This window comes from Pongo abelii, chromosome X (assembly GCF_028885655.2).
Source record: "Pongo abelii isolate AG06213 chromosome X, NHGRI_mPonAbe1-v2.0_pri, whole genome shotgun sequence".
NCBI lineage: Eukaryota > Metazoa > Chordata > Mammalia > Primates > Hominidae > Pongo > Pongo abelii.
Genome location: NC_072008.2, coordinates 56,082,994 through 56,155,082, shown reverse-complemented (window position 1 = coordinate 56,155,082; position 72,089 = coordinate 56,082,994). Strand labels below are relative to the sequence as shown.

At 39.6% G+C, this 72,089-nt stretch overlaps 1 protein-coding gene across 3 annotated transcripts; it reads right to left on the bottom strand.

Moving 5' to 3' along the window:
* Nucleotides 1–19,623: 19,623 nt before the first annotated feature.
* Nucleotides 19,624–58,384, bottom strand: RRAGB (Ras related GTP binding B). Of its 3 annotated transcripts, none has more exons than XM_054544644.2 (11): nucleotides 58,207–58,270; nucleotides 56,654–56,687; nucleotides 53,707–53,806; nucleotides 48,597–48,680; nucleotides 46,629–46,695; nucleotides 44,406–44,628; nucleotides 27,179–27,274; nucleotides 24,875–24,997; nucleotides 22,475–22,566; nucleotides 21,081–21,196; nucleotides 19,624–20,152 (listed from the first exon to the last, which is right to left on the bottom strand). In XM_054544644.2, the coding sequence occupies exons 2-11, from the start codon at nucleotides 56,663–56,665 to the stop codon at nucleotides 20,055–20,057; spliced, it is 1,011 nt and encodes a 336-aa protein (XP_054400619.1). In that variant the 5' UTR covers nucleotides 56,666–56,687; nucleotides 58,207–58,270; the 3' UTR covers nucleotides 19,624–20,054. The 3 variants fall into 3 exon arrangements, with proteins under 3 accessions (XP_054400619.1, XP_054400618.1, XP_002831760.1); XM_054544643.2 differs by having other exon boundaries at nucleotides 57,583–58,263; XM_002831714.6 differs by lacking the exon at nucleotides 48,597–48,680 and having other exon boundaries at nucleotides 57,583–58,384.
* Between the last annotated feature and the right edge of the window lie 13,705 nt (nucleotides 58,385–72,089).

Genomic DNA, 72,089 nt, shown 5'->3' with positions numbered 1-72,089 from the left:
AGAAGCTGAACTGAGTAATACTAAAAGCCAATTAGAGTTAGTTCACTGCAGGCTACCAGGAAAATGCCTTATTTCTTTTAGCAGTAGACAATCCCTGCTAAAGAGGCCCCAGGCTATAGATGTGAGGGCAAGAGCCAGGAATGTGAGAGCCCTGTGCTACCAGTATACTCTGAGGGCTGGAGCTCCAAAGCACTGTGGGATGAAAATAAATAGCTTGCATATTTTACTCTAGGCACTGGAGGTACTTTTCTTGTGTTATCTCTTTTAATCTTCAAATTACCCTAGGAAGTAGGTACTGTTACTGTCCCCATTTTAAGATAATGAGGCTAAAACCAAGAGATGGGAAGTGACTTGCCAACATCACACATCTATTCAGCCTTAGGCAATCCATCCCCAGAGTCCTTGTTCTTAACCATTTCCCTGCCTGCATTTTTATGCCAAATAGCATAAGAGAAATAACACAGGTTTTGGATTTGGAAGGATATGGTTTGGAATTTCACTTTCTGGCTCTGTGACCTGGGGAAAGTTACTTTGCCTCTCTGAGCTTCTATTTTCTCATCTTTTAAATGGGAGATATTTAATATCCCTATATCATAGGATTGTTGTGAAGATAAAATGAAATCACATGATATTTGCTTATGAAATAAATGTTAGTTCTCCTTCCCATCACTGCTCCTACTTAAATTACCCAGCACAGCCCCATTGAAGCAACCTATCAAGGTTTCCAGATAGGAGCCTTGTATTGTTTGCCCAGGGGAGTGAGGCTAAGGCCAGATCACCATTCTCCACACATAAGGCATAATCCATAGAATTTGTGTCTGGAATGAGAAGTGTTATGTGGCAATCACACTGACTCTTGACTGATCACCACCCTCTCAGCCCACACTCCAGTTGCTTTTCTAGATCTTCCTGTTTGGCAGTGAGAAGCTGGTCCCTTGTTCCAAGACAGCGGGAATGGAATAGAGGAAATCACTTCTTTGGTCAATTAGATGACAGCCTTTTAAAACACTTTGCCTCAGGATATTACTAAACATACTATAGTAATTCTATAATTACTATGCAATTATTACAAATGTGTGTACGTGTGTGTTTGTGTGCATTTGCTAAAGGGATTATAGACCTCTCTTACATGCAGATACACACATACACACCAAATATTGATCCCTATATACTTTGCCAGACACACTGAAAAGTATCTAAAAGAGAGTGGAACATGGTCATTAGGGATCCAGAAAAAAATATTCACATATTATAGAAAAGTGTTTTACTGAACTGCAGAGATCTAAAGATTTAGGCAGAATCCCATAGCATATAAGGAGCAATGTTGGAATTTGAAACCATGATGCCTTGGTCCTCCACGTGGCACACTGAGCTTGGGAACTGACACAGAAATGCATTTTCTTAGGTTCTCAGGTGATATTTACCTGTCCCTTGAATGGCTGCAAGGTTTCTCCATTTATGCTGAAAGGACTTAAAGGACAATCCTCAGTGGAAGCTGTGAAAGGATAATATCTTGCACCCCCCAAATCACTAAGGAAAATTCAAGCTGGAAACTGCTTAGGGCAAACCTGCCTCCCATTCTATCCAAAGTCACTCCTCTGCTCACTGAGATAGATGCATATCTGATTGCCTTCTTTGGAAAGGCTAATCAGAAACTCAAAAGAATGCAATCATTTGTGTCTCACCTGTGATCTGGAAGCGCCCTCCCAGCTTCCAGTCTTTCTACCATTGCTTCAAGATGTCTCGCCTTTCCAGACCAAATTAATGTACTTCTTACATATATTGATTGATGTCTCATGTCTCTCTAAAATGTAGAAAACCAAGCTGTGTCCCAACCACCTTGGGCACATGCCTCAGGACTACCTGAGGCTGTGTCACAGGTGCATCCTCAACCTTGGCAAAATAAACTTTCTAAATTAACTGACACCTGTCTCAGATTTTCTGGGTTCACAAAGCACAAAGCACTTGGTCAGAATGTCCAGGATTGCACAATCTCCAAGAGCTGGGACCAGAAGCACCTCCCTCTGTCTGAGCAAACCCAAAGGGATAGCACAGAACCAAAAGAAGACCCAGATCAGAACAACAGGTGACTACTTATCTGTAAGATAAGTTGGAAGCCTTGAAATGCAAAGTAATGTTAACATAGAGAGATCCTGGTGCTTTTTTTTAAAAAGAGTAAGCCATGGTCTACTCCAAAAGACATAAAGAGTCAGTCTATCACAACACATTTCCTGGCCCCAGCCCTTTTCTGACTGCTGTCCATTGCAACAGCTGTTTCCAACAGGTACTCAGTCTATTCTCTGCCTTCCTCCTGTACTTCATAAGTGCCTCCAGTTTTTCTAGTCTCTTTGCTGAGGTTATCCATGAGTAAACCATATAATCCTTGCTTTTAGTAACCCTCCAATCCTCACACAGTCAAATGTTTATGCATTCCTAGGGCCCTGCCTCGACAACTTCCATCTGTCATGTTTTTTGTTCTGATTTTGGACATAATTTTTTGAAGCTGACTATCTGACAGAACACAAAAAGCAGGACAGAACCAAAACTGAGAATGACAAACTGCATAAGAACAAGATTAGGCAACAAATGGCTCTTCTAAATGAATAGGTTCAGCTTCTACCTACAGGTTCAGCATGCCCCATGCTTCACAAAGTAGTCTGAGAATATGTCTGGTATTACTTATTCTCTGGCCAGGTTTGCCTAATTTCACTTTTTAAAGTCATGGAGGCATATATGTTTGGACAAAGAATAAGAGTAAATCAGACTACACTTGAGCGCATAATAGAATACACAGAAGAAAATACAGACCACTAATTGTGCGTTGAACACTTACTGAAAGCCTACTACTTGCTAGGCACTATGTTAGTACTAAAGATACAACAGTAAGCAAAACAGGCATAATTCCTGTACTTATCAAGCATGCAGATAAATGTAAGAGATAGATTTTAATCAAATAATCACACTAATGAATGTATAATTATGTCACAGGTATGAATCTTATTCCACAAAGTTAGATATGTAAGAAATGTCATATATCTTTTATTTTCTTTAAATAAAAATAAATATGACTTTGAGCATCCCATCCCATGCCCCATCCTATCAGAATGGTAGGAACATCAACACAAATCATTAGTAATGCACCACATCTACATTCCATGCTCTCCTTACTTCTTCAGCATTGCATAAAGGCATAATATACCTTTAATTAATTAATTCAGCCTCCTAATGCACATTAACAAAGCCCCTGCTAGACTCTGTTCCATAATTGTAAACCTGTATGATCACTTGATATTAACATTTTAGGGAATGATCATGGATTTGTTTCCAGACTTAGAAAATTTGAGGTGTGCTGAAGATAATCCTAGTGGAGATATCATGTAAGCATTTGCGCTTATTACATAGGCAGTTGTAGAGATCATATAGGCATTTGGAAGGCTTAGCATATAATGGAATTTGAAGCATATAAACTTGTCTCGGTAAATAGTATAGCTGAGAGAGGCCTTTACTTTTTTGCAAAGGATACTGACAAGAGCAGCCAAAGAGGTGGGGACAACTATGCTATCAAGAAAGATAAGGGAACAGAGTGTTCCAAAAACAAGTGAGTGCTCAGTTGGCCGAATAGGAACAGCTCTGGTCTGCAGCTCCCACAGTGATCAACGCAGAAGATGGGTGATCTCTGCATTTCCAACTGAGGTACCTGGTTGATCTCACTGGGACTGGTAGGACAGGGTGCAGCCAACGAAGGGCAAGCCAAAGCAGGGCGGGGCATCGTCTCATCCGAGAAGCGCAAGGGGTCGGGGGATTTCCCTTTCCTAGACAAGGGAAGATGTGACAGCCTGTACTGGGAAAATCGGGACACTCAGGACACTCCTGCCTTAATACTGTGCTTTTCCAATGGTATTAACAAACAGCACACCAGGAGATTATTTCCTGTGCCTGGCTTACTGGCTCCCACACCCACAGAGCCTTGCTCACTGCTAGTGCAGCAGTCCAAGATCGAACTGCGAGGCGGCAGCCTGACTGGGGGAGGGGCATCTGCCATTGCCCAAGCTTGAGTAGGTAAACAAAGTGGCTAGGAAGCTCGAACTGGGTGGAGCCCAACGCAGCTCAGTGAGGCCTGCCTGCCTCTGTAGACTCCACCTCTGGGGGCATGGCATAGCTGAATAAAAGGCAGGAGAAACTTCTGCAGACTTAAATGTCCCTGTCTGACAGCTCTGAAGAGAGCAGTGGTTCTCCCAGCACAGTGTTTGAGCTCTGAGAACGGACAGACTGCCTCCTCAAGTGGCTCCCTGAACCCCATGTCACCTAACTGGGAGACACCTCCAAGTAGGGGCCGACAGAAACCTCATACAACCGGGTGCCACTCTGAGACAAAGCTTCCAGAGGAAGGATCAGGCAGAAATATTTGCTGTTCTGCAGCCTCTGCTGGTGATACTGAGGCAAACAGGGTCTGGAGTGGACCTCCAGCAAACTCCAACAGACCTGCAGCTGAGGGACCTGACTGTTGGAAGGAAAACTAACAAACATGAAGGAATAGCATCAGCATCAACAAAAAGGAAATCCACATCAAAACCCCATCTGTAGGTCACCATCATCACAGACAAAAGGTAGATAAAACCACAAAGATGGGGATAAAACAGAGCAGAAAAGCTGAAAATTCTAAAAATCAGAGCGCCTCTTCTCCTCCAAAGAATCACAGCTCCTCAGCAGCAACGGAACAAAGCTGGACAGAGAATGACTTTGACGAGTTGACACAAGTAGGCTTCAGAAGGTCGGTAATAACAAACTTCTCTGACCTAAAGGAGGATGTTCAAACCTATCGCAAGGAAGCTAAAAACCTTGAAAAAAAGTTAGACGAATGGCTAACTGAATAAACAGTGTAAAGACCTTAAATGACCTGATGGAGCTGAAAACCATAGCACGAGAATTACATGACGCATGCACAAGCTTCAGTAGCTGATTGAATTAAGTGGAAGAAAGGGTATCAGTGATTGCAGATCAAATTAATGAAATGAAGTGTGAAGAGAAGTGTAGAGAAAAAAGAGTAAAAAGAAACAGACAAAGCCTCCAAGAAATATGGGACGATGTGAAAAGACCAAATCTACGTCTGATTGGTGTACCTGAAAGTGACAGGGAGAATGGAACCAAGCTGGAAAACACTCTTCAGGATATTATCCAGCAGAACTTGCCCAACCTAGCAAGGCAGGCCAACATTCAAATTCAGGAAATACAGAGAATACCACAAAGATACTCCTTGAGAAGAGCCCAAGACATGTAATTCTCAGATTCACCAAAGTTGAAATGAAGGAAAAAATGTTAAGGGCAGCCAGAGAGAATGGTCGGGTTACCCACAAAGGGAAGCCCATCAGACTAACAGCAGATCTCGCGGCAGAAACTCCACAAGCCAGAAAAGAGTGGGGGCCAATATTCAACATTCTTAAAGGAAAGAATTTTCAACCCAGAATTTCATATCCAGCCAAACTAAGCTTCATAAGTAAAGGAGAAATAAAATCCTTTCCAGACAACCAAATGCTGAGAGATTTTGTCACCACCAGGCCTGCCCTACAAGAGCTCCTGAAGGAAGCGCTAAACACGGAAAGGGACAAGCGGTACTAGCCACTGCAAAAACTTGCCAAACTGTAAAGACCATCAATGCTAGGAAGAAACTGCATCAACTAACGGGCAAAATAACCACCTAACATCATAATGACAGGATCAAATTCACACATAACAATATGAACCTTAAATGTAAATGGGCTAAATGCCCCAATTGAAAGACACAGACTGGCGAATTGGATAAAAAGTCAAGACCCATCAGTGTGCTGTATTCAGGAGACCCATCTCACGTGCAGAGACACACATAGGCTCAAAATAAAGGGATGGAGGAAGATCTACTAAGAAAGTGGAAAGCAAAAAAAAGCAGGGGTTGCAATCCTAGTCTCTGATAAAACAGAATTTAAACCAACAAAGATCAAAAGAGACAAAGAAGGCCATTACATAATGGTAAAGGGACCAATTCAACAAGAAGAGCTAACTATCATAAATATATATACACCCAACACAGGGCACCCAGATTCATAAAGCAAGTCCTTGGATACCTACAAAGAGACTTAGACTCCCACACCATAATAATGGGAGACTTTAACACCCCACTGTCAACACTACACAGATCAATGAGACAGAAGGTTAATAAGGATATCCAGGACTTGAACTCAGCTCTGCACCAAGCAGACCTAATAGACATCTACAGAAGTCTCCAGCTCAAATCAACAGAATATATACATTCTTCTCAGCACCACATCGCACTTATTCCAAAACTGACCACATAGTTGGAAGTAAAGCACTCCTCAGCAAATGTATAAGAACAGAAATCACAACCAACTGTCTCTCAGACCACAGTGCAATCAAATTAGAACTCGGGATTAAGAAACTCACTCAAAACTGCACAACTACACGGAAACTGAACAACGTGCTCCTGAATGACTACTGGGTAAATAACAAAATGAAGGCAGAAATAAAGATGTTCTTTGAAACCAATGAGAACAAAGACACAACATACCAGAATCTCTGGGAAACATTCAAAGCAGTGTGTAGAGGGAAATTTATAGCACTAAATGCACACAAGAGAAAGCAAGAAAGATCTGAAATTGACACCCTAACATCACAATTAAAAGAACTAGAGAAGCAAGAGCAAACACATTCAAAAGCTAGCAGAAGGCAAGAAATAACTAAGAGCAGAACTGAAGGAGATAGAGACACAAAAAACCCTTCAAACAATCAATGAATCCAGGAGCTGTTTTTTTTTAAAACATCAAGAAAATAGACTACTAGCAAGACTAATAAAGAAGAAACGAGAGAAGAATCAAATAGATGCAATAAAAAATGATAAAGGGGAGATCACTAATGATCCCACAGAAATACACACTACCATCAGAGAATACTACAAACACCTCTATGCAAATAAACTAGAAAATCTAGAAGAAATGGATAAATTCCCAGACACATACACACACCCAAGACTAAACAGGAAAAAGCTGAATCCCTGAATAGACCAATAACAGGCTCTGAAATTGAGGCAATAATTAATAGCCTACCAACCAAAAAAAGGCCAGGACCAGACGGATTCACAGACGAATTCTACCAGAGGTACAAAGAGGAGCTGGTAACATTCCTTCTGAAACTATTCCAATCAATAGAAAAAGAGGGAATCCTCCTTAACTCATTTTATGAGGCTAGCATCAGCCTGATACCAAAGCCTGGCTGAGACACAACAAAAAAAGAGAATTATAGACCAATATCCCTGATGAACATCGATCCAAAAATCCTCAATAAAATACTGGCAAACCGAATCCAGTAGCACATCAAAAAGCTTATCCACCACGATCAAGTTGGGTTCATCCCTGGGATGCAAGGCTGGTTCAACATATGCAAATCAATAAACGTAACCCATCACATAAACAGAACCAATGACAAAAACCACACGATTCTCTCAATAGATGCAGAAAAGGCCTTCAACAAAATTCAACAGCCCTTCATGCTAAAAACTCTCAATAAACTAGGTATGGATGGAACGTATCTCAAAATAATAAGAGCTATCTATGGCAAACCCACAGCCAATATCATACTGAATGGGCAAAAACTGGAAGCATTCCCTTTGCAAACTGGCACAAGACAGGGATGCCCTCTCTCACCACTCCTATTCAACATAGTGTTGGAAGTTCTGGCCACAGCAATCAGGCAGGAGAAAGAAATAAAGGATATTCAATTAGGAAAAGAGGAAGTCAAATTGTCCCTGTTTGCAGATGACATGATTGTATATTTAGAAAACCCCATCGTCTCAGCCCAAAATCTCCTTAAGCTGATAAGCAACTTCAGCAAAGTCTCAGGATACAAAATCAATGTACAAAAATCACAAGCATTCCTATACACCAGAAACAGACAAACAGAGAGCCAAATCATGAGTGAACTCCCATTCATAATTGCTTCAAAGAGAATAAAATACCTAGGAATCCAACTTACAATGGATGTGAAGGACATCTTCAACGATAACTACAAACCACTGCTCAATGAAATAAAAGGGGACACAAACAAATGGAAGAACATTCCATGCTCATGGATAAGAAGAATCAGTATCGGGAAAATGGCCATACTGCCCAAGGTAATTTATAGATTCAATGCCATCCCCATCAAGCTACCAATGACTTTCCTCACTGAATTGAAAAAAACTATTTTAAAGTTCATATGGAACCAAAAAAGAGCCCACATTGCCAAGACAATCCTAAACAAAAAGAACAAAGCTGGAGGCATCACAGTACCTGACTTCAAACTATACTACAAGGCTACAGTAACCAAAACAGACATATAGACCAATGGAACAGAACAGAAGCCTCAGAAATAATACTGCATCTCTACAACCATCTAGTCTTTGACAAACCTGAGAAAAACAAGAAATGGGGAAAGGATTCCCTATTTAATAAATGGTGCTGGGAAAACTGGCTAGCCATATGTAGAAAGCTGAAACTGGATCCCTTCCTTACACCTTATACAAAAATTAATTCAAGATGGATTAAAGACTTAAATATTAGACCTGAAACCATAAAAACCCTAGAAGAAAACGTAGGCAATACCATTTAGGACACAGGCATGGGCAAGGACTTCATGACTAAAACACCAAAGCAATGGCAACAAAAGCCAAAATAGACAAATGAGATCTAATTATACTTAAGAGCTTCTGCACAGCAAAAGAAACTGTCAACAGACTGAACAGGCAACCTACAGAATGGGAGAAAGTTTTTGCAATCTACCCATCTGACAAAGGGCTAATATACAGAATCTACAAAGAACTCAAACAAATTTACAAGAAAAAATCAAACAACCCTATCAAAACGTGGGCAAAGGATATGAACAGACACTTTTCAAAAGAAGACATTTATGCAGCCAACAGACACATGAAAAAACGCTCATCATCACTGGCCATCAGAGAAATGCAAGTCAAAACCACAACGAGCTACTATCTCACACCAGTTAGAATGGCAATTATTAAAAAGACAGGAAACAACAGATGCTGGAGAGGATGTGGAGAAATAGGAACACTTTTACACTGTTGGTGGGACTGGAAACTAGTTCAACCATTGTGTGCCAATTCCTCAAGTATCTACAACTAGAAATACCATTTGACCCAGCAATCCCATTACGGTGTATATACCCAAAGGATTATAAATCATGCTACTATAAAGACACATGCACACGTATGTTTATTGCGGCCATATTCACAATAGCAAAGACTTGGAACCAACCCAAATGTCCATCAATGATAGACTGGATTAAGAAAATGTGGCACATATACACCATGGAATACTATGCAGCCATAAAAAAGGATGAGTTCATGTCCTTTGTAGGGACATGGATGAAGCTGGAAACCATCATTCTCAGCAAACTATCGGAAGGACAGAAAACCAAACACCACACATTCTCACTCATAGGTGGGAAACGAACTATGAGAACACTTGGACACAGGGCGGGGAACATCACACACCGGGGCCTGTCATGGGTTGGGGTGATGGGGGAGGGATAGCATTAGGAGAAATACCTAATGTGAATGATGAATTAATGAGTACAGCAAACCAGCATGGCACATGTATACATATGTAACAAACTTGCACATTGTGCACATGTACCCTACAACTTAAAGTATAAAAAAAATTTAAAAATAGAAATGAGTGCTCACCAGAGCCAGATATTGCTTTAATAGTCAAATAAGATGAATACTAAAATGCGTCCATTGTATTTCATGGCATGGATGGCACTGGTGTCCTTAACAAGAGCTATTTTGGTGGAATGGTGAGGACAGATGCCAGAATGGAGTAGGTAGAGGAATGAATGAGAGTTGAGGAAACAGAATTGCATTTTAATAAAACTAAGTTAGCAACTTAATAATGATGGCTTTTAAAAATAATTATTCAAGTCGTGTTTTGATCTTTTTCAATGTACACACTTGTGTAATTAGTATTTTCAACTCCCTGAAAGTCTAAGACTTAATAATTGGTCATTCTCCTCTGGTACAAATTTGAATTATACAAAAGCAAGTCACCCTCCCGTGTTAAAAATAACCAGCATCCCTAATTCTTTTTTTTCTCTGTATTTGTTGTTATATAGGCAGCAGTCTTATCAAGCGAGAAAAATAATTCTTTGTGAAAAATAGTTACCAAGGAAACTTAACGAAATTGAAAGGGATTAACTTGTGTTGTGAGACAAAGCATAGGAAATACATAACTCAACAGAAATGATTCCAGAAAAAAGCCAGGCACTTAAATCAACATTTTCACTTTTACAGATCTAGAATTTTTAAGATCTCTGATGATACCCCCTCATAAATGCCAAGAGTCAGCTAAGCATATCTCCATTTATCAACTCAATCCATAGACATAATTATAAGTAGCAGCTTGTGGCAAAATCTATTTTCCTACCACAACATCCATTCTTCCCTTGCTCCTTAGTAACAAAACATTGTTTCATTTGGGGAGGCAATGTACCTAACTAAAAGATGGCAGCTGGGCACAGTGGCTCACTCCTGTAATCCCAATACTTTGGGAAGCCGAGGCAGGTGGATCACTTGAGGTCAGGAGTTTGAGACCAGCCTGGACAACATAGTGAAACCCCACCTCTACTAAAATACAAAAATTAGCTGGGTGTGGTGGTATGTGCCTGTAGTCCCAGCTACTTCAGAGGCTGAGGCATGAGAATCGCTTGAAACCAGGAGGCGAAGGTTGCGTGAGCCGAGATTTCGCCACTGTACTCCAGCCTGGGCGACAGAGTGAGACTCTGTCTCAATAAATAAATACATGAAATAAAAGATGGCATTTCTGAATCTCCCTTGTAGGTACATATGATCGTGTGACTAGATTCTGGACAGTGAGATATGAATGAGTGCTGTATGTGGTTTTCAGGAAGTCTGCTAAAATATTCTGCTGGCTGAAATGTGGATGTGATGGCTGGAGCTTAAATAGCATATTGGACCATGAGGTAACATTTTAAAGATAACAAAGCAACAACTAGAAGGAGCCTGAGTCTCTGATTTTACCATACAGCCAAATCTTAGAGGATCTATCTCCAAACTTCTATTATTTGAGAAAAAAATAAAGTCTTATTTAAGCTACTCCATTTTGGGTTTTTTGGTTATCTGTAGCCAAACATAATCCTAGACAATATGATACTCTACTGTATTCCATTAAGTTGCTGCATCAGATGTACATCTTTAATCCACTGTTAGGTATTTGAAATGTTCCTATTGTTTGCTATTATTTATAGTGCAGCATTAGTCATATTTAAAAATTTTTCCCTCTAAAACCACATATACTTTGGATATTTTCTTAGGATATCTTGCCAAAAAGGAATCATCACCACATCAAAGGGTAAGAAAAATTTTGTAATATTATTTTTGCCAGATCCCTTGTCAGAAAGGACCGATTTGGAGTTTTCAGCAATATATAAAGTATATTTCAGCAATATGCTGACAATAGCCCTGTCATTTTTTGCATTTGAATGGTACATAATGGTACCTTAAAAATGTATTTTTGATGGCTACATAGGCAATGCATTTTTTTCTACTTCAGCATCTACTTTGTGTGTCACCTCATGCATTCTCCCCTACTTGAAAGGAAGCTCCCTAATGAGGCTGAAGCAAAGCCAGTGCATCTTTGATTTCCCTAGTATATTAGATTTTATTTCTGTGTAACAAATTACACTAAAACTGAATGGCTTAAAACAATAAGCATTTATCATTTCAGTTTCTGCAGGTCAAGAAACTAGGTGAGGCTTAGCTGAGTGGCTCTGCCTCAAGGATTCAAGATCTCTTACAATCTGGCAATCAAAAGGTGTTGGCTGGGGCTCTGGTCTCATCTGAAGGTTATACTGAGGGAGGATCTGCTTCCAAGCTCACTTATGTGGTTGTTGGAAGAATTCAACAACCTTGTGAGCTACTGAACTGAGGGCCTCAGCTTCTTGCTAGTTTTTGGCCAGAAGCCATCCTCAGTTCCTCAGTTCTTAATGCTAAACATGCAAGAAAAGGCAAGCAAGACAGAAGCGAGTCTTTTTGTAACCTAATCTAAGTGACATCTCATCATTTTTGCAAAATTCTGTTTGTTAGAAGAGAGTCACTAAATCCAGTCTACACTTAAGGGGAAAGGATAACACAAATGCATGGAGACTGCCTATCACAACTACTGAGGGTCCTGGAGTAAGCATTTGTTTAATTTGTAAACTGTCAAGTAAAATTTGGATATTAAACAGAGGTGACCATTTAGATTGTTTACCTACTCTAACTTTTACTTGTGTCATACATTATTTGTCCTTTTGGTGTTTTTTTCTACATAGCTAAATTTATATTTATTTTAATAAATATATTTATTATATATTTTAAATAACCACTCTGTTATAACAATTTTAAGCTGAAATTTCTACTTGATCATGTGGAATACTTGCAATGTGTGGTTTGCCAAGTCTATTTAGAATGACTGATGTTCATAAGTTATGATCAGCCTGAAATTTTCATTTGTGGTAAAGTTATTTTGGGGTTTGGGGATCAAAACCTTATTTGTCTCATCAAGCTAGACAGCATAGCATCCTTTTCTGTATTTTGAAATAGTACAATACAGGATTAACTCTTCTTGAAACAGTTGGAAAAAATTCATCAGAGTCTATTTGTGACACAAAGAGATGTGGAATTCCATAGTAACATTTTCATATAATCTTCATTTGCTAATGATTATTCATATTCTTCAGCTGCAATGTCCAATATGGCAGCCACTAGTCACATCTGGCTATATTCATTTAAATTTAATTAAAATTAAATAAAAAAATTATTTCCTTAGTTTTGTTAGCCACATTTCAAGTGTTCAATAGCCACATGTGCTGAGTGGCTACCATACTGAACAGCACAGATTAGAAAATTTCCATTTCCATCATCACAGAGACCTCTATTGGACAGTGCTGTCTTAGAGCAAGTTTGTATGGCACGTATAGGTGAGGCTGGCTTGGAATCAGAACTGGGGTTTAAGTGCCAACTACACTCTTCACTAATTTGTGATACTGGATAAATCACAACCTTGTTGATGCTCACTTGCCTTATCTATAAAACTGTGCTACTACCTTTCCTATCCATTTCACAAGATTGTTGGGAAGAACAAAAAAGACAATGTATGAGAAACTAATGTGAGAACTATAAAATATATTCACAAGACAGAATTATAAGTTTAGAGGGATTTTTGATTAAAGTACAAATTGGTCTCTTCATACAAAATAAAGAAATAACAATACCCATTTCATAAGGCTGCTGTGACAGTTAAGTGAGTGAATACATGTAAAAACAATTAGATCCTATGCCTGGCACGTCTTAACAGATCAGTAAATATTATTTGCTATTCTTGTTGTAGGCATTCAGCCAATCAATATTAAGGAAATATACAGGCCTGAAAGTAAGCTTAAGGAGTTATCCATTTCAATCCCTCAGTTTTTCAGAAAGTGACAATATAGTTTTGCATTGCTTAATGATGACATGTTCTGGGAAACGGATTGTTAGACAATTCTGTTATTGTGCAAACATCATAGCGTATACGTACACAGACCTAGGTGGTATAGCCTAGTATACACCTAGACTATATAATATAGCCTATCACTCCTAGGCTACAAACCTGTACAGCATGTGACTGTACTGAATACTGTAGGCAATTGTAACACAATGGCATTTGTGTATCTAAATATAGAAAAGGCAATGTGTCATGCTACAATGTTAGATGGCTACAATGCCACTAGGCAATAGGAATTTTTCAGCTCCATTATAATCTTATGAAGCTACCATCATATATGTGGTCTGTCATTAACCAAAATGTCATTATGTGGCGCACGACTGTATATGTTCAAGAGTCTGAGATTCTACATCAGCTATCTATTCTAATGCTTGTGGCAAGCTATTTCCTCCTTTCTTTATAAATTTTAAATAACTAATTATTTTCTTTATCTACACTCTTCGTTGAGTTGATCTCATCCAATGTCAAAACTAAATTGGAATCTGTAGCTCAACCTCTCCTCTGAGTTTGACACTTATGCATCATACTCATATTCATACTCATACTCAGCAACTCCATTTTTGTATTACAGGTATCTCAAGCTTACCATACCATGTGCAAAACTCCCAACCCTTGTTTTCTTCTTCAAGCCAGGTTCTCCCTCAACATTCTCAGTTTCAGGCAGCTTCATTAATCCAGTTGCTCCAGCCAAAAACTTTGAAGTTATCTGACTTCTCTTTCTCCTACACACTTCATTAAGTAACTCTGTTGGCCTGACATTAGAAACTTAGCAAGAATCCTACCATTTCTCATCACTTCCTCTGGTACCATTCTGACCCAAGCCAAGTCACCATCATCTCTCACTTATTACTTTAATAGTTGTATTGGTCAAGGTTCTCCAGAGGGACAAAAACAACAGAAAATGCACAAACATATACACATGTACTCCCCTGTGTATATGTGTGTATGTGTATACACGCACACATATGCTCCCTCATGTGTGTATATATGCTCCCCACATACACGAGGGAGCACGTCAGGGAAAACTGGCTCACACAGTTACAAGGTGAAGTCCCACAATAGGCCATCTGCAAGGTGGGGAGAGAAGCCAGTAGCATGGCTTAGTCTAAGTCTGAAAGCCTCAAAACCAGGGAAGCTGACAGTGCAGCCCTCAGCCTGAGGCCAAAGGGCCAAGAGCCCCTGGGAAGCTGCTGGTGCAAGTTCTAGAGTCTAAAGGCCAAAGAACCTGGAGTCTGATGTCCCAGGGCAGGAGGAAAGGAAGCCAAGCATCAGGTATAGCATGTGAAGAAAGAATAAGCAGACTCAGTAAACAAGCTGCTTTTAACCCCCTTCTTCCACCTGCTTTGTTCCAGCAGTACTGGCAGCTGACTGGATGGTGCCCACCCACACTGAAGGTGTCTTCCTCTCCCAGTCTACTGACTCAAGTGTCAATCTCCCCTGGCAACACCCTCACAGACACACCCAGAAACAATACTTTACCAGATATCTAGGCATCCCTCAATCCAGTCAAGTTGATACCTAAGATTACGTATCACAATGGCTTCTTCACTGGTCTCCCTGCTTTTATTCTTATCTCCAAATTGTCTATTCTTTAGCTGTGATCTTTTTTAAAAAGTAAGTCTGATCACATCACCCCTCTGCTCAAAACTTTCTAGTGGCTTTCCCATCTTACTGGTAGTAAACACAAACATCCTTACAATGGCTTAAAGGGTCCTACACAGTCTTCTCTTCCACCCCATCTTTATCTAATTCCTCACCTCAGTCTCCTATTCTTCTTACCACTCTTGCCTCCAGTCGACTGCTGCCACATTGGACTTGCTGCTGCCTCTCTAATATTCCGAGAACCCTCCCACCTCAGGGACTTTGTACTTGCTGTTTTCTCTGCCTAAAATGTCTTTTTTTTTAACGTGCTATACACATGGCTCTCTCTCTCAGATTTTATTCAGTTCTTTGTTCAGATGTCATCTCATGTTGGAAGCTATCTCTGATCTCCCTGACTAAATAAATCCTTGGTTAATTTTACATGTTGACTTGACTAGGCTGCAAGGTGCCCAGATATTTAGTGAAATATTATTTTAGGTGTGTCTGTCAGGGTGTTTTTAGATGAGACTAACATTTGAATGGGTAGACCAAGTAAAGCAATTGCCCTCTCTAATGTGGGTAGGCCTCATCCAATCAGTTGAAGGCCTGAATAAACAAAAAGACTGACTCTCCCATTAGTAAGAGGGAACTTCTCCGCCTGACTGCCTTGAGCCAGGACATCAGTCTTTTCCTGCATTCAGACTTGAACTGAAACACTGGTTCTTTCTGAGTCTCAAGCCTGCCAGCTTTTGAACTGGAACTTATATTATCAGTTCTCCTGGTTCTCTGGCCGTTGGACTCAGACTTAACTACATCATTGGCTCTCCTGGGTCTTTAACTTGCTGACTGCAGATCTTTGGACTTCTCAGCCTCCAGAATCATGTCGGCCAATTCCTAATAAATTTTTACACACACACACACACACACACACACACACACCCCCTATTGGTTCTGTTTCTCTGGAGAATCCTGATTAATATAGTTTCCTATTGCTTCTCTAACGAATTACCACAAACTTAGTCTCTTAAAACAATAAAAATTTATTATATTATAGTTCTTGATGTCAGAAGTCTGATGTGGGTTTCACTGGGCTAAAATCCAGACGTCAGCAGGGCTTTGTTTCTTTCTTGAGACTCTAGGAAAGAATCAGTTTCCTTGCCTTTTCCAGCTTCTAGGCTGCTCACATTTCTTGGCTCATGGCCCCTTGCCTCCATCTTCAAAGCAAAGAACAGCAAATTGAGTCTTTCTCATGGCAAGTCATTCTGACACTGACTCTCTTACCTACCTCTTCCACATTTAAAGGGCCCTTATGATTACATTAGGCCATTTGGATAAACCCGGATGATCTCCTTATCTTGGGGGCAGCTGATTAGTAGCCTAAATTCCATCTGCAACCTTACTTCCTCACTGCCATGCAACAAAACATATTCATAGGTCCAGGGATTAGGATGTAATCCTCTATGGGGCCATTACTCTGCCTGCCCCCAGCCCCTTCCCACATTACTGCTTAAATTTTCTTCATATACCTGTCTTTCCTAATATATTATGTTTACTTAATTTGTTGTCTGTCTCCTCTTCCTAGAATATAAACTCCATGAGTACAAGGGCTTTATTTTGTTCACTCTCATATCCTGGGCTTCAAAAACAGTGTCTGAAACATAGTAAGTATTGAAAAAATATCTTTTGACTAAACTAATGAGGCCAGAAATTTGTTAGTGAGAGCTACAGGAGGGCCCTAACTACTTCTTGCTTTATAATGAAGAGTTAGGAATTTGAGTGGGAAATATTAAACTGGCCTATGCAAAGCACTGTTGTGAGAGACCTAAAAAAGTTACAAAGTTATACACTTTCTCCCTCTTATTTTTATTAACAAATGGCCCCAGAGAAGTAGAGGCTATAACTGCTTACAGTAACCCAATTCAGGGACAAAACTTCTAAATATTAAAAGACTGTTTAGGTTTGACCTAAATCCTTCAAGCTGGAGGGATTTTTGCTTTGTTTTCCTGGTGACTGCTTTGTACTGCCTACTGTGGTAAGGCTTCCTATGCTCCAGTAAAACCAGGAGTAAGATAGGTTCACAGGTGTTTGCTTTACTATTTCATAGTAGCCAATAGTGGTAGTCTCCCAGTGAGGTACCACACCTGGGTGCACCTCATACTCTCCACCCTGAATAGGCCCTTACATTCAGGAAGGCCATATAACTTCAAGGTTAAGAATAAGTACATGAGCTCCAGAGTTAGACTGAATTCAAATCCCAGCTTTGCCATTACTACAATAACTATTAGCAAGTTTCTTATCTTCTCTGAGCCCAGTTTCCCCATCTTCAAAATGGAGACAGTGATAGTACTTATGCCATGCAGTTCTTGTGAAGATTAACTTAGATAATCCTTATAAAGCACTGATACTTGGTAAGTACTCAACTAAAGGATAGCACCATTTTCATTTGGCAATCCACCTAACTTTTCTTGGTATCCTATTGAGTTAGCAAATAAAGCTGGATGAAACTGGAACAAGCTAGGTCGTCCCGATACAAATCAGTACCCACAGTCTCTTTATACTAGCAAGGGTTTCCATGTGAACATATTACGTATGAAACACAAGCTTCCCAGGCATTGCTTTTGTCTACAACAGTGCTTCTCAAACTTATAGATCACTTTGAGAATTAGTGGTTTAAAACATGTATATCGTACTTGGTATGATGCCTTCACTTCATTATTGCCAAAGTGGTGAACACATGTTTTTCCCATACTTGTTTCCTGTCTACATTTCGTCTTCCCTTCCCTAAAGCAGTAGTTTCCAAAGTGTAGTCCCTGGACCAGCAGGATCAGCATCATCTGGGAACGTGTTAGAAGTGCAGATTCATGAGCCTCACCCCAGACCTGCTGAATCTGACACTTTTGGGGTGGGGCAGCAATCTGTTTTAATAAGCCCCCCTCCAAGTGATTCTGAGGCATGCTCAAGTTTGAGACCCACTGGCCCCTATCCTACTGACATAGGTAACACGGCCTATAAAAAGCATTATTTCATTGTATCATTTCATTTCATCTCTAATTTTGATTTCTTTTCTCCATCTGTTTCTGTGTGCATGCCTTCACCATCCACCTGATTCCACTTCTGTTTCTAAGTGACTGCATCTTTGGATAAATATATATCTAAAAACTCTTTTGTCTTCAGTGACAAAGACAGCTATCTGGCCATCACCATAAGAAGGATTAAGTCTAATCAGAACCTCATTTGTCTAACCTTTCAAAACATCCATGTCCAAGTTATAACTATAATCTGAGCAAGGATTGAATGAACTAAGGGCAAATAGGATAAAGACATAACCTTATGATTTTTCTGGGCTCATCTAATTTAATGTCTCTATATGTACCAATATCTATCCACCTTATAAAGAACACATTCAAGTAGTGTGAGTGTTCTGATTTAGAAGTGAATCCCACTTCTAAATCCACCCCAGATATTGAAAATAACATGCCAAATAATGACTCATTACTAGTCACAGAATACAACCCTGTTCAATGACTCTTCACTTTCCTGAACTCTTTTCATTTTCCTAGATGCTAATAGGACAAAGACCCTGGAACACTTAAAACACAACTGTTGATAGAAATATTCCCAAAAATTGTTTTACAAGTTGAGAGTTTTAGTCTACATAACGTAGGTCACGTAGCAAAAAAAAACATGTTTTTTGCTGCTCATTGAAAACTCTACTCATCCCTCAACTAGGACTATTAAACTAAGGTGAGAAAAGGTGAGAAACCAGTGGTTTAGAAGAAGTTCCTTAATGACATGCAGAAGGAGAAATGAGATGAGTCTACTGTCTACTGTGCTATAGATTCCCTAAATGGTTCTGTCATCTCTTTTCCTGCAAATGGAAACTGAAAAGGTTAGGGCTTTGTGTTATCAAACTCCGTTTCTCACAGTTCACAGTGCTTCATTTTTTCCTTAGCAGACAAAATTAAAGACAACTGCCAGCTTGAAAAAGGTTTTAATACTGCTTGATAGAATAATGAAGGTACATCTCATTAGGTGTTATGGAATTACACCTAATTAACCACTCCTGGACCTCATAAATCCTATTTTCCCTCCACTTTTTATGCATTCCTTCTCCAGTTGCATCCTGAACAGACTTTCAATATACTTCAGGCATGGATTACTACCAGAGTTTCCCCAGCTGCCATCAGTCAGTACATATGGTCTAGCTTAACTTTCTTTCAAAATTGCTTTCACATAATTCCCCACAATGCTTTCCTATATCCTATCACATTTAGATGTCTTATATCTGAATTCTTCTGCCTCGCTTTAAGGCCATAATCTGGCTACATTCTTCCCATCCAATTTTATTTTGTGCCTTCCCAACCAGAAGGTCCCCTTCACCTAGGATAACTGTGAAATTCCTTTACTCTTTCTTAGGACAAAGTTGAAGAAACAAGGAAAAGAAAAATAGACACTGAAATCCCTAACACCAAAAGTTTATTTACAATTGAAGTTAAGGAATATTTTTAATGCATGCTGAGAAAACAGTAATACTCCAAACTTACAGGTTACTTACTATCTGATAAGGAATACAAGATGATGCTGAGAAAGGCTTTGGCAAACACAACTGTTGGAACCAGGTTGCCAGTACATTTAAACACTATTAGAACCTTGTTATCAGAAAACTTACATATCACCTACTTTTATGTAACACCGACTTCATGAACAATTCATCTTCTAACTCCTCAATGGCTATTTAAGTTAATAGCATTCAAGGTTAAACATTAAGACTAGGGAGTAGAGAAGAAATACAGAAGCAATAGGCATCACAACATTTCAGAGCCTACATATATGAATACAACATTAATTAGGAAACTTTTCATTTTTGTGTGAAACAATATTCATCAATGTTTAGCGCATGAGAAGACACTGCTTTGGTCCATCCACTCTTTCCAGCTTTTCAAAGTGTTTCCTGGCATTGCGGATGTTGATCAGAGTAGCTGCAGAAGCTGAGGGTGGGGGCGGAAACACCCAACAGAATTAAGTATGGGCAGCCAAAGGAGTGTCTGACTAGTAAAACAAATAAACAAAAGAGAGCCAAATCCCTCAATGTATGTCAGAGAACATACAGGAATAGGAGGTCCCAAGTTATCAAGGTTTAATTTTTCTGAATAAGCAGAAGATTTATTCATATTCTAAACACAAAATTTCCAAAATAAATTTCCAAAATCTTTTGGTTTGGAGCTAACAGCATAAACCCCATAAACCCCATAAATGTATGTTATATTTTAATATTAACCTAAAGTAGCAAAAGCCAATGGATGAAAGATTAATTTAAATTTCTGGGACCATCCTGAAAATACTGCAAGAACCTTTATTTCAATGGTTGTGATAGTCATGGTTACTATGGTATGGAAGCATCAAACACCCCTTCATGCCCATAACAGAAATATGAGAATGTGGTACATAGGAATATGCAATGACATATAAAATGGTTTGTCATTTAATAGTTTAGAGCTTAGATTGACTAGTCTTTAAAAAATCTATACCAGATGCAGCATAAATCATGTATTTGGGTTTTTTCTTTAAAATTCTTGGATTTAGTGACTTGCTTTTTGAAGTTCCCATGAAGAAAAACGTAATACCCTAGAGGCTAAATTATTTTTAAGCTTTAAAATATAAGTCTATTAAATAAAAACTATTTACCACTAGTACTAAAATAGTTTTTTTTATTGTGGTAAAGTATACATAACACAAAGTTTATCATTTAAATTATTTTTAAGCATACAGTTCATTGGGATTAAGTGCCCTCACATTGTTATGTAACCATCCCCACTATAAAATAGCTTTTAAGTATCTAATAAAGTACTACCTCTGCGACAATTGTTTAAATAGAGTATGTGGCTTTGAACCTAGGTCAGCCAAGTTTAAACTTACGAATGGACGGATCAGACATCACAACCATCACATAAGTGTTGGATGTAAAGATGTCAATGAAAGCAGCGAAGTTAGAGTTCCTGACTTCCATACTCTGGAAAGAGGCAGCCAGCTTGCTATAGGAAAAAGAAGAAGAGAGGTTAAAGAATGAAATAATAACACTACAACAAGCTCTTATTTATGTTAAACATCTTTTTTATAGCATTATACCTCAATTCACCACTTCATTAAGATGGTTAATCACTAACTCTACTTTTTCCAAGGAAACTCTTATACTGAATTTAACATGTTTTGAAAAGTAACTGGGACAAAAGTGGGCTAGGACTTGATTTTTAAAATTTTTTAAATTTCAATTTATTTTTTTATGAGTCAGAGTCTCGCTCTGTCACCCAGGCTGGAGTGCAGTGGTGCCATCATGGCTCACTGCAGCCTTGAAATCCTGGCTCAAGTGATCCTTCCTGCCTAAGCCTCCCAAGTAGCTGGGACTACAGAGGTGCACACCACCACATCTGGCTAAAGCACTTGAAACTGACTGTGAAATGAAAATTGGCTTAGACCTAGATCCATGTTTAAAATCATGTTTAGAAGACTTCTTCAATATTTAATAAGCATCTTAAGTTGAAATTTCCTTATCATTGAGATTAATATCTATATCTTTCAGTGTTACATTTAAATTCAAGAAATGGTCTTTTTTCTTTGAAAACAAACAAGGCAACTATATTTGCTTGTCATTGGCTATTTCTTCTTCAAAATGTTAGCATAAACATTCCAGAAAGTCTCAAAGTGTGCTAAGGCATAAACAGAGTAAACTTATTCCTGCTGTTCTGGAATCAAACTTTTATCAGGGTAAGGATTTTGATTATTAAATCTTTGCTAAATTATGATGTTCAGCCATTCCTTTTTCCTAGATTCACAATGCTATGATTCAAATTTTATTTAACAATAGCTGACACAACGTGATTAAACATTTCTAGACTCTCCATTCTCTGTACCATTTCTGAATCAGTACCTCACTATTTTAAAGTCAAATAGTAAATACTTAAAGTAGTAGTTTTAGAGTAAATTTTGGTATTCAGTAAGGCAAATTCTCCTTCCTCCTTCTTTTTCAAAACTCCCTTGAATATTCTATTTATTTCTTCCCAAATAGTATCAATCATCTCAAAAGGATATTCTGTTTCGATATTTTTCATATGCTTCTGTACCAGCTGAGTTTGCATTAAAGGACAACGACCTGCATTTCAGTCAACTGGAGGCCCCTTAGAATTTAGCTTTGTCTTTGATTGAAGGAACTATTCTGAATATAGAAGTACAGTTAACTATAGTTATTTGAACTTCTAAAAAATGGTAATAATTTTTTCAAGAGATAAACAGATCATTCCTACTAGATCTCTTACCTGCAGCTCAGCTTGAACTGCTTAATAATGTTGCTTATTTTCTCAAATCTATGGGCATCACGCTGCTCTTTACACTGATAGTGAGAAATTACCTATGAAAAAGAATATTGTCCTTTGAATCCATGCAAAATAGTCATATCATCCTCTGCTACTCCTCAAAGCAGACATTTGTCAGTCCCTTGGTCACTGGTTTTTAGGGTAGACTTGGCACCTGGCTTATTGTCTCTTTTCCTCTGTCCTATATCTTATCAACATTCTGTGTGATTTCAACGTCCATTCAGATGGCCCATCTAGTACCATTTGGTTATAATTTATTAAATCATTTACATATTGCCTATTTTGGTTCACTGCTATTTTTTCTAACTTTAATCACTAAATATTCATTTTATTTCAATATTTCGCATGATGGTCTTCGATTTTTAAAATGTACCAATCAAAAAGAAAAACAAATAAAAATTCCTAGCTGTTCTTGAGGTATACTTCATGTGTTTAATTTTAATAAAGGCCGAGCTAACCAAATAGCTTTTGGAATTATATTTTAAAAGCTTAACTGGTTGATTCCAATCCCTGAGGAACATTTACAAATGAACTTATTCAGGATGGACACCCACACCAGCTGAAAACACTTTTTCTAACTTTTTCAGATTTTAATAAAACCACACAAGTATTACCTATAGGCTGAATATACAGATGCAGAGTGTCTAGCAGGAAGCAAAACTGAGTCACTCACCAGAAGAAAACTCACAGGGAAATTCCATGAGACAATGTGAACATTTCAAAACATAATTTCTATACCAGTGGAAGAACAAATCCCCCTTGCTTGACTTCACCCCGCTCAGTGAAAATGTTCAGTCACATCTAAACTTGGTCTCAAGAGAAACAAAAACTACCTGTTACTATTAGTAAGGAACAGGGAGCTTATATTAGGTTAACCTCTACAACCATGTGTGGCAGACATAGTAGGGGAATACTGCTGAAGCAGATTTCGGTCCTGCCACGTACATCAAGACAGAATAGCTTTCTTGCTCATTGTTACTCACACTAGCAGGAAAAACAGGCTCAGGGTAGCACAATTCCAAGCAAGTGACCTCTGCCAGTGGGCTGAGACAGAAAGATACTCTAATTAGGACTCCTTGCCCCATCTATACCAGCTAGAAGGATGGCTCCCAAATACCTCTGGGGTTACAAATAATATTTCCACAAAGGAAGAGGGAAAAATTGTACTTTGGATTCTCTGCCCTGTTGCTATAGTAGCAAAAGGAATCAATATTTAATAGTTTGTCAACTAAATGCCAAGGCTTGCTGGGTGCTCAATGTTCCTGTGTCCCATTTTCATCTGCACAATAAACCTATGATATAGATATTTGTAGAAGGAAAACAAGTCCCTAGAGATTAAGAATTGTTTCTAAAATCATCAAGCATTGGCAGGGCTCAGAAACAAATTATTTACTGGGAACTGCTCTTAGAGTTACATTTACCGAGGCTAATTAGCAATTACTTATGCAGTGTGTTGTGACACCTTAAATTAGTTTCTATTATTGCTATTTTAAAAATGTATTTACAAATACAATACTGGTTTTTGCATCCCCCCTTCAGGGTTATACAAACAATAGGCTCCAATATAGTTGCTAAGTTCAATTTACAAGAAAAATAAAAATACCAACATGCCTCTTTCCCTCTCCACTTCTTCATGTGAACTCCTATGTCACTGAGATGACCACAACGTCTCTTCTACATTAAAAGTTTTCAATGAGTCTTTTAGAGAAAAGGATAGGATGTGAGTTTTCTCAAAAGGAAAATATCCCACATTTCATAATAAAAAGTCCACAGGAAATAGGAATCCTTTAACATAAATGAACAGTTACTAGCATAAATAATCTGAACTCTCTTTTTTTTTGAGACGGAGTTTCGCTCTTGTTGCCCAGGCTGGGGTGCAATGGCATGATCTCGGCTCACCGCAACCTCCACCACCCGAGTTCAAGCAATTCTCCTGCCTTAGCCTCCCAAGTAGCTGGGATTATAGGCACACGTCACCACACCTGGTTAATTTTGTATTTTTTAGTAGAGACGGGGTTTCTCCCGACCTCAGGTGATCCACCCACCTCGGCCTCCCAAAGTGCTGGGATTACAGGCGTGAGCCACCATGCCCAGCCAACAATCTGAACTCTCTAATAAGACATACCTGGAAAAATCTAAGTTTCACTAACTTCCAAAGAGCTACACACCAAAAGGCTTCTTTCAGGTCACTTGCTGACAATACTATTTTATAAATAAGGCTGTACATGCTAAAGTTGACAAGAGGGAAAAGGTTCTTCCTAAAAGTAGTGACATGCTGTTCTCTGTTGCTGAAAACAAAGAAGGTACTGTGTGAAGCACATTTGCAAAGCAGAAAGTTCTTACCAGAAAAGTAGCTCTCTCAAAAAGAAGTACTTCATCAGCTTCGATAATTTCAGCAAAATTCCTTAGGTTCATTTCCAGCTGCTGAACATTGGGAATCAGCTGATAAACTATGCTGGACCAAGCCTAACAGAACAGAAACACAGTGTACTATTATTAACAGCTAGTCAGTCCCAGACATTTGAAATTAGTAAGTACACTATAACATGTGGACAGCAAAATATGATGATAATCCAGTCCCAAATACTGACATTAAATATGATATAACACAAATGAAATGAGAAAATGAAGCTAGCATCTGATTTTTATCCTTGAGTTGATTTTTTTTTTTAAGTTCAAACACTTTTTAAAATGCTGGAGAAACTTCTTTCCACTGATAATTGAAAGCAAACAAATATTTAATGCCATCATGTTGCCTTAGGAAAAAAGTTGAAAAATATGATCTACTTTGTTAAAAAGCTCCTAATCTAGTCACAAATATTTAAGTCCAACAGTGTAGATTTCTCTAAAGATCAGAACCTAATTATGCTATATTTAACATATACCTAAGAATCAATTTTATGAAAGTAGCAGAGCCACATAGACAAATGGCCCCTCCCCTCAATAGAATAATATACCATTAAAAGAGAAACTAGTGGCATTATCATTCCCAAAGGTTTGTTGTTATCCGCATAAATTATTGATCCAATTGAATTCAAAATGGTCTACTGTGTTTTTGCCTAAAACTGACTTCATCCAGGAGTATGACTAATGTAAGCAGTTGAAATTAACCACACTCTCCCTCTATTCTTGTAGGCTCTTTTATTTGTATTTTCATTATAATACTTTCTTCACTCTCACTCCAATTTGTCTGGTAAGGTGTACTTTGTTCTTCTCTCCCCTACAAGAGGGCAGGAACCTGGTCTTAGTCATTTGTGTATCCAACAGCATCAAGCAGGTATGTAATGAGTGCTTGTTGAATAAAACTTAATATAAAAATTTAAGTTAGCTCTATGCAACATTGATGTAAGAGATAGAAGTGCCATGTCTCTGTTCCAATTAGTTTTATTACTTAGGCATGAGGGTTCAGGTTCCAAGTTCCCAGGTCGGTGTTAATGTCACTGCTGAATTTACCTTGGAGAAGGCACCAAAGCTAACCACAGCAGAGACATTGTCACTCACAGCAGTGTTGTGATTAGCCAATTGTCTTTGGTCGTGTTATGTATTGCCATCCTTCACACCGCAGTTGGTTCTTATCAGTGCGTCATGTCCATCCTTATTCACGGTTACCTGTTCTATGGGAATAAGGCTTTGAGAGAAATTCGGCCCATATTAATCTAGAACAGTATTTCCTAGACAGGTATCTCAAAATGATCTGTTACTAGAGTGAGGCTGGGTCAACATAATATTGGGGAAAATGAATTAGTTAAAAAAAAAAGCAATGGCTATTTAAAAGTCCAATGGTTTTTCTCCTTGCCACATCAGGTTTCTGTGCTTCTGGTTGTAGATACTTGTCAGATGCTGTTGATACTGAGGCTGTAGCTACCAGTGACAGAGAAGGGTGCTTTCCTACCCAGAGTCAGACTTGTCAATGGATACCAGAAGCAGTCTGAAGGAAAGGGCTAACTACAGGAGGACCCAAAAGGACCTAGTCCTTCAAATAACTAGATCAGTAGGAGAAAGAGAGGAATCAGAATAAGGAGCCTATAAGGTAATTTCAGCTTCATCCATAACAAAGCTATTGTTGTAATCTCCATAATTAGTGTAAGCAGTGTGGTATCCATTCCAGCAATGGGAACAGTACTTCTGGTTGAAAGAATGCTTGTCCCCAATTTGGCATGAAAGTTGAAGCTATTATACCATATGCTAGGCATAACATGTCTGATTCTAAGACTCCTTCTCCAATCTCTTCCCTAAATATTTTCATTTTATTGCCATCCAAACTTAGGCAGACTAGCTTATATCATGTAGAAGTACCTGAATACTAGATACAACTCCAATCAGCATTGAGACCACAACAGGTCAAAATGGATGATCGCCAGTAAGTGAAACCTCTGCTATCACAAAGACCAGTATCAAATTAATCATGACCAAACTGGCTAATTCAGTGTGACTTGGTAGCTATGTCGACCCAATCTAAGATCAAAACCCAAGTCTCTTAATGTTAAGTTTGATATTCTTCAAACAATTTGTTGCAGATTATTTTTCTTTTTAGTACAACAAATCTAGATGGCTATGAAATAGTTTAAAATCTTTTAGTTTTGTTAATATCCTTCTAGGTTTTTTTTCATGCTCTTAAAATGAGGGAACTCAGGGAGACATACACACCTTATAGAGGGTTTCATCCCAGATAGATGTTCGGAAACAAGAACATTCCAATGGGCGAGACAAACGCCTCAAATCTTCTTCTCGCTCTTTAAAAATCTAAATTAAAAAGCCCAACATACTGATCAACATATAATAGTTCTCATCTTTCAAGCTAAGATGTAGTTATTTTATCATATTTTAACCAGGAGCTTTTGTTCCTTTCTAAGAGGAATTTTAAGTATGTCTATTTCACAAACTAGGATGGCAGAAACTGTTTCTGGTCAGGTCTAAAAGCGCAACAGTTAGAATTCTTCAGGCCTATCCTGCTTATGCTGAATACTCACTATGAGCACTATGTTTATAAATAAAGCTTATCATACAGAGAAGTCTTAATAAAATACATCAAACACTCCAAAGCACCAAATCTGGGTCATTTTAAGATAGTTATACACATACCAAGAATATATAAATGAAAATATTTTAACCCTTGTATGTATCTTTCTCAGACACATATATACATATGGAAAAATGTCTATATAAATATATATACACAGATATTTTCCCAGGAGTCAGTGGATTGTTGTTAAATATGTACATACATACTGTTATGGTTAATTTTATGTGTCAAATTAGCTAGGCCATGATACCCAGACATTTAGTTAAACACCAATCTGTATGTTGTTGCAAAGGCATTTTTTAGTTAAGATTAACATTTGAAACAGTAGATTCTGAGTAGTTTATTCTGTATAATGTGGGTGGGCCTTATCCAATCAGTTGAAGGCCTTAAGAGAAAAAGCCTGTCATTTCCCCAAGAAAAAAGAATTTTGCCTCCAGATTGCTTTCTGACCTGAACCACAAAATTAACTCTGCATTAACTCTTCCATGGGTCTCCAGTCTGTCAGCCTGCCCTGCAAATTTTGGACTTGTCTCTACAATTAGTTGAGAAAGTTCCTTAAAATCAATCTCAATCTTTCTCAATCTCTCTCTCTCTAAATACACACACATACACACACACACACACATACGTATGTATGTATGTATATGTATATTCACATATTCTATTAATTCTGTCATTCTGGAGAACCCTAACACAGACTTTAGTACTGAGAGTGATTCTAGAGAATAATCTTAAGGATGAGTTTTCTAAATTGGTTCTGGGTTTGGTTCTCTAATCTGATTAGATTTAAAGGCCCTAATGACTCACTTTCCAGTAGAAAAGAGAGTACTGATAATCTATAGTGTGATGTGGCAGCAGAGATACACAAAATACCACCACTGGATATTCCTAATAAAATACTTTTAAGAGGCAAGGTTCCAGGTGACCACATACATAATTTCGAACATTTTTGTCAAAATAACAAATATGAGATTGGCCGGCTGATCCTAATTGTGCTGAACAAAGTAGAGAAAGGATGAGCTCAGAGATCTGAATTATCAGTATAAGTACTTTATAAATGACCAGAAAGTTTCTATGACTGCCCTGAAAAAAAACTCTTACCCCCTATAGCTGCAGAGCTGAGACTGACGAAAACCAAATTCAGAATCTCATCCTTTAAGTGGATGAATTACAATGCGAACTGAATTCACAACCTCACAGGGCATCTGCTAATAAAGTGAAGGCATTGACCAAGAAGAAGTAAGATTCTAAAATTTGGAATGGAAGTTATTTGGGAAGATCCTGATGAAGCTGGCAAAATTGAAACCTTAAATTCTCAGTCTTCTTTGCCAGTAGAAGCAGCCACTCCATCCATATCTGAGATTAACTCTATTTGGCCTGAGAAAGCTGCAATGGTCTCCTCTGAGGTATCTGCCATGCAAGACACTCCTGATTCACCCCCACTACCCCTCTTTGCTTCTAGACCTATAACTAGTTCAAGTCTCAGCAGGCTCCTAAAGGTGATATGTGAACTATGACCCATGAGGAATTATGCTATACTCCAAAGAACTATATAATTTCTCCAATTTACAGACAAAAACCAAGGAAATATATATGGGAATAGATATTAAAGGTATAGGATAATAGTGGAAAAAATATAAAGTTGGATCAGGCTAAATTTACCGATAGGAGCTCATTAAGCAGAGGTTCCATACTTAATGTTACAGCCCATGGGGTAAGAAAGAGCTTTAACAGTTTGTTTGGACGGCTGGATGAAACATGGACCAAAAGGTGGCCTAAACGACATGAAGCTGAAATGACAGAACTGCCTTGGTATATTCTAGAAGAAGAGATCCATAGAAAAAGAGGCTTTAGGGACATTGTAACGTTCAAGTATTAACAGATTCAGTTAAGGCCTACTCACCAAACCTGCGAGGTTCCAGAAGACACACCTTTCTTTCAGCACGACTATGAAAAATAAATTTGTAAGGGCAGCCCCGGCTTCTTTCCCCAATTATGTGATCATTCTTCTCTGTAGGCTAGAACTTTCAGTGGGAACTGCTGCCACTGAATTGGGAAACCTAAATGCGACGGGAGTAGTTGGATCCTAGAATGACAGGAACCAAGTGGGGGCACTTAATCACCAAAGACAAGGTGGTCATAGTACCATAATTGAAGCAGAGTCAAAGCATTAATCAGAATAGTCTGACTCGTAGAGACCTATGGTGTTGGCTAGTTATCATGATGTTCCTAGAAGTGAAATGGATGGGAAGTCTACTAATTTTTTACTTGATCTGTATATGTGGAAGAATTCTAGGTCAAGTGATAAAAAATTTAATTTGAATTATTAAATTGGAGAGTCAGGGCTTCTCAATCAATACCCAGACTTGTACCAGTTTACAAACCCAGACCCCTTGAATGAAGGGGAGCCTGGGTCCCCTTGAGGAAGGACACTGCCAAGTATTTATACTGTTAGTCTTCCTCCCAGCCTCCAAATGGACCTATGTGGCCTCTTAGCAGGGTGACTGTGCATTACGGAAAAGGAAATAATCTACTACTGATCATTAGCTCTGAATTGACCCTAATTCCAGGGAGACCTAAAATGTAACTGTGGTCCACCAGTCAAAGTAGGGCCTTATAAAGGTTAAGTAATCAATGGAGTTTTAGCTCAGGTCTGTCTCATGTAGGCCCAGTGGGTCCTTGCAACCTTCTTGTGGGTTATTTTCCCTGTTCCAGAGTACAAAATTGAAACAGACATGCTCAACAACTGGCAGAATCCCTCATTGGTCTCTTGACCTGTGGAGTGCAGGCTGTTGTGGTAGAAAAGCCAGGTGGAACCCATTAGAATGACCTCCACCTAGGAAAATGGTAACCAAAAGCAATATTGCATATTCCTGGAGGGATTGCAGAGGTTAGTGCCACCATCAGACTTGAAAGATGCAGAGTTGGTGATTACCACCACATCCTCCTTCAAATCTCGTATTCGGCCTGTGTAGAAGAAAGATGGCTCCTGGACAGTGGACTGTCATAAACTTAACTAGATGGTGCCTACAATTGTAGCTGCTGTGCCAAATGTGGTTTCATTGCTTGAGCAAATTAACATATCCTCTGGTACCTGTATGCAGCTAGTTTTCTAACAAATGCTCTTTTCTCCATACCTGTCTTTATTAAGGCCCACCATAAGTACACTGTAAGTTGTTTGCTTTCAGCGGGCAAGCCCAGCAATACACTTCACTGTCCTGCTGCAGGAGTATATCAGCTCTCTAGTCCTATGTCATAATTTGCTTCACAAGAATCTTGACCACCTTCACAAGAATCTTGACCACCCTTTTTACAAGATATTAGGCAGGTCCATTACATTGATGACATTATGCTGAATGGACCTAATGAGCGAGAAGCAACAACTATATTAGACTTACTGGTAAGATAGCTGCATGCCAGAGGATGGGAAATCTGACAAAAAATTCAGGGGCCTTCTACTCAGTGAAATTTTGAGGAGTGCAGTGGTATGGAGAGATACCCCTTCTAAGGTGAAGGATAAGTTGTTGCATCCGGCCCCTCCTACAACCCAGAAAGAGGCACAACATCTAGTAAGTCTCTGAATTTTGGAGGCAACACAGTCTTCATTTGGCTATGTTACTCTGGCCCATTTACCAAGTGACCCAAAAACCTGACAGTTTTAAGTAGGTCCCAGAACAGAAGGTTCAGGCTGCTACTCAAGCTGCTTTCCACTTGGATCATATGATCCAGCATATCCAATGGTGCTTGAAGTGTCAATGGCAGACAGGGATGCCATGTGGAGTCACTGGCAAGCCCCCATATGTGAACTGCAGCACATGCCTTCAGCATACAAAGCCCAGCTGTTGTTCATAGATAACTATACTCCTTTTGGGAAACAGTTCTTGGTTTGCTATTAGGTCTTAGTATAGACTGAACACTTAATCATGGGCCACTAAGTAACCATGAGACCTGAGCTACCCATCATGAACTGGGTATTATTTGACCTACCAAGCCATAAAGTTGTGCATACACAGTAGGACTCCATCACCAAATTAAAGTGGTATATATGAGATCAGGCTCAAGTAGGCCTTGGATGAACAAGTAAGGAACATGGCCACAGTCCCCATTCCTGCTATACTACTTTTTTTTTTTTTGACTCACTCTGTCACCCAAGCTGGAGTGCAGTGGCGCAGTCTCAGCTCACTGCAACTTCCACCTCCCGGGTTCAAGTGATTCTTGTGCCTCAGCCTCCTGAGTAGCTCGGACTACAGGCGCATGGCGCACACCACCACGCCTGGCTAATTATTGTATTTTTAGTAGAGATGGGGTTTTGCCATGTTGGCCAGGCTAGTCTTGAATTTCTGACCTCAAGTGATTTGCCCACCTCGGCCTCCCAAAGAGCTGGGATTACAGGCATGAGCCACCATGTCCGGCCTATACTACCCTCTCTTTTCCAGCCTGCAACTATGGCCTTATGGGGAGTTCCCCACAATCAGCTGACAGAGAAAGAAAACTCAGGACTGGTTTACAGATAGTTCTGCATGATACGCAGGTGCCATCTGGAAGTGGACAACTGCAATACTACAGCCCCTTTATGGGACAGCCCTGAAAGAAAGTGGTAAAGGGAAATCCTCCCAATGGGCAGAACTTTGACCACCTGGTTGTTCACTTTGCTAGGAAGAAGAAATGGCTAGATGTACAATTAGTTATCAATTCATGAGCTATGGCCACTGGTTTGCTGGATGGTCAGGGACTTAGAAGGAACATGACTGGAAAATTGGTGACAAAAAGGTCTGTGGAAGAAGTATATACACAGATCTTTCTGAATGGGTGAAAAATGTGAGGATATTTGTGTCTCATATGAATGCCACCAAAGAATGACTTCAGCAGAAGAGGATTTTAATAACCAAGTAGATACGATGACCTGTTCAGCCTCTTTCTCCAACCATGCAGGTAACTGCCCAATGAGCTCATGAATAAAGTGGCCATGGTGGCAGGGTTGTTATGTATGGGCTCAGCATCATGGACTTCCACTCACCGAGGCTGATCTGACTACAGCCATGACTAAGTGTTCAATCTGTTAGCAACAGAGACCAACGCTGAGTCCCTGATATGGCACTATCCCCCAAGGTGATCAGCTAAGTACCTGGTGGCAGGTTGATTACACTCATCTGCTTCCATCATGGAAGGGACATGATTACTGAATTACACATTCTGGATATGGATTTGCCTTCCCTGCATCCATTTCTTCTGCCAAAACTACTATATATGGATTTACAGAATGCCTCATCCACCATCACAATATTGTACACAGCATTGCTTCTGATCAAGGAACTCACTTCACAGCAAATAAAGTGAGGCAATGGGCTCATCCTCATGAAATTCACTGGTCTTACCATGTTCCCCACCATCCTAAAGCAGCTGGCTTGACAGAATGTCAGAACGGCCTTTTGTTTTGTTTTAATTAGAGATACATCTCACTATGTTCCTAGGCTGGATTTCAATGAGGCTAGGCAACCCTCTTGCCTTACCCTCCCCCAAGGAGATAGAACTACAAGCATTAGCCATCATACCTGGTTAGAATGGCCTTTTGAAGACTCATTTACAGTGCCAACTATGTTAGATAGTTGCAATACTTTGCAGAGCTAGGCAAGGTTCTCTAGGAGGCTGTATGTGCTCTGAATCAGCGTCCAGTAAATGGTGCCTTTAATTTTATAGTGAGGATTCATGGGGTGGAAACTGCCCCTGTGACCTTATGCTCTGCTGGCCTAGAGGTCTCAGTTCCAAAGGCATAAATGTGTCTACCAGGAGATACAGTGATTCCACTGAACTGGAAGTTAAGACTGCCAACCAGCCACCTTGGGTCCCTCAAGCCTCTGAATCAACAGGCAAAGAAGGAAGTTACTATGCTGACTAGACTGACTGATCCTGACTACCATGGGGAAACTGGATTGCTCCTCCAAAATAGATATTAAGGAAGAAGAGTATTTCTGGAATACAGGAGAGCTCTTAGGATGTCTCTTAGTAATACCATGCTCTGTGATTAAACTCAATAGAAAACGACAATGCCCAATTCAGGAAGGTCCACTAATGGTCTTTGGGTCACCCCACCAGAGAATACAACAAGCTGAGGTGATTGCTGTGGGCAAAGGTAATCTGGAACTGAATAAGGCAGTTATGAAGATCAGCTAAAAATCACGTGACCAGATATACAAATGAGAATTGCAATTGTCATGAGTACTTCATCTTGATTTTGTTATGAATATGTATATATGTATATAAAGTAAATGTCTGTTTTTTCCCTTTTAATCTCTTATCATGAACATATCATATGATATATCATAATATTTAAGTATTGTTAACTTTACATTATAATGTAAAAGAAGAATAAACATTAGTCAATAACTTTACATCCTCTTCTGGGAAAATGATTACTGCATTTTTGGTTGTATGCAGGATTACTGTATCATGTTAAATGGAAGTATGACCTTGTTATTGCTTTTATTTGAAGATTAGGTATGGTTTCAGTAGACGTGTATGAGTGCCAAGTTGACAAGGGGTGTGACTGTAATATTTAGTTTTATGTGTTAACTTGACTAGGCCACAGTATCCTGACATTTAGTCAAACAGCAGTCCAGATATCACTGTGAAGGTATTTTTCAGATGAGATTAACATTTAAACCAGGAGACTCTGGGTAAAGATTACCCTCTATAATATAAGTGGGCCTTATTTAATCAGTTGGAGGCCTTAAAATAAATACCCCTCTCTCTGCGTGTGTGTGTCTCTTCCTGTCTTTCTATGCACGCGCACACACACACACACACACACACGATTAGTTAGTTCTGTTTCCCTGGAGAACCCTAAGATACACACATAGAAGAAAATAACTAGGTGCGGTTTTTGTATTGTTGAAATTTGCCATTTGATATTGGAATACATTCTTAAGTAAATGTAGTTATGTTAGACATCATTTTAATGTTCATTTCTCACTTTATGTTTTTTTGCTAATGACTTATTACTTGCTGTTTATTTTATATTTATTTTAGACTATGGAAATGATGTTAGACAAAAAGCAAATTTGAGCGATTTTCTTATTCGAGTTCAAAATGGGTCATAAAGCAGCGGAGACAACTCACAACATCAACAACACATTTGGCTCAGGAACTGCTAACGAACGTATGATGCAGTAGTGGTTCCAGATGTTTTGCAAAGGAGACACAAGCCTTGAAGATGAAGAGCATAGTGGCTAGCCATCAGAAGCTGACAACGATCAATTGAGAGCAATCATCAAAGCTGATCCTCTTACAACTACACAAGAAGTTGCCAAAGAAATCAACGTCGACCATTCTACGGTTGTTCAGCATTTGAAGCAAACTGGAAAGGTGAAAAAGCTCTAAAGGTTTGCTCATGAGCTGAGCAAAAAAAAAAAAAAAAAAAAAAAGTATTATTTTGAAGTGTTGTCTTCTCTCATCCTATGCAACAACAAATGATCTCTCAATTGGATTGAGATGTCACCGAAAAGTGGATTTTATATGACAACTGGTGACAATTGGCTCAGAGGATGGACTAAGAAGAAGCTCCAAAGTACTTCCCAAAGCCAAACTTGCACAAAAAAAGTCATAGTCACTGTTTGTTGGTCTGCTGCCGGTCTGATCCACTACAGCTTTCTGAATCCCGGGGGAACCATTACATATGATAAATATGCTCAGCAAATCAATGAGATGCACCAAAAACTGCAACGCCTGCAGCCAGCACTGGTCACAGAAAGGGCCCAATTCTCCATGACAACACCCAACTGCACATTGCACAACCAACACTTCAAAAGTAGAAGAAATTGGGCTATGATGTTTTGCCTCATCCACCATATTCACCTTACCTCTTGCCAACCAACTACCACTTCAAGCATCTCGACAACCTTTTGCAGGGAAAACACTTCCACAGCCAGCAGGATGCAGAAAATTCTTTCCAATAGTTTGTCGAATCCCGAAGCACGGATTTTTGTGCTACAGGAATAAACAAATTTGTTTCTTGTTGGCAAAAATGTGTTGATTGTAATGGTTCCTATTTTCATTCAGAAAGATGTGTTTGAGCCTAGTCATAATGATTTAAAATTCATGGTTCAAAATCACAATTTTTTTTTTTTTTTTTTTTTTTTTGAGATGGAGTCTTGCTCTTTTGCCCAGGCCAGACTACAGTGGCGCTATCTGGGCTCACTGCAAGCTCCGCCTCCCGGGTTCATGCCATTCTCCTGCCTCAGCCTCCCGAGTAGCTGGGACTACAGGCGCCCGCCACCGCACCCAGCTAATTTTTTGTATTTTTAGTAGAGACAGGGTTTCACTGTATTAGCCAGGATGGTCTCGATCTCCTGACCTTGTGATCCACCCGCCTCGGCCTCCCAAAGTGCTGGGATTACAGGCGTGAGCCACCGCGCCCAGCAAAATCACAATTATTTTTGCACCAATCTTAGCTGAAATGGATATTTAGGGAAGTACACTAACCATTTTACCTTAAAACTTCTAAGTCTACATTTTTAATAAAATAAATAATATACTTTTCTTAACTAAACTTAAAGTATCTTGAAGAATATTAATCTATCTTTGGAAATCTTTATATACGCATTTAGAAAATAATAAGATGATTAATCAAAAGTGATTTTTTTTTTCCAAGATGGTAGACTGAAGGCTTTGTTAGAGGGCCTCACCTGCTTGGAAACAGCAGAGTGGTGTGTAGAGATTCACAGTGTAAATTTTTATCCAAGAAGGAACACAGGAACTCAACAGAAAAACTGAAAGAAGCTTCAGACACTTTGAAAGAAGTGGTGGGCAGCAACCTACACCATGAGCCAGGCAGACCACTGTGAGTCTCCAGAGCATGAAAGGGGGAGAGAATGTCTCCTTGATACACATTCCCACTGAGAAGCTGAGCAAGCCAGGCCACAGGGGAGCACCTTAACCCTACCCAGCACTGGAGTTGATTTGGTGAGCAGTGGGAAGTATATGAAAAAGAGCGGTATTGAGAAGTACTTTGCATGTACCCTGAAACCCCAGTGGGGACAGAAGGAAACCATTCTTGATAGAGGAACCTCACAGCTAACTCAGGCTGTGGTCACAGGATGGGAGAAGCTCCCAACTGAGATCTGCAGTCTAATCTCTCGAGTGGGGACAAACTCCCTTGGCCAGAACTGAGGGGCGAGTGGGAAGTACGCTCTTGCCACAGGAGCAGCAGCCAAGTGCCCCAGCTTCGTGAACAAACAGGGAGAGGTGAGGCCTGAAAGGCATAGTTTCTGTCTCAGGCAGCAGGAAGGCGTATGGCCTGGGGCAGTTTTGCATTCTTAACACAGACTGCCTGGGATCCAGCTAGCTGCTGCCAGCAGAAGACTGTGGTTGTGATACCCACCTTGTCAAGAGTGTGGGAGTTGGGTGGGTCTCACTGACACCTGCTACTCCTTCTCCCAATGTGGATTCTTTTGTGCAGCAGAGTCAGTTGTGCTTCTCCCTGGAACATTACCCTAGTGGCCAGGGAACTGCCCTCCAAGCCCCATTGCGACCACTGCTTGTGCTTACACATGGTGAGCCAGAGTGCAAATCTGTTTGACCCAGCCCAAACCTGGTTTTGCCCTTCCACCTGCCCTGGTAGCATAACACAACAGACAGGGACTTTTGGGAGTTCCATGGCCTTGCCCATAGCCTGAGACACAAGTTCTTCCCCTGGGTATCATAAGCCAGGAACAAATCCCATGGCCACTATCACAATTGGCTCTCTCCTACAAACGCCACCTCCTGGCTAGAGGCCAACTGGTGCAGCCCATTACAACATCTGCTGACACAATAACACACCACTTGAGAAGGAGAAAACTTCTGCATGACCTCAGCTAACATCATTTACCCACACCATCCCAGCTAATCAGGAGGTCTTGAGCCTACTCATGTGCCTAGTACATTACTACTATAGCTGGGATTTGAGAGAGCCATCACACTAAGACTATTTTTAGCCAGGGAAATCTTTCAGAGTCTATGTCACTCCCCTGCTACCCTTATCAGAGCTTGTGCTTACACCTGCTGGGAGACCAGAGGGCAGGGCAGCTTGGTCCAGATCCACCCAACATTGTCCCCCTCTGAAGCTCAGAGCAGAGCCTAAGCCACTGCACATCCTGCAGACCTGTCCACAGCCTTTGGCATCAGAGAGTTTCTCCACTTGGCTGATAAGAAGCATCAGTGACCAATTCTCTTCAGAAGGAAGAACCGAAACTACAGATGAATAATCATAGCCCAAATGGAATGTTAAGCGGAGAGTGCTGGAGCTTATCAGAGTTCAGTGGAAGAATCTGTGACACACCAAAAAAGAAAAAAGAAAGTAACAAGAAGCTGGCAGAGATCAAACCCTCAGAGACTCAGTAATCTGTGGACAGAGGAGGTGGGAGTGCTCTTGGCCTCTCTGGCCCTTGCAGCAGACTGCTGGTATCCAAGCTCAAAGAGGACTCCTTTGCACTCACGAGCACAAGTACCACAGTGGGCTGTGATTTAGGGACTCCTCAAGGGCATTACCTTGCTCGCACAAGGTCCCTTCACACTTTCCCCCGGACCTGAGCTATAGCAGTGGGTGCTATGCTGGATGTGCACCCATTGAGAGACTTTGTTTTGCTCAGGGACCTTCAATCCTTGTGTTCACATCACTGGATGCCTTGCACATATTCCCCCAGCACCAGCTTAGAGTGTGGAAGCCCCACAAGGTGGCTAGACCAGATGGGCAGCAGGATTTGCAGTAGTCTGGCCCTGAGGGACTGCCACACCTATGGGAACAGGGAGTGCACCACATCAAGGGAGCACCCTGTGGGACAAAAGAAACCAGACTGCAGGCCTTGAGTCCCAGAAGTTTCCACTTGTGGGAAGTTTCCTTCAGCAGAGGCACAGGTGCAAGGCCATGCTCAGTGGTGAAAAACTGCAGTTCTACCCCAGCAGTCAGGCAGCTCCGGTGCTCATGAAGGGACCCAGAGAAGGAAACTTCTCCCCCTTGCCCACCACTTGCAGATACAGCTGGGGCTTCTCTTCCAGGAACTCAGCATGAGTGTGCCTATAGACAGTCTTTCTGGAGCACTTCAGGGTGACTACATCTCCACAAGAGGAGTGCCCTCTGGGTTCAGGCTTGCACAAGAAGTAAAGTCACAACCCCTCTTTACATGGAATGTCAGCATTCCTGCAGATGGACAGAGGTGCTTGTCTGATCTGAATATCCAGAACACTGGGACAAGGGCATGATGAGGAAGCAGATGGCCTTCCTGCTGGCCTGGGAGAGGAGCTGAGGTGGCTCCCTTCTGTCCCCCTGTAAAGACCTCAGTACATTTCACTGAGAGCTCTCCCAGCCAGCTCAGTCAAGGCTGGGCCTTCTGCCCACAAATGGGGTACTGCATATACCCACCTGCTTCAGCTGCAGCTGGTTTTTACCTGTGGGTGCCTGTACTAGCATGAAGGCTGAACTATTCAATGGCAGAGGTCTCATGAAGCTTATCTCATTCCCCAGTGGTATGCACTTTGTTATTTTTTTCCCCAGTATATTTTTCACAAAAATAATAAAATGCACAGCACAGAGAAATGAGACAAGCTTCATGAGACCTCTGCCATTCTGGCCCATGGGAGACAGTGAGCCTTCTCACACACCCAGCACACTGCTACTACAACCAGCAGCTAAGAAAGCCATTGCACAAAGATTCTCTACAACCAAAGAGCTCATACACAGTCTTTGCCACTGAAAGCACCCAGAGCCAAAGCTAGGTGACCATACACTACACACATTAAAGTCACATCCTCAAGGGGAGAAAAACATTTAAAAACCCAGTAAAATCAGAAATACATTCAAAAATAATAAGAGGAAATTGTCCACCCAGATGAGAAGGAACCAGAAAAATGATTCTGGCAACATGCAAAAACAGAGTTCTACAACACCCCTAAAAAGATCACACTAACTCTCCAGTGATGGATCCAAACCAAAATGAAATCTTTGAAATATCAGATAAAGAATTCAAAATGTTAATTATTAGGTTGCTAAATGATATCCAAGAGAAAGTTAGAAACCAACATAAAGAAATAACTGGACCAAGTAGAACAAGAATTTCAGAGCTTGAAGACAAGGCTTTCAAATTAACACAATCAGATAAAAATTTTAAAAAAGGAATTAAAAGAAACGAACAAAGTCTCCAGTAAATATGGGTTTAGGTATAAAACATCCAAATCTAAGAATCACAGGTGTTCCTGAGGGAGAAGAAAAAGCAAAAAGCTTGGAAAATCCATTTGAGGAAATATTTGAGGAAAACTTTCCTGGTCTTGCTAGAAATTTAGACATCCAAATACAAGAAGCTCAAAGAACTCCTAGGAGATTCATTATAAAAAAGACATTACCAAGTCATCAGGCTATCTAAAGTCAACATGAAGGAAAGAATTCTAAGAAGAGTGAGACAAAAGCATTGGATATCTTACAAAGGAAAACCTATCAGACTAACAGCAGACTTCTCAGCAGAAACCTTACAAGCCAAAAGGGATTGAGTCCTATCTTTAGTCTCCTCAAACGGAATAACTGTCAGCCAAGAATTCTGTATCTATCAAAACTAAGTTTCATACATGAAAGAGAAATGAAGTCTCTCCCAGACAAGCAAATGCTGATGGAATTTGTCTCCACCAGACCAGACCTATAAGAAATGCAAAAGGAGTTCTAAATATCTAAATGAAAGGTCATATGCACCAGTATAAAAACACTTGAAGGCAAAAAATTCACAGGACTTATAAAACTGTAACACATTGAAGAAAACCAAGCAACTAGGTAGCAGCACGATGACTGCAACAGTACATCACATGTCAATATTAACATTGAATGTAAATGGTCTAAATGTGCCACTTAAAAGATAACAGATGGACAGAATGAAAAAAACACAAATCAAATATCTGCTGTCTTCAAGAGACCCAGTTAACTTGTAAAGATTCTTACAGACTTAAGGTAGATGGGTAGGAAAAATATTCCATGTTAATGGAAACCAAAAGCAAGTGGGAATAACTATTCTTAGATAAAACAGACTTTAAATCAACAACAGTAAAAAAGACAAAAAATGTCATTATATAATGATAAAGAAATCAATTCAACAAGAAGATATAACAACCCAAAATATATGCACGCCTAACTCCAGAGCTCCCAGATTCATAAAAACAGAAACTACTAGACCTAAGAAAAAGAGATAGAAAGCAATAGAATTATAGTGGAGGACTACAACACCCCATGGACAGCACTGGATAGATCATTGTGGCGGAAAGTCAACAAACTAACACTGGACTTAAACTGGACTCTAGAACAAGTGGATTTAACAGACATTTACGGAACATTCTACCCAAAAACTGCAGAATATACATTCTGATTGTCAGCACATGGAACTTTTTCAAGACAGACTATATGCCAGGCCACAAAAGAAGTCTTAATAAATTTTAAAAAATCAAAATCATATCAAGTATTGAATCAGCCCAAAGCAGAATAAAACCAGAAATCAATTCCAAGAGGAATTCTCAAAACCATACAAATATATGGAAATTAAATAGTCTATTCTTCAATGATCTTTGGGTCAAAAATAAAATCAAGATGGAAATTATAAAATTTTTTGAAATGAATGAAAATACTGACACAAGTTATCAAAATCTCTGGAATATAGCAAAAGCAGTGCTAAGATCAAAGTTTATTGCACTAAATGCCTACATCAAAAGGACAAAAAGATCACAAATTTACAACCTAACATCACACCTCAAGGAACTGGAGAAACAAGAACAAGCCAAACCCAAAGCTAGCAGAAGAAAAGAAATAAGAAATAACAAAGATTAGAGTAGAACTCAAGAAAATTGAAAATAAATTTAAAAAATACAATGGTCAATGAAACAAAAAGTTGGTTCCTTGAAAAGATAAACTAAATTAATAAACCACTAGCTAGATAAAGCAAGAAAAGAAGATTCAAATAAGCTCTATCAGAAATGAAAATGGAAACATCATACTGATAACACAGAAATACAAAGGATGACTAAGACTCCTATGAACACTTCTATGCACTCAAAGTACAAAATCTAAAGGAAATGGATAAATTCTTGGAAATATACAACCACACAAGCTTGAATCAGGAAAAAAAATAGAAATCCTGAACAGAGCACTAACAACCAGTGAGACGTAATCAGTAATAAAAAAAAAAACCCGGCCGGGCACGGTGGCTCAAGCCTGTAATCCCAGCACTTTGGGAGGCCGAGGCAGGCAGATCACGAGGTCAGGAGATTCAGACCATCCTGGCTAACATGGTGAAACCCCGTCTCTACTAAAAATACAAAAAATTAGCCGGGCGTGGTGGCAGGCGCCTGTGGTCCCAGCTACTCGGGAGGCTGAGGCAGGAGAATGGCGTGAACCTGGGAGGCAGAGCTTGCAGTGAGCCGAGACCACACCACTGCACTCCAGCCTGGGCGACAGAGCGAGACTCCATCTCAAAAAAAAAAACCAAAATTTCCCAACCAAAAAAAAAAACCCAGGACCAGATAGATTCATAGCCAAGTTCTATGAGACATTCAAAGAACTGATGCCAATCCAACTGAAACTGTCCCAAAACATTGAGAATGAGGGAATCCTTCTTAACTCATTCTACAAAGCCAGTGTCATCCTAATACCAAAGCCACGAAAGGACATAAGAAAAAAAGAAAGCTACAAATCAATATACTCAATGAACATAAATGCAAAAATCTTCAACTAAATATTAGCAAACCTAATCTACCAGCACATCAAAGAGATCATTCAACAAGACCAAGTGGGTTTCATCCCAGGGATGCAAGCGTGGTTCAATATACACAAGTCAATAAATGTGATTCGCTATATAAACAGAATTAGAAACAAAAACCATATGATCATCTTAATAGATGCAGAAAAAGCATTCAATAAAACTCAGCATCACTTTATGATAAAAAACCTCCAACAAACTAGGCACAGAAGAAACATACCTCAAAATAGTAAGAGCCTTTTATGAGAAACCCACAGCCAACATCAAAACGAATGGAGATAAGTTTAAAGCATTCCCCCTAAGAACTGGAAAAAGACAATTATATCCACTTTCACAACTTCTATTCAACATAGTACTAGAAGTCCTAGCCAGAGCAATCAGGCAAGAGAAAGAAATAAAGGGGATCCAAACTGAAAAAAGGAAGTCAAACTATCTTGTTTATAACTCCGGAATGGAAAACCAAATACTGCACATTCTCGCTTGTAAGTAGGAGCTAAGCTATGGGTACACAAAAGCATACAGAGTGGTATAATGGACACCGGAGACACAGAAACGGGGAGGTTGTGGGGGGTGAGGGAAGAAAAATTACCTATTGGGTATAATGTACACTATTCAAGTGATGAATGCACTAAAAGCCCAGACGTGACCATAGTAAAATTCATCCATGTAACCAAAAACCACATATAACCATAAAGTTACTGAAATAATAAAATAAATAAAAATACTAAAAAAACAGAAAATTACAAGTGAATAAAACACTTCTAAATGTTTAAAGGAGCTCATTTATTGGAATGCTGTAAGTTTTTCTACTGCAATTTTGGCTAGGAAATAAAGTGATTTTTAAAGGAAATGAGAATAAAACAGCAAGAGCAATAACAAGGCCCTCAAAAACTCAAGACCCAAGCTACATACATGATTTTCTGCTGAAGTAAAACCATATTAATTATTAGGTATTAAATAGTAATTAATACTTCATGACAGAAGTTGAGGGAGAAAGAGCTAAAAAGACTACTAAATAATCAAAAGCAGTTTTCTGAGTCAAATATGGAACCCTTCAAATGGTTTTTGAAAGCCTATAAGCTAACCTGTAAATACCAAAACACTAGAACAGTGGAGGCAATCCTGTAACTAGTCATATAAAAAAGTATTCCTTACCACAGCAATTACAAAAAATTCTTTCATTAAAGGATTTCCTTAGATTCTTATACTCCAACTCAAAGAGAAACTGTATTCCTCTATATGACCAGCATATCCTAAAACTGCTTTCCTTAGTTTTATACCCTTAGAAATAGAGGAGGATCTTCTCTTTCAGCATAGACCTTAAAATCCAATCCTCTTATTTTATATTGAGCAAACTAGACACACTATATTGAAGCTAGACTATATGACTTGCCAATCCTGGAGTCTCACAGCTAAGCAGGAGTTTACCCATTTTACTATGTCTTTCTATAATGGGTCTTTGAGCCTTCTCCGGGCTATTTTGGTTTGTGGATAGCTATCTATATTTGTTTTTCTGTAGGGGAATGAAGACTGGTTATCTCCTACTCCACTATCTTGGTGACATCACACCGCTACTGTGCCTTCTCTGGTTTAAATTTGTGTGTACTAACTCCCATGTCACAAAAGAGAAATCTAGTAAATCAGTGAAATTATGAGGGACCTGGCATAGTGCCTAACACACTGTGGTTGGCACTTGACCTGGTACATACCAGTTTCCTAAGTCAATCTAATGAAAGCAGCAACCTCTCTTCATCTCACTCCTAGTGGGTCTTAACCTTGACACTATCTCCCTGCTTTGAAGGACAATAAAACTTGGGCAGCAAATATATTTTAAAAATAAATAAATGCTGCTTAGTGAGATCACTTGGACAGATTCCTTGCCTAATTCTGAAAATTATTTACTAATAAATCTTTCCCTTATTGAAAATGTGTTTAAAAGAGCGTTTAGTTAAAGTAAATGACAAAACTTTACTTTGAAAACTTCTGCTGACTTTTTATTCCTGAAAAAATGGTACAAATTTACCTATACCTCTACAAAATAAGTGTGCAAAGCATGTCAAGCATTTGGTGCAGCACTTTTTCTGTTTCTTACCAGGTCCCGTTGATCCTCCTGTACCAGATCCATTTTGTGTACCAAGCAAAATATTTTGGCATCTGGAGAATTCTGCAGAATGGCCTCCAGGCATGATTGGTAATAGTGCATGTCCTTTTCCAGTTCGCGGCTCTCCACATCAAAGACATAAATCAGAACCTCCACATTTCGGAAGATGTTGTCCCGCTGGCTAGTGAAATAATTTTCCATGAAGGTGTCTTGCCTGATAGAAAAAAAATATATATAGTAAGCAAATCCTCAATTCAATCACTCCTCCTTATAACCTATTTTTGCTGGCTTGATCAATGTGAAAGACAATCTTAAGGCTTCAATTTAAAGGGCAAATCATAACAAATAAGTCTGGCCTTACCTTCTCACCTCTTGAGCAACAACTTGAGCCAACAAAAGAAGTTTGCAAAGCACGTCAACAATTTGGTGCAGCCCCTTTTCTGTTTCTTACCAGGTCCCATTGATTCTCCTGTACCAGATCCATTTCTCTGCTCCTCTCCTTATGTTCTAAACACACTGACTTTTTCTCAATTCCTCAAGTGGCACATGGTTTATCCACTATGTGGCCTTTACACATGCTGTTCACTCTGTCTCAGATGCTACCCCCCACCTCTTCATCTAGTTAACTCCTGCTTGTCTCTTTAGATTTCAGTTCAATCCATATTTCCTCACAGAAACTACCCATGGCCTCCTGACAGGTCAATCCACTAAGCATAGGCTCTTATATCAATACATTCCTCTTCTAACATTTACCACAAGTTATTACACTTGTTTGTGAGTTTTTCATTAATACCATTCACTTCCCTAGACAGCAAGTTCCATGTCTGTTACTCTTCTTCATTGTTTCCCAGCTTCTAATGGAATGTTAAGTACTCAATGAAAATTTGCTGAATGAATAACTCAATAGTCAAATATTCTAAACTACATGAAAATTACTCCAATGGTAACTTTTTAACAGAATGTTGCTCTTTGCTCGTTAGGCTAAGTGCTGCTTTCCAGGAGGTTCTCAATTACCACTTGGCCAGCAGAAAACAGTAGCATCCGGTAGTAGGAGAAAAAAATCAGGAACCTAGGTTCTAGTCCTGAACTTTGCTATTAATTAACCGTGTGAACTCAGCAGAATCATAATCTCCCTGGACCTCAGTTGCCTTATCTCTAAAAATGAAGATCATCACATCTTAGTGCCTAAAAGCAAGGGACTTGGGACTAATGTCTTAACACAGATTAGAAAATTAGAACCAATGATAAAGAGGAAGGATTTGTATGGAGATATGTGCTAGGATGTTAAGTGATCCATCTGCTAGCAGGAATGGAGTAATTTTCTTAAAGAGTATTTAGCTACTCCATTATTCTTTCAACAAATATTCACTGAGCACCCACTCTATGGCTGGCTCTATGCTAAGAGCGAGATATACTGAGCTAACAATATCTATGTATTTTGTGAGGCACTCTGCTATGCAACTTTGTATAAATTATCTTACTTAATCATCAAAACAACCCTATGAGCTGGTACCACTGCCTTCACTACTGTACAGATGAAGAAACTGTGGCTCAGAGAGTTTAAATGATTTACCCAAGATAACACAGCTAACAGAGCTGAGGTACAAACCCCAATCTGACTCCAAAACCTATGCTGCTATCCACTGTGCAGTGCACACTGCTCCTTCAGCACAGAGATGCACCATAGCCAGCATACATCCACAGTGTGTGTACATTTGTGATGGAATATGTGGTGAATACTTTGCTCATAAGAGGAAGAGCTAACTCCTACTCTTTCAAAAAGTAGGTAACTTAGCTAGAGAATGTGTGCTCAGTGTCTGATCTACAGTATTGAGACTGCCTGGAGAAAATTATTGACATATTATAACTAAGAACAAAGTAGTATGGTGTGACAGCTAAGAGTTCAGCACTGGTGTCAGGCTGCCTGAGACAGAAACCTAATTTATTCCTCCACAAAAGGGGATAATCTATCCCAAACTACAGATACCTAGATGGAGCTTGGATTAGCTCTATTTAAACATGTCACATACAGAGGGCATTTTCACAATTTCATAAAAGTCAGAGATGTTTATTGACTCAAGTGTCAATTTTAAAGTAATTTCTATCCAATCTATTACAAATGATAGTTACTCTAGGTGTATTCGCCATGCTGATATACTAGATGCCATGATTACCGACATCGGCTTCACAAACAAGTAAGCAGATGGTACTTACCCACCACAATCCCACAGGTTCAATACCAGGTTTCCCAGAAATCGAACATGAGAATGTTCTACATCAACTGGAAGACAAATATGACAAATCTAGTAATTATAGCAGGTGAAGTGAAATTCAAAATAAGCAAAGCACTAACCCACGAAATTTAGAAGGACCAAAGTGGAGTGAAATGCTCAAAGCCACAACAAGAAGGTGATTTTCAGCTGAGTAGTGTGGTTTAGTGGCAAGGTAGGCACCTAAACTACCCTGGGCTACAGAACTGGCTCTCATGTAAGTCATTTTACTTTTTAGTAGTTTAATACTTAGAGCAGAAACAATCTCCAATTATAATACTGTTAAAATTTCAACATGTAATAGATATATACCATATAATCAGTCTTCCCTGTCCCACTTGCCCCCACCAACCTCACATACACACAAAAATTAAAAAAAAAAAAACAGTAACAAAAACCAAACATAAAACATAACCAAATGAACTCCTGCTACTGATTTCCTTTCCAGTTAATGACCCTAACTTTTTCCCACTTTTGACTCCTCTATCCACATTCAACACATTGCTAATCCTTTGTAATCTCTCTCAAATCCATTCCTTATTTTATAACCCACCACAAACATTAAGGAAGCCCCTTATCATCTCATGTCTACACTACTACAATAGCTCCATAACTGACCTCCCCACCAAAAAGCCTTACTCAATTTTACTTCATCCTACAGGCTACTGCCAGGCTCATCTTCTTAACACTACTTTGAACATGTCACTCCCCATTCAAAACACTTTCAATGGCTCCTCCATGCCTATGCGGAGGCATTCAAGGTCCTTCACAATTTGGCTTTCAATCTACCTATACATTCCCCAATGATCCACATTAATAAAGCCTTTCACTCCAGCCCAATTTGGTTTATTCACAGTCCTCCCAAACCCCACTGCTTCCCCAACCCCCAAAATACTTTACACCAGGGGTCGCAAACTTGGTAACAGGGGCCAGGCCAGTAACCGTATATGAGCAAAGTTGGCCACATATGGAATGTAAACATCTACCCAATGAGACAGTAGAGTGAGCAGCAGTTACTCAGCTCTGGTTCATTTGCCATGCAGGAATGGGGGCTCTGGGTTACCAGATCTTTAAGTTTTTCAGCAGTAGTGTCAAATCCATCTTTTTATGAAAACTTTTACATGTTGATAACTAATTCCCATTTTTAGAAAACATCACATGGGCCAAACAACACACATCTACAGGCCTTATCTAGGATATAGGCTGCCTGTTTGCGACCTCTGAGTTACACTTCCCTCCCCTCTATTCTTTACCTACTCTGTTCATCTGCCTGGAAAGCTCTCCCCATCTTTCTTTCAAAATACATTCATCTTTCAAAAGCCATCCTAAATCCCACCTCCTCTAAAAGCCCTGCCTGGCTACCCCTACTTACCATCATCTCTCCCTCTGAATTCATTCAAACACTTATTAAGCATCTACTCTCTGCCAGGCACTAAAAATCCCAAGGAGTAATAATGAAAGATTTTATCCTGAAAATTTATCAAAGTCTAGGAATTATTATCTATACAATTTGTGATAATCACACAGTGATATTTCTCCTATGACTATCTCAAAGCTGTTGCTTAAATTGACTGCTATCTAACTTTTGTGCAATTTTATCTTCTTATAAACTACATCACAAGCTGCAGAGCATTATTTTAAAAAGCACAGGCTTTGGAATCGAACAAATCTTCATTCAAATATCAGCTCTACCTCTCTGTGTGACCTTGGGCAAGTCACTTAAGCTCTGAGTATTAGTTTCCTCTTCTATTAAAAAAAAGGGGGGGGGGCGGGGCATAGCACTGACCTCACAGGATTACTATGAGGATTCAATGAATTATCATACATAAAGTGCCTGGCATGTAGTAGGTGCTCAAACTACTTCCCTTCTCCCCTTTACTTCCCCCTCCTTGGAAAAGGAATCATATCTTACATGTCTTTGTATTTCCAACAGAGTCTACGAGAGAGTAGGTGCTCAAACTGCTATTAATTTGAAGACTATGTATACGGTCTAGTACTAAAAAAAAATGGAAAGAAGTGCTACTGAGAAAGGGAAAGACAATAACAAAAGAAGTGACAGGAGTCAGTGACTGTTTAGACATGGGGCACATGGGATAGAAATCAGGTTTCTACTCCCATATCATAGAAATTATTCTCATCAAGTGACCAATGGCCCCATAACCAAATCCAGTGGACTTTTTAGTCCTTGTCTTACTTTCTGCAGCATGACACTGTTGACTACTCTCTTCTCAAAAAATTCTCTTCTCTTGGTCTCTGATATCATACCTACAACTTCTCTGGCAGATCCTCCCTTACAATTCCTATTCTTCTTTCTGTCCCTTAAATGTTGGAGTTCTTCAGGACTCCATCCTTGGCCACCTTCCCCAAGGCAAGCTAATCTATTCTTATTATTTTATTTGCCATTTGGACACTGACAACTCAGAAACAGGTATCTCTAGGACAGATTTCTCTCCTACCTTTCTGACATATATTACAAATCTCCATTTGAATGAACAAGTATCCCAAACTCAATGTATCCAAGTATATGTAACTCATCATTTCCCCTTTCTTCCTACAAAATCTATTCCTCTTTCAGTCTTCTCTATCTTAGTGAATTCAACCAGTTGCCTAAGCCAAAACCTCAGTTTCATCCTTCAGTCCACTTTTTTCCTCATCATTCTCCCCAAATCTACCAGAAAGTCCAGCTGACTCTATCTCTTAAATAGATCTCAAATCTATCTGCTTCTCACCATATCCACTATCATCACCCTAGCCCAAATCAAGCCCCCATCATCTCTCACCTGGTCTATTAAAATAGTTTCCTAACTTACCAACCTGTTTCTAGCCTTGCCTCCCTCCAATCTATCCTCCATATTACAGATAGAGTGATCTCTCTCCAAAATGCAGATTTTTATTCTTCTTTAAACAGAAAAAAACCATGTCTCTCCGATTGTATACACCCAGAAAAGAAAGGGCCAGAAGAATAACCTCAAAACTACTAATTGTGGTTGTCCCTAGGAAGCAGGCCTGAGAGTGAGGGAGAAAAGAGGCTTTTTACACGTCTGTAATGTTTGAATTTTTCACAAGTACTACTTTTGTAATTAAAACTGAAAATTAAAAATAATAAAATATAAATCTGCTCATGTTGCTTTTCTTTTTTTTTTTTTTTTTTTAACATTTTCCCTAATCCCTGGGACCTGTAAAATATCACTCTTCTGTTTAAAACTCTCTCTACCCTCAGTTCCTACTAACTTGGCTTACAAGACATTTTATGATCTAACCACCCACTTCCTGCTTCCCTCTTTAGTCTCATGTCTTCCATATATTGCTCTCTAGCTCTCCTAGTCTTCCTACCCTATTATCACAAGAACAACTAAAAAGAACCAAGAACAGAGCTTTGGGGAATGACACACACTTACGGGGCAGAAAGAAGAAAATACTATGATAAAGATTTTTTTTAAAGAGGGATGGGATGGTTAAAGATAATGGAAGAAAACCAGGGTAATAGAGCATTAAATAAAAGCCAAGGGAACAGAGAATTTTGAGAAGGTAGGAAATCTTGGAGCCGTCAACAGTGTTTGAGACTAAAATACTTCATAATCATTTTTATTGACAAGTTTACTGTTCCAACAAATACATTTTAGCAGCCCCCTAATAAATTAATAATATCACCATCATGTATTCTTACTTCAAATTTCAAAACACAGTAGGCTCTAAGTTTAACAAAATAAAACTGGACTATTTTCAGCAATGAGAAACCAGAAAAACACTAAAACATTAAAATCAATGCAATATTTTAAAAGTACTCTTACTACTTTTAAAGAAAATCAGCAACTACATAAAGAGGACTATCAAGTAAAAAGCAATGCACTATATATGTATTTTGAACTTGTCTATAAGTTCAGCAATAGAATGTAGGTATTTCTTTAGCAATGACAAACTAGCTAATGATGATATTCTAAAGCCTTAAGACCAACATAATATTTTAAAGTATACTTTCACTACCTGTAAGGAGATACAGTGATTACTAACAAAGTATTAGTAATAAAGGTCCTGCTTGAGATATTCTTAAGGGCAAGAGCTCTGTCCCGTTCTCTGTGCCTGCTACATAAAAAGTTCCAGAAAAGTACTTGTTGAATAAATGGTTTGCCTTAATGTATAGGGTTCATACAATTTGCAAAATTCTGTTCACAATAAGGCTGCCAGGTTATGTCAAAACTATTTCAAGCAGTTTGAATAGCTCTGAAATGTTGGTTGCAAGACTGTTCTCTGGATTCAGGGTAATAAGTCAACTCTGATCAGCTATATAAAAACAGCAACAGCAATTGGACTAGAAAAAGGTGCTTCAACAAAGTGTGCAGAATTTAAAACAGAAATAAAAATAAGTCTGCCAGGAATTGTTAGCAGAGGGTAAGCTAGATAGAATGTGGCATAAGGAATAAAGGAAGAGCATAGATTGACATTCCAGCTCTGATACTTCCTAGCTCAGTAATATTAACTTCTAAGTTGTACCTCCTTCTTTATTCTCTATAAAAATGAAGTTAATATGAGAACTAAAGTAAATAAAACAGTACACAAAAGCCTGACAAATAACAGTTGTTCAATAACCATTAGCTTCCTCTAATCTACTGAAACCATAAGGGTAACTAGGCCCAGATATTTAACTTGAAAGAAAAAAAAGTTTTAATCTATCAAATCAAGCAGAGAGAAGTTTGGACAGGTGGACTTTCCAGAGGCCAGAGCTACAGATGTCAATTATAGAGGCATGACAGGCCATAGGACACTATCCTGACCAAAACTTTTGATCAATGACTTAGATGAAAACTAGATGAGATATTCATCAAATGTACAAACTTCATGGAGTTAGGAAAGATAGCTAACGTATCAGATATTAGAGTTAGAAAAGATAGCTAATATATCAGATAAGAGAATAAGTAGCTAAAATGAAAATAGGATCCAATCCCTTTTTTTATGGATGAGGAAAAAGGGATTGGACTTGTTCTGGATTTCACAGTTAACAAACAAAGGGTACAGGAACATATCATGGGCTAAAACAAACAAAACTAAATGATTTAATAGAAGTAAGCATTTATTCTTTGGTTCAAAATATTAACTGCACAAGAGCCAGAAGGGTATGTGTTTTAATAACAACATATCTGAAAGGGAATTTGAACATATTTGAAAGAGTTTTTTAGTAAGACTCCTCATAACGAAAGTTACTCCAAAAAAGGAGGATACATGTTAGACTGTGCTAACAGCAATGTAATGTCCAGAATAAGAGATGTGATAGGCCCACTCTGCCCTGATCAGACTCCACCTGCATCTAACTCTCAGTACCATAAGAAAAATGTAAACAAGTTTGAACAAGTCCCCAAAAATGTTTCAAAATATGTCAAATGAGAAATAGATGGAAGAGCTGGACATTTTTAACTTAAGGAAGACATGATTTGTGAGGCAAGATGGCCGGGCATGGTGGCTCATACCTGTAGTCCCAGTACTTTGGGAGGCCAAGGCAGGCAGATCACCTGAGGTCAGGAGTTCGAGACCAGCTTGGCCAACATGGTAAAACTCCATCTCTACTAAAAATAAAAAAAAATTAGCTGGATGTGGCGGTACACACCTGTAGTCCCAGCTACTTGGCAGGCTGAGGCAGGAGAATGCCTTGAACCAGGAGGTGGAGGCTGCAGTAAGCTGAGATCATGCCACTGCACTCCAGCCTGGATGACAGAGCAAGACTCCATCTCCAAAAAGAAAAAAAAAAAAGATTTGTGAGGCAAGAGATGGCTAGGACAAACTGAGACATTGACTATCCTCAAATATTTGTAGAGGCTTAAGAGAACAGAAAGAGAACAAGCTAACAGAAAAAAAAAAAAAAAAAAAAAGAAATAGGCCAGGCACGGTGGCTCACACCTGTAATCCCAGCACTTTGAGAAGCTGAGGCGGGCCGATCACTTGAGGTCAGGAGTTAGAGATCAGCCTGGCCAACATGGTGAAACCTCGTCTCTGGTAAAAACACAAAAATTAGCTGGGCGTCATTGTGGGTGCCTGTAATTCCAGCTACTCGTGAGGCTGAGGCACAAGAATCACTTGAACCCAGGAGATAAGACTGCACCACTGCACTCCAAAATGGGCAACAGAGTGCAAGACTCCATCTCAAAAAATACATATATATACATTCAAGAAACAGCTTTCTAGTCAACAAAGCTGCCCCAATTATGAGAGTCTACACTTACACTCCAAGCACCATAAGAACAGAAATGAGGTTTCCTTCTCCTTTATTTCCTAGGGTCTGAAACATACTGTGTTTTTAAAATGTTGTTTTTGAAACTTCAGGAACTGTATAGAGTAGCGGGTGGCCTTTCCCTAAAAATCAAGGACCAAGCAGAATCCAGAAATGCTTGAGTGCTGCAGAATGAAATGGCAGTACAACCCAGAGACAGAAGGGCTCTCCCAGGATCCTACATTCACTGTCCATGGCAGCCCAATTAGTACATACTAACACTCAAACTATAAAAGGCAACAACATATTCCCGAAGTCAGAACCAAAACTCTAATGAGATCATCTATGTGTATCCAGCAAAGAAGTAGCAGAGTACAGATCAAGTTAACTTCTTTCCTTCCCACCACCGTAATTTACCTTTTAACGAAGACAAGGTGTAACTATTGCTTTAAAAAATCTTAGGATATTTTACTGTTATGCTTGTTAATACCTATGGATTTCCCTTTGTATAAGAGTTAAAAACACTCTCCCTACAAGACGAACAAACAATGCTTGTTTAAGAAATAGCAGGATAAACAAAAAGTTGGACAAGGGCAATCCACTTCATAAACAACCTAGAAAGAAAAGAACCTCTCCCAAGACAGCAAGCAGCAGTAACTGGAATTAGGCCACAACTCTTTGAAAACGAATGCAAAAAGGGTAAACATGCTCCATAACAAATCCCCCAACCTCTCTGCATCCCCAAGGTACTGCAACCAAGTGTGTTATGCAGATTATTAATAGTTAAGATCACCTGACTTTACAATAAGATAAAACATCTTACTTGTTGCGCCAAGGCGACGTGTGTCTCTGGCAATATAATTTGCAAAGATAATAGACCTCATGCTGGTCTTACCAGACCCACTTTTACCCATCAACAGCACCTAAGGACAAAGTAGGGAAAAGGAAAGGAAAAGTTAGTAATCTAGAGCAAATCAAGTCTAAAGGGATCTATTCCTCTCCTGGATTTGATATTTTCCTGAACTGACAGTACCAACAACCTGGTGCGGATACTCACAACTAACTAAACTCTTCCCAACCAAGGGTGAATGCAGAGATACTTAGAATTCCAGAAGCCAGGCACTTACCTGTCACAGGACACACATCCTTTAGGTGACAGAATTACACTGAATTTATGCTATTAAGATGCACGGTTAATATGTTCAGAAACAGGTTAGAAAAATACCACGTTTAGAGGAAACTAAACCCTGTTCTATCATAACCCAATGTTTGTTAACCGAATTACCTAGCAGAAGATTGCAATATAACTGAAAGTTCTTCTTCCTTCTGCTCAAGGTCAATCTTTTCACCTCTGCCTTTGATCTCATCCCTTCCACTTCCCTCTATGCTCTTATTCCATTTATTACTGTCCCTCCTTTTTCTTTTCAAAAGCTTTCCATGGCCTGCAGGATGAAGTCCTTAGACTACATATAAGACCCTCCTTGATCTAGTCTATTTACTTCTCATCCCTCATCTCCTGTCCCACCTGGCCTGAAACTTTTAGCTTACAGCCACACTTAATTGAACTGCTGGTAGTCCCTCTGATTGCTCCCAGCCCTCTGGGAGGTCCTGCATCTGTGCCATTGTTTCATGTAGTACTCTCTGCCAGTAAACTATCCATTCTCTTTTCTTCCTTCAGCTAAATTGCAGTTATCCTTCAAGACTTGGTTCAGTAATCATTTTTGCAAGAAGATATTCTGAGTCTAATGCTCTAGGCTGACTTAAGTGTCTTACCTCTGTCCTCCCATGGCACTGTTATTTCATTGCAAAGACTATAATGCATTGCAGTTACTTATTTTGGGGGGGTCTGTCCTTCTCTCTCAGAAGACTCTGAGCTCTGGAAGGGGAGAGAGAGTCCCCTCATACCTCCAGTGCCTAACATACAACAGATTCTCAAAGTATGTACATCAAAAGAACAAGCAAGTTATCAAAACAAATATAGAAAGCAAGAGAGTATCTGACAGTGAGAACTGTCCAAGGGAAAGGGTAGCCTCATGAAGGTCTACCTTCATGCTTCATGACAGGAAGCAGCCTTCCTGTCAATGTCAGCATCTCACACAGAGAGCACTTGTCAATGATGTTGTATACTCTCGTACTAAAAGGGAATTTAGTAAAGTGACTTTTGAGAGTCCTTTCAAATCTAGAATTTATGAAATATAGTTCCAATTACCTTGCTTTCCTTTTCTTTCTTTCTTATTTTATTTTTTTCGAGACCAAGTCTCACTCTATCATCCAGGCTGGAGGGCTGTGGCATGATCTCAGCTCACTGCAACCTCCGCCTCCTGGGTTCAAGTGATTCTCATGCCTCAGCCACCCCATCTGAGCCCCCCACCTCAGCCATCCCATGCCTGGGATTATAGGCATGCACCATCATGTCTGGCTATTTTTTTTTTTTTGTATATTTAGTATAGACAGGGTTTTGCCATGTTGGCCAAGCTGATCTTGAACTCCTGGCCTCAAGAGATGCAACTGCCTCATCCTCCCACAGTGCTGGGATTACAGGCATGAGCCACCGTGCCCAGCCTTACCTTGCTTTTCAAATAAAGGGAACCTATGTTCTACCTTCAATCCCAAGATAATTTATACAAATTTCTAATAACTAATATAAGGAGTATTGATTAAAATATACTACACTCAGACTTGATTTAATCTAAAAATTTAGCTATATAACTATCTCACTAAGGAAATGTCACTGCTGAGCCAGTCTAAAGTTGCTACAAAAAGTTTGCTTTTCTACTTTAAAATTTTAACTGAAAAACAATAACTCTTTATATTTAGGAGGTACAATGCAATGTTTTGATATATGTATACAATGTAGAATGATTAAATCAAGCTAATTTTTGTTCTTAATCATGTAGAAATTTCTGTATTTTTAGGCATTCTCAATGAAAGCAACTTCAGACAGGCTCATCAAGAACATTCCCTTAGCAAACTGTAGTTACAGAACTGAATTATTAGATGAAGCTAAGGCTAAATATGGGTACATTTCCTTCAGTTATTAATTTATACAATGTACCTCTTTCAACTGCCTATGAAAGACTTACCAAGGCTAATCATGTTAGGTACTGATCTAAGTGTTCTACAGGCATTTACTAATTTAAACGTCACAACAATCTTATGATACAGTTAATATTATTACTACCATTTTACAATGAGGAAACTGAAGCCCCAAAAGGTTAAGAAATTAGCTTGAGCTGCACTCTTAGCAATTCTGCCTAAACCCCAACGTAGGGCACAGTACTATGACAGCACAAAGGAAGGTGTGTCCAGTTCCATCTGAAGAACTCAATAAGACCTTATAGTGGTAACATTTGAGTTAGGTTAAAAATAAATGTGCAGAGGCCTGTATGGTGTGTGGTATATGGCTTACACAAAGTGCAAATTAATTTGTAAATCTGGAGAACAATAAATTCTGTACAGCTGTGATAGGGTGCATAAGTGTGGCAGAGGGTTTGGTCAGGAACAGATTTTAAAGGGCCATGAAATCATTTGGATTTTATTCTATGGGCTTAAAGAAGTTACTAAAGGTTCTTAAGTATGTAGATGACTCAGTCAGATTTTCATATTAGAAAAATTAAATCTGATAGCATACAAGGAGAAGAGAGTCAGACAGACCACACAGAAGGCTCCTGCAATAGTCCAGAAAAGATGGTGTATATATGTCACAAAGTTCCTGAATATCAACTTCTTACCTTTACCTTCACGGTTTTGACATATCTAACACGTCTTACCTTTTTCTTCATGGCTGTATTTGGTAGCACCCACCTGCAGATATAAACCAAAAAACAGTTTCCATGATCCAATTCCCTTAGAAATTGAAATTAATGAAGTATAAATAAACATGGAGGTACAAAACAGCATGTTTAGTACAACGGCTGAGTACAGCTGTGTGTGTGAGACCTCAGATGAATAGAGGCCCCATTTTCCTAAATTATAAAACTGTGTGTGTGCTCTCTATCTCCTAATTAGCAGTTCAAGAGAGAACTCCTAGGAAGATTTATTTAGGAATACAAATGAGCCATTAAAATTCAAGATTCAATTTTTCATCATCTTAATCAAAGCAACACAGCTGCTTTAATCAAACAATATCTTCTATTTCTAAAAAAATAGAATATATTGATATCCTCTACTTGAGGACTGAGTATTGAATACCTTCTATTTATAAAAAACATTCAGCCTCTTAATTTTAAAATCTGGAAGTATCTTTTTAGTCCTTCAGCTGTCCTTCCAAGCCCTACTTCACTCATCACAGGCACAAAGTAGATGTAAGTCTCAAATTCAGGTACAAATTGGCACAGAAAGCACCCTCAAGCTCTGACCTGGAAATGCAAATCTTCTTTCTAGTCTTTCCATCCCCAACCTGGTGACAGCAAATCTCCTTTGCTTATAATTCAAAGCAACTCAGAACTGCTTTAATTAGAACACTCCCCCAGCACCACCACCAGGACTATCAGCCCCTTCCCAAGGGTTGTTTCGGCTCAGTTAGCACCAATTCGCTTTCCAGTTTATCCTGTCGTCCAAAGCATAATACCAATCAATATTAATGGTAAATCAAAGCAATTTATCATGGGGTGGGGTGGGGAGAAGTGTTCTAATTCACAATACTCTTTTCAATTTGAACACCCCCACTTCCAGGTTTGACATAATACCCTTCACCCACCCAAGCGATCCTTCCGGTTCCCCTAGTGGTGGATCCATTCTCGGCCCCAGATTTTCTTTCTCCATCGTTTTCTCAGAGTCAGATTCTTCCATTGCGCAACAAGTCCTTTCCAGTCCCTTCTAAATCTTCAGTACTCTTCAGGGTTTGTTGTTTGTTTGTTTTCTTTTTCACCCCTCAACCGCCTATTCTCATCGCCTATGGCCCTCAGGCCTGCTCTATTCTTGCCTCCGCCTTTGTCCACTGGGGGGCCGCTTTCCCCACGGTTACCTTTATCTCCCGAACCTGGCCTCAAGGCACGGCCGAGCTGGCTAGCTCTAAGGCCAAGTGATTCCGTGGTACAAAGTAAGAGTTGGAGAATGACAGGAAAAGAGAGGTGGGTTAGGGGTTCGTCCCGAGTTTGGGCCTCAGGCCCCAAGGTCTGGAAACCCAAAGGTAACTTCACCCGCAAAGAGGTGAGGACCGCGAAGGCGGAGGTGGCAGAAAGAGCTGACCCGTGCCGTAGGCACTAAGCGGTGAACGCCTCAGCTGGCTCGTGGCTTCCGAGCCCGGCCGCTCGGAGAGTCGGCCGGCAGGGGCAGAAGTTACGACCTAACCACCCGCCCTTCAGGAATCCAGGTATCTCACCGCAGCCACCCGACTGCAGGCCAGGATCACGTGGGCATCTGCCGTAAACCCGGAGTCTGTCACGTGACTGCCGCTACCAAAGGGACGAGTGGGCTGGGAAGAATACCATAGAGACTGCTCCAGGAAAGCCAGAGTGCCGTCTGTCATCGTCACGTGGCCTTGGCTCAGGCTCCGCGCCTCCGGCGGGGTAGGGCGCTGGGAGCCTCAGCCTCTTTAATGTGGGTGGGCCTGGCCCCACCCATCCGCTATGGAGAATTAAAGGAGCCGGTTGCAATTTCAGTGCCTCTGAGCTTCTCTTTTTTACTGCTGGTTACCGGTAATGGTTTTTGACTGGCAAGACCGAGCATTGTCTTTGCCTTCCTGCTTTTTATTGTTAATTCTTGCAATCGAGTTTGTAATTAAATGATTAATACATCCAAAGCACTTAGAACTGTGTCTTCCACATAGGAAGTACTGTATAAATTATCGTTATTGCTGAAACCAGGGATTCATCAGGAATTTTAACACACACATTCATCTTCCCACTTGTTTAAAACAGGAAGTGAAGGAAGTACCATAGTAAGAAGTCAATGAATAAAGTCTAGGGCTGGGAGTGGTGGGTCATGCCTTTAATCCGAGCACTTTGGGAGGCTGGGGAGGGAGGATCGCTTGAGGCCAGGAGTTCAAGACCAACCTGGCCAACATAGCGAGACCCCATTTATAAATAAGTAAAGTCTAGAATTGAGAACAGAAAGACTACTAGTAGGGATATACATACCAGGAAAAATGCCCAGAGGGGTTCAAAGATGTTGCTTCTGGAGAATGGGGTAGGGGATAGGTCGTGATATGTCAGGGGACTATTATTTTTTATCTGAAGCCCTTCTGTGCTATATATAGTTCTATAATGTATAAATGGTATATAATAATAAGATATTCATATGACATTTAATTATATTTAATATAATCAATTAATACTTAATATGTTATAAATATGTTGTTATTTTTAATACATGTGTAGTTTAATTATATTATTTATAATTAATATATGATATACTACATGTATTATTTACAAGTAAGTGTGTACATATATTACTTTGATAAGAAAAAAAGGGAAGGAAGGAAGAGAAACTGCAGGAAACAGGGTACTATTATTGAAACTGCCTTTGCAAAAACTGTAACTGAGGAAATTATGACAGTGAAAGAGATCAGACCTAACCGACTCCATCTTACATCTAACCTTTAAGGTGTCCTTGTTCATTCCTGGGCATAGGCCGAACTAACCTTGGGAAGGAATTCAGTTTATAGTTTAACTCTGATACAAAATTGATAATAGCCCTTTCCCCCTCCCCGCGCCTCCCCCGCCCCGCCCACTAAAAAAAAAAACCTTCTTACCTGGGAACCAGTCGGCCTTTGCAGGACTAACAAATTAGCTACAAGATTAGAAATTACAATTTAGGGGCCATGCAGCCTCCAGCTGCAAGAGTCTGAACCTCCCCAAATTGCTCCCAGGAATAACATCACTGTTTTAAAACCTAAGATCACTGTTTGATATGCTTTGCAGACCCTGCATTCAGATGCACCAGCTTATGATACAGGAGTGGGGCAGGGAAGTGCTGGGCAGAGAAAGGTGGTTCCCTGGCTAGGGCTCCACCCTGGGGCCTGTGCCCATGTACCTAAGTGAGGATAGGCACTCCTGCCTTCCCACCCAAATGTTATATTCACCCCTAGACCTTGCCATGGGGTCGGAGCCCCACAGCCTGCCCGTCTGCATGCTCCCCCTAGAGGTTGTGAAGCAGCGGGTTGTCTGCGGCATGCCCTGCAAGGGGGATAGGGGAACTTTCCTGGTTTCACTGACAGCACCCAGACCAGTAATCTGGCCCAGCCAGTTCTGCGATCCCACCCAGGAACAGAAGATAGCAAGAAAAACTCACTTAGAGCCCCCTATGATTCCATATCCAACTTGACCAGTCAACACTCCCCACTTCCCAAGCCCCTACCCACCAAATTATTGTTAAAAATTTCAATCCTCCAAGACTGATTTGAGTAATAAAACTGCAGTCTCACCCACAGCTGGCTCTGCATGAATTACTCTTTCTCCATTGCAATTCCCCTGTCTTGATAAATCAGCTCTGTCTAGGCGGCAGGCAAGGTGAACCCGTTGGGCAGTTACACTGTCTGCTCCCACACTTTCCACTTGAAGTCCTGTGTGATTCCTTTTCTCCACAACTGCCTTGCCTCAAGAAAAAAGTTATTCTACTCTGATTAGTGATCCTTTGCTCTATCACTAGCTAATCTTTTGTCTCCTTCCAACCAACTACCCCGAAACAAGCTTCCATTCTGGCTTTCCTTGTCTGATGAAAGATCCTGAGTCCCAAACCAGGAAGTCACTTTAGATTCACTGCCCTCCATACGTGTCAATGAGACCAGGTCATGATCAGTCTATTTTCTACTACCTGCCTGCTCTTATTCTTTCTGCCGCTCCTTTTGTTCCAGCTATCATAATCTCTGGCCTAGATATCCACAATAGCCTACTAAGTGATTTTCCCACAGTGGCAGCTCCAAAGGGGTTGGGAGTGAGTGAGTTGATCTTCATTAGTCATCTCATCCCCCAAAACATTTGATGTAATTAATATGTCCTTGCTTTCTAAAGGCAGCTTTCAAATATGTCTTCCAACACCTACTGCCCCCGGGCTTCACCAGCCAAATTGGCCCCTTAAACCACTCTTTTATAAAAATTTACTGTCTTGGCGGGGCGCGGTGGCTCACACCTGTAATCCCAGCACTTTGGGAGGCTGAGGTGGGCGGATCACCTGAGGTCAGGAGTTCGATACCAGCCTGGCCAACATAGTGAAACCTCATCTGTACTAAAATACAAAAATTAGCCAGGTGTGGTGGCACGTGCCTATAATCCCAGCTACTGGGGAGGCTGAGGCAGGAGAATTGCTTGAACTCAGGAGGCGGAGGTTGCAGTGAGCCAAGTTTGCACCACTGCACTCCAACCTGGGCAACAAAGCAAGTAAAAAAAAAAAAATACTGTCTCCCTGTTGCTGCTGGTATCCTTTTCCCCCTTCTTCAAACCATCCATCCTCTCTAAAAGCTGCTCAAGTGATCCTTTATTTTAATTAATTAATTAACTAGTTTTTGCTGAGACTGGGTCTCAGTTTGTTGCCAGACTCAAACTCCTGGCCTCAAGGGATCTGCCCACCTTGGCCTCCCAAGGTGCTGGGATTACAGGTGCGATCAAATTTCTTTTTATCGTCATTGTAGTTGTTGTTGTTGTTTTTGAGACAGGGTTTTGCTCTATGACCCAAGCTGGAGTACAGTGGCACAATCATGGCTCACTGCAGCCTCAACTTAAGTAATCTTTTAAACCACAAATCAGAGGAGACTACTTCTCTACTTTAAAATCCTCCCATAACTTAAGGAAAAAGTGTGTCAATACAAGGACCTTCAAGATCTGGCCTATAGCAACTCACGAGCTATACTTCTCTACCCACATTCACTACCTCACAAGCTACATAAGGAACTGCTGATAGTTGCCTCAAAGTGCCAAGAGGCAAGAAGTAAGAAGAGGAAGGAACAGATAAAGAAGGGGAGGGGAGGGATGAAGAAGAAAAGGGGGAGAAGTGGGGAGATGGGAAAGAGGGAAGGAATAGAGGGGTAAGGAGAAGAGGAAAAAGGAGGAATAGGGGTAGGAGGAAGGGAATGGAAGAAAGGTAGTGGAAAAGGATTGAGGAACTAAATCAAATAAGCATAGATTCCAAATAATGGCGAATAGGGCCAATGTGCAGTGCATTCCTATTGTAAATCAAAAATAAAATACCAAGGTTCCTCAACCATTTGAATGTGCTTTCTCCTCAGCCAGGGCGCTCTTTAAAAATGTATCCTGAGTGACTTTCTGGCCATGACAGGAAGTAGGGGTCAAACATGCCTCATTATATTTCTCCAGCTTTAACATCAACACAGAACTTTAAATCTGATAAGAAGCATTTACATTCTATTCTCTCTGAACCTGCAGGCTTCATCTGCATGATTAAACTTTAGTCTCCACAACCTCTTACCTTAACCCAAACATTCCCTTCTATTGATCTTTAAACTCAACCAATTGTCAACCAGAAATTTTTTCAATCTACCTATGAGCTGGAAGCCCCCCTCCCACCCCCACTTCGAGTTGTCCCACCTTTCTGGGCCAAACCCACGTATTTCTTACATGTATTTGACTGAAGTCCCTTGTCTCCCTAAAATGTGTAAAACCAAGCTGCACCCCAGCCACCTTGGGCACTTGTTTTCAGGATCTCCTGAGGACTGTGTCACAGGCCATGGTCACTCCTATTTGGCTCAGAATAAATCTCATCAAATATTTTCCAGAGTTTGACTCTTTGTTGACACTATATAGTCTAGCAGTTCAGATTCTGGTTTCTACCCAGGTACCTTTGGCTGCTTATTTTTCACATTTTTATTCTTAAAAAAAAAAAAAAACCTTACATACATAGGAAGCGGAGGTCACTTTTTATTTTTGTCGAATTAATTTTTAAACATTTAATTATAGGTTCTTTTCAGAAAGTGTGAACTAAGCTCTATTACTCACACATTCATTCAACAAATGTTTATTGAGCAGCCATTGGGTGCCAGGAACTGTGCTGGACAACAGGGATACAAACATCACTCTATTTCAGGTTCCACTGCCTGTCAGATGCTTCTGTCTTAACACCTCAGCTCCACTCTATGCACACAAACATCAGCATTCCCTTTGTCTAGATCCCAACACATATGTTTTTTTAACCATCCATCTCAGCAAGAAAAAGTAATACAGGCCCCCAACAAATCCTTTAATAAGTTTCTTTTTATGCCCTAAATTCAATCTAGTTACCTGTATCTTCAAACATACTCCTGAGTCTCCAATACTGAAACTCACTCGTAAGTTGCTTGCCCTTCTCCTCCTCCACCCTTCCCTTCCTCTTTTTCCATAGCTCACTGCTACTTCCCAGAGCTCCTTAAGTTTACTCCTACATACTGCTAGCAGCTCTTTTCTCCCCATTCCCACATCATGGCTTAAAATATCACAAAATGTTCTATTTAACAAGATTTAATGACTTGATTGATGAAAACTTAATGTGGGGACTTTCAGTTTCCAATCCTCCATATAAGGAGCTTAAAAGTCACCACTCCATGTTAACAATAAGTAAAAAACTGAACAAACTGAAAAATCAACAATTATTCTTAAATCCTTTAGAGAAGTGAGGCCACAGGACAAACAGCTGCTGCCAGAATTGGGGAGAGAGGCAAATACAGATAATGACAAGTTTCCAGACCAAAATTCCATGAGTAGAAGCCTCCCTGGGAACCATTACCTAGGTAGAAAAACCTGAACTGTCAGAGGTGTTTGAACCAGAGCAACTCCATCTTTAGTAGGGGTTGGGTAAAATAAGGCTGAGACCTGCTGGGCTGCATTCCCAGACAATTAAGGCATTCTAAGTTACAGGATGAGATACAAGGTCAGCCCAAGATACAGGTCATAAAGACCTTGCTGATAAAACAGGTAGCATTAAAGAAGCTGGCTAAAACTCACCAAAACAAAGATGGTGACGAGAGTGACCTCTGGTTGCCCTCACTGCTACACTCCAACCAGCATCATGACAGTTTACAAATGCCATGGCAATGTCAGGAAGTTACTCTATAAGGTCTAAACAGGGGATGCATGAATAATTCACCCTTTGTTTAGCATATCATCAAGAAATAATCATAAAAATGGGCAACCGGTGCCCCTTGGGACTGCTCTGTCTATGCAGTAGCCATTTTTTTATTACTTTACTTTCCTGATATCTTGCTTTCACTTTATGGACTCGTCCTGAATTTTTTCTTGCAACCACCAAAGGGACTATACTGCAGAAACCCCTAACCCAAAGACTAACTTTGGGTAAGTGGTGGGGTCTAGTAACATCTTTTTGACAAACCTCGAAGGGACAACACTGAAGAAACACCCTGACCCAAAGGAAATAAACTACAGCATTGATTGTCCCATTTTGGGTAAGTGGTGGGGTACCCAGGTAAAGGACGTGATTGGGTTAGAGGCCCAATTTAGAGGAGTTAAAGTCTCTCATAAGACAGAGTGGGTTAGAGGCCCCTCTTAATAAAAGGCAAGGACACTTGACCAACCTTGGGTTAGAGGCCCAACTTAGGAGGGTTAGGGTCCCTTCTAAGACTTAGGGGGTTAGAGGCTCCTCTCAGTAAATTCCCTTTTGGCTAAGAATGGGTTTGGCACTACAGGATGTTAACTGCTATTATCTTTGGAATAATCTGCCTTGCACCCTTTGCTGTGGGTGACAGGATTAGGCATGTACAGGATAGTGGGATATGGGGAGCTTTTTTTCTCCCCAAAAACAAGAAAGTTGAGAGCTGATGGGACTGATGGAAAATATCCCTTCACAACTGAAAAGCGCCCACCTGAACTTTTGATTCAGTGTGGCTGCAAGAGGTGGGTCTTTTGCTTCACCTCCCTGAGTTCTTCACCTTCCCCACCCTGCCACAGGCAATGCTTTTCTTTCTCTCCTTTCTCTTTCCTAACTTTTCTATTACTCAGGGTGACCATCTTGCCCAGAGACCACAAGTTGAAACTCCTGGTCAGAGGTTGGATTAATGATAATGGGGCCCAACCAGGGGCAAGTTTGGGCCTTGCCAGTTTGATATTGCACAGTGGCTAATGTCTATGTTTTGTCATATGTATTTTGCTCTGACCAGAACAGAAAATGATAATTTTCCTTTGTGTTGCAGCTTGTTCCCCAGGGATATGGTGCAGCAAGCCAGGTCACTAGGTTGAATCAGGGAAAGGAAACCCAGAAGCCTGGCATGCTGGCAAAAGGGGAAGAATTTCTTATGAGTCAGACTTCTGGTCTCTCTCTCTCTCTCCCCCCGCCCCCCCGTGCAAACCAGTTGAAAGAATGGTAAAAATCACTGTTTATTTCCTGTGTAATGTTGATTAATGGATGAAAAGGATTTATGAGGATTTGTGAGGCTAGTCTTAAGCTGTAGCAAATCTGGCATTCTTCTTCGTATGTCTTTCTGTATTGTTCTGTCATAAAAAAGGAGTACCTCAGGATAGAACATGGGCCTAGGACCCCAGAGCCCACTATTCAAGATGGCCCAGAAAACTGGTTACAAACTTTGCTGCAGTTCCCTGAAAAAAAACTGGATGAGGTTTCCCTCTTGCCTTTTATGTCCTTGGAAGCTTGACATTATAACCACATGGCCATGCTTTCTCTTTTTACAATAGTAGCCCAGGTTCAGGTTTTAATTCCTGGCTTGCAGAATGATTCCTTTATCTTCTGTCTGTCTGTTAAATTATATGTGTTATGTGTGTGTAATATAAAAGCTTTAATTAATTGGTTTAATAATAATAAGAGTTTAAATTAAATATTTTGTCAGAAAAGTAAAAGTGTAATGCCTTTTATTTAGTTCATGTGATTTAATCTTTGGGAAATAAAGACAGTTTTAAAGATTATTGGTAAAATAAAAATATCTTCAAAAATGTAAGCTTTTGGTCTAAATTAAGCAGGTTAGACATTAAGTTTGCTAAATGCTTTAAGTCCATAAACTGCTTCTTTGACTTTTGAAAATTGTTCAATTTGCTTAACTTGGACATTAGATTCTAGATAAGGCCTGGGGACAAGTTGAATTAGCCATGCTCCCTAGCTATGCAAAGAAGATTATAAAGAAAAGACATTTTATAAAACAAAGGATGTTGTATGGTAAATTCTTGTCCTAAAGTAAAATGAATGGTTGTTTAACAAGAGCAATGTTTAGGACAAGTCAGAAAGTCCAAGCATGTCATAGATGGTCTGTATAAGTCATAAAAGAATTTGCAAGGGGAATTTGTGCAAGGAATGTGCAATTTAAAGGTGATTAGCCCTCCTAAATACTTCATAAAATGCCACTATGACTCTTAACTGTACAACTTGCCCGTTTTACAGCTAGGTAAGGCCTGGGACATATGAAGTTAGAGACTAGAAAGAGTCATACCTTATCTGCACTTCTATCTGAGTTCTAGGCTCCACATCTAGTACATAATTAAAATCCTAAGCTTACCAAGGTTTTCATCGAAAGTAAAAATTGCCAAAAGTTAACATTGTAAAATGTAATTAAGACTATTAAAGAAACAGTTCTACATGTAAGGCTTGTAAGGAAAGTGAATTGTGTTTTTGGTTAAAAAAAATATATTATAAAAAGTCATGGGAATGTGGATTTTTTTTTTTTTTTTTTGCCTAAAGGGTTAAAGGATTGTTTTAAGTTATGATAAAGCTAAAGGTTTAAGCAAGTTGTGGAAGGTTCATGAAAAACTAATTGTAAAAGAGATTCTGTATGTGGACATTGCCTAAAATTAAAGGAGTATTATTCAGTTTTTCTGTAAATTTAGCATTGGAATAAAAGCACAACAGGTTTTTCTTAGAGCAAAAACATGCTTATGAGCTGCTCTTAAACAAAAATTTGAAAAGGGTTTTAAAAGGTTTCTGAAAATCTTACCTTATGGTCAAACTGATTAAGATTGATTATATTTGTCTATAAAGTTTTATTAAGAATTGGGTGTGCATCATTCTCAGCAAACTAACACAGGCAAAGAAAACCAAACACCAAATATTCTCACTCATAAGTGGGAGTTGAGAAAATGACAACGGACACAGGGAAGGGAACATAACATACTGGGGTCTGTCGGGGCGTGGGAGGCAAGGGAAGGGCTAGGATTAGGACAAATACATAATGCTCACAGTGCTTAAAACCTAGATGACGGGTTGACGGGTGCAGCAAAGCACCATGGCATATATATACCTATGTAACAAACCTGCATCTTCTGCACATGTATCCCAGAACTTAAAGTATGTTAAAAAACAATATAAAGTAAAATAAAATGAAATAAAATAAAATAAAACTGGGTTTGACATCAATAATGCACTAATGCAATAGTGACATTTGGCTTATTTGGTGTAAAATTTATACAGGAAGCATTGTCAAATATGAAATGGTATTTGGCTTTCTTTGGGCTGTATTTCTATAAATGTGTTTTTGACATATGTTATAAAATTATGGAAAACTATAATTCTGATGTGACTTTGTATATGTTATTAATAATTATATTTGTTACATAAAATCATTGTACATCACAGAGGTAATCAAATTTCTTTGTGAATTGTGTTATTGTATTTTATTTTATTTTTGTTTTTTAAATATACATTAAGTTCTGTGGTACATGTACAGAATGTGCAGTTTTGTTATATAGGTATACACATGCCATGGTGATTTGCTGCACCCATCAACCCATCATCTACTTTAGGTATTTCTTCTACTGCTATCCCTCTCCTGGCCCCCCAAGCCTGGACATGCCCCAGTGTGTGATGTTCCCCTCCCTGTGACCATGTGTTCCCATTTTTCAAATCCCACTTATAAGTGAGAACATGCAGCATCTGATTTACTGTTCTTCTGTTAGTTTGCTGAGAAAGATGGTTTCCAGCTTCATCCATGTCCCCGCAAAGGACATGAACACATCCTTTTTTATGGCTGCATAGTATTCCATATTGTATATGTGCCACATTTTCTATATCCAGTCTATCATTGATGGGCATTTGGATTGGTTCCAAGTCTTTGCTATTGTGAATACTGCTGCAATAAACGTACATGTTCATGTTTCTTTATATTAGAATGATTTATAATCCTTTGGGTACATACCCAGTAATGGGATTGCTGGGTCAAATGGTATTTCTGGTTCCAGATCCTTGAGGAGTCACCACACTTTCTTCCATAATGGTTGAACTAATTTACACTCCCACCAACAGTATAAGAGTGTTCATATTTCTCCACATCCTCTCCAGCATCTCTTGTTTCCTGACTTTTTAATGACTGCCATTCTAACTGGCAGGAGATAGTATCTCACTGTGGTTTTGATTGCATTTCTCTAACGACCAGTGATGATGAGCTTTTTTTATATGTTAGTAGGCTGCATAAATATCTTCTTTTGAGAAGTGTCTGTTCATATCCTTCGCCCATGTTTAGATGGGGTTATTTGTTTTTTTCCTTGTAAGTATGTTTAAGTTTCTTGTTGATCCTAGATATTAGCCCTTTGTCAGATAGATAGATTACAAAAATTATTTTCCCATTCTGTTGGTTGCCTGTTCATTCTGATGATAGTTGCTCTTGCTGTGCAGAAACTCTTTAGTTTAATTAGATCCCTTATGTCAATTTAGGCTTTTGTTACTATTGCTTTTGTTGTTTTAGTCATGAAGTCTTTGCCCATGCCTACATCCTGAATGGTATTGCCTAGGTTCTCTTCTAGGGTTTTTATGGTTTTAGGTCTGATGTTTAAGTCTATAATTCACATTGAGTTAATTTTTGTATAAGGTGTAAGGAAGGGGTCCAGTTTCAGTTTTCTGCATATGGCTAGCCAGTTTTCCCAACACCATTTATTAAATAGGGAATCCTATCCCCATGGCTTGTTTTTGTCAGGTTTGTCAAAGATCAGATGGTTGTAGATGTGTGGTGGTATTTCTGAGGCCTCTGTTCTGTTCCATTGGTCTACATATCTGTTTTGGTACCAGTACCATGCTGTTTTGGTTACTGTAACCTTGTAGTACAGATTGAAGTCAGGTAGTGTGAGACCTCCAGCTTTGTTCTTTTTGCTTAGGATTGTCTTGGCTATGCAGGCTCTTTTTCGGTTCCATATGAAATTTAAAGAAGTTTCTTTCAATTCTGTGAAGAAAGTCAGTGGTAGCTTGATGGGGATAGCATTGAATCTATAAAATACTTTGGGCAGTATGGCCATTTTCACGATATTGATTCTTCCCATCCATGAGCAAGGAATGTTTTTCCATTTATTTGTGTCCTCTCTTATTTCCTTGAGCAGTGGTTTGTAGTTCTCTTCAAAGAGGCCCTTCACGTCCCTTGTAAGTTGTGTTCTTAGGTATTTTCTGTTTGTAGCAATTGTGAATGAGAGTTCACTCATGATTTGGCTCTCTGTTTGTCTGTTATTGGTGTATAGGAATGTTTGTGATTTTTGCCCATTGATTTTATATCCTGAGACTTTGCTGAAGCTGTTTATCAGCTTAAGATTTTGGACTGAGACCATGGAGTTTTCTAAATATACAAGCATGTCATCTGCAAACTGAGACAATTTGGCTTCCTCTCTTCCTATTTGAATGCCCTTTATTTCTTTCTCTTGCCCAATTGCCCTGGCCAGAACTTCCAACACTATGTTGAATAGGAGAGCTGTGAGAGAGGGCATCCATGTCTTGTGCTCCTTTTCAAAGGGAATGCTTACAGCTTTTGCTCCTTCAGTATGATATTGGCTATGGGTTTTTCATACACAGCTCTTATTAGTTTGAGATATGTCCCCTCATTACCTAGTTTATTGAGAGTTTTTAGCATGAAGCGGTGTTGAATTTTGTCGAAGGTCTTTTCTGCATCTATTGAGATAATCTTGTCGTTTTGTCATTGGTTCTGTTTATGTGACGGATTACATTTATTGATTTGCTTATGTTGACCCAGCCTTGCATCCCAGGTACGAAGCCAACCTGATCATGGTGGACAAGCTTTTTATGTCTTACTGGATTTGGTTTGCCAGTATTTTATTGAGGATTTTTGCATCAGTGTTCATCAGGGATATTGGCCTGAAATTTTCTTTTATTGTTGTGTTTCTGCCTGGTTTTGGTAGCAGGATGATGCTGGCCTCATAAAATGAGTTAGGGAGGAGTTCCTCTTCTTCTATTGTCTGGAATATTTTCAGAAGAAATGGCATCAAATCCTCTTTGTATCTCTGGTAGAATTTGGCTGTGAATCCGTCTGCTGCTGGACTTTTTTTGGTTGGTAGGCTATTAATTACTGCCTCAATTTCAGAACTTGTTATTGGTCTATTCAGGGATTCAACTTCTTCCTGGTTTAGACTTAGGAGTTTGTGTGTGTCCAGGAATTTGTCCATTTCTTCTAGATTTTCTAGTTTATTTGCATAGAAGTGTTTATAGTATTCTCTGATGGTAGTTTGTATTTCTGCAGGATCAGTGATGATATCCCCTTCATTATTTTTTATTCCATCTCTTTGTTTCTTCTCTCTTTTCTTCTTTATTAGTTTGGCTAGCGGTGTATCTATGTTGTTAATCTTTTCAAAAAACCAGCTTCTGGAGTCATTGATTTTTTGAAGGTTTTGTCCTGTCTCTATATCCTTCCGTTCTGCTCTGATCTTAGTTATTTCTTGTCTTCTGCTAGCTTTTGAATTTGTTTGCTATTGCTTCTCTACTTCTTTTAATTGTGATGTTAAGGTGTCGATTTTAGACCTTTCCTGCTTTCTCTTGTGGGCATTTCATGCTATAAATTTCCCTCTACACACTGCTTTAAATGTGTCCCCAAGATTCTGGTACATTGTGTCTTTGTTCTCATTGGTTTCAAAGAACATCTTTATTTCAGCCTTCATTTCATTATTTACCCAGTAGTCATTCAGGAGCAGTTTGTTCCGTTTCTATATAGTTGTGCAGTTTTGAGTGAGTTCCTCATCCTGAGTTCTAATTTTACTGCACTGTGGTATGAGAGACTGTTTGCTGTGATTTTCATTCTTTTGCATTTGCTGAGGAGTGTTTTACTTCCAATTACGTGGTCGATTTTAGAATAAGTGCAATGAGTTGCTGAGAAGAATGTATATTCTGTTGATTTGGGGTGGAGAGTTCTGTAGATGTCTATTAGGTCTGCTTGGACCAGAGCTGAGTTCAAGTCCTGGATATCCTTGTTAATTTTCTATCTCATTGATCTGTCTAATATTGACAGTGGTGTGTTAAAGTCACCCACTATTATTGTGTGGGAGTCTAAGTCTCTTTGTAGGTCTCTAAGAACTAGCTTTGTGAATCTGGGAGCTCCTCTTTTTGGTGCGTGTATATTTGGGATAGTTAGCTCTTTTTGTTGCATTGATCCCTTTACCATTATGTAATGCCCTTCTTTGTCTCTGTTGATTTTTGTTGGTTTAAAATCTGTTTTATCAGAGACTAGGATTGGAACCTCTGCTTTTTTTTGCTTCACATTTGCTTGGTAAATATTCCTCCATCCTTTTTTTGAGCCTATATGTGTCTTTGCATGTGAGATGGGACTCCTGAATACAGCACATTGATGGGTCTTGACTCTTTATCCAATTTGCCCATCTGTGTCTTTTCATTGGGGCATTTAGCCCATTTACATTTAAGGTTAATATTGTGTGTGAATTTGATCCTGTCCTTATGATGCTAGCTGGTTATTTTGCCCGTTAGTTGATGCAGTTTCTTCGTGTGTTGATGGTCTTTACAATTTGGTATGTTTTTGCAGTAGCTGGTACTGGTTGTTTCTTTCCACATATAGTGCTTCCTTCAGGAGCTCTTGTAAGGCAGGCCCCGTGATGACCAAATCTCTCAGCATTTGCTTGTCTGTCAAGGATTTTATTTCTCCTTCACTTATGAAGCTTAGTTTGGCTGAATAAGAAATTCTGCATTGAAAATTATTTTCTTCAGAATGTTGAATATTGGCCCCCACTCTCTTCTGGCTTGTAGGGTTTCTGTAGAGAGATCCACTGTTAGTCTGATGGACTTCCCTTGGTGGGTAACCTGACCATTCTCTCTGACTGCCCTTAATATTTTTTCCTGCATTTCAACCTTGGTGAATCTGACAATTATCTGTCTTGGGTTTGCTCTTCTCGAGGAGCATCTTTTTGGTGTTCTCTGCATTTCCTGAATTTGAATGTTGGCCTGCCTTGCTAGTTTGGGGAAGTTCTCATGGATAATGTCCTGAAGAGTGTTTTCCAACTTGGTTCCATTCTCCCTGTCACTTTCAGGTCCACCAATCAAACATAGATTTGTTCTTTTCAAATAGTCCCATATTTTTCGGGGGATTTGTTCATTCCTTTTCATTCCTTT

Bases quoted from the DNA above. Each gene is read 5' to 3' on its own strand.
- RRAGB (XM_054544643.2), bottom strand. From the start codon at position 57,674: ATGGAAGAATCTGACTCTGAGAAAACGATGGAGAAAGAAAATCTGGGG. The intron at 48,681-53,706 runs GTAAGATGTTTT...ATTTTTTTTTAG, and splicing joins ACGTCGCCTTGGCGCAACAA to TACTAGACCGTATACATAGT. The intron at 22,567-24,874 runs GTAAGAACTTTC...TCTTTTTCATAG, and splicing joins TTGAGAGAGCTACTTTTCTG to GTAATTTCTCACTATCAGTG.